This window comes from Helianthus annuus, chromosome 15, assembly GCF_002127325.2.
Source record: "Helianthus annuus cultivar XRQ/B chromosome 15, HanXRQr2.0-SUNRISE, whole genome shotgun sequence".
In the NCBI taxonomy this organism is placed as follows: domain Eukaryota; kingdom Viridiplantae; phylum Streptophyta; class Magnoliopsida; order Asterales; family Asteraceae; genus Helianthus; species Helianthus annuus.
The window spans coordinates 7,718,345-7,779,510 of record NC_035447.2 but is presented as its reverse complement, the minus strand read 5'-3'; the positions used below and the strand labels follow the sequence as shown (position 1 = coordinate 7,779,510).

The window sequence follows — 61,166 nt, the reverse complement described above, 5'->3', positions numbered from 1 at the left end:
CAGTGCTGGTTTTGAGTTTAAATTTTAAAACTTTCTTTTAAAATTTTCAATCAAAATAATTCCAATAAAGTAGTATAAACATGGATTTCTTCTGGCATCAAATCCTTCAACTCCACACACACATATAGGCATGCTTATACTTGTAATGAGTTGTTACTTATGTATTCCATTTCATACACATGTGCGTACATATTTTATTCTTGAAGGTGATTTTAATTGTAATCTTGAAAACATTGTTTATTTCAAGTGTTATTTTTGGTCATGTAAATGTTTTCTCATTCGGATGTATGGTGTGAATGTTTTTTTTTCTTTTTTTTTTTGGGTATCTCGTTTTAGATCAACCTTCACTTTCCTTATTTTGTTTTATAATGCTGCAATATTATTAAAAGCAACCCTCTAAAAGTGTGTTTGGACATGTTCCGTAAGTAAATTTTTATTTGAACGGTGAATTTCTTGTTTCTTGTGAGACTTGAACTCAAGATCTCACACTTTAAGTGTATTAAAAGGCTTTGTTTTGCCGGTAGACCACCAACCCTAGTATTAAAAGATGTCAAAAGAAATTATTTTTGGAGTTAACTGTCATTTTCGTCCATGTGGTTTGTTCACTTTTGCCATTTCAGGTCAGTTTTAAAAAATGCACCAGTTTCCTCCTCTCTGACATACTGGAAACGTGTCATTTCAGTCCAAAATTTAAAACTCAGTTAAGTAAGATTTGTTAAATGAAGGGCATTATTGTCAATTAATATATCTTTTATTTCACCTTATTTTATGAATTGACAATAATACCCTTCGTAAAACCTGTCTGACTTAACTGGGTTTTAATTTTTGGACTGAAGTGGCACGTTTCCAGTATGTTAGGAAGGAAACTGGTGCATTTTTGAAAATTGGCCTGAAACAGCAAAAGTGAACAAAGCACAAGGACGAAAATGACAGTTAACTCTTTTGCAATGTGTTTAGTGAAAGAGGAGGGAGTTAGAAAGAGAAATTAATAGAAAGAAGAAAGTAATTTTTATGCTTATAACAGTTTTTTCATTTAAATCTTATATATTCTATAGATTGCAAAATAAATGGATGGTAAAAATTATTATCTATAGAACTATCCCATGTGTCTCGACTGTTTGAGCCAGTGGCGAAGCTTGAGATTTCCGACCGGGGGGTCGGAAGTCACCGGACCTAAAATTATACCTTAAAAATTATAAAACTGGGGAGTCGAAACGTATATATCTAAAAAATTCTATACAAAACGTATATACATAACACTACTGAGCGAAAAGTTCGGGGGGTCGGGCGCCCCTTCCGGCCCCTTCAAAGCTACGCCCATGGTTTGAGCGAGAGACCAGCTAGTTGCTCATATTTTAGAAATAAATATATCCGTTTCAAGAAGAAACAGTGAAACACATGAAGTAAATTAGTAAAGATTATGAGTTTGACAACAGCTTAAAAGAGTTAAAAGTGACCAAAATTCACAATTTTGGTGCTGGTTTGGACATATTCTAAGTTGAGATTAACTAATAATACAGTCATTAAATTTAGGCTGAAACGAGTTAATATGATTCAATTTACTGCTGCTTCCTATAAAGGGGCTGTTTGGCTAAGCTTATTTTGGAGTGACTTATAACTTACTGACTTTTTGGAAAAGTAAATAAGTCAGAATGGAATGGAGTGACTTATTTACTTATTCCTCTCACATAATAAGCTAACCCAAACATCTTTTAACTTTTCAAAAAGTCAATAAGTAAATAAGTCACTAAAATAAGCTTAGCCAAACAGCCCCAAACATGTACGTTCAGCAGAGCCAGCTCAACCGTTTTGGAGACTCAAAGTGAAATAAAAATTCGGGGCCCATACGAGCTCTCTAAAGATCATACTATAAATCAGTTATTTCAAGATTCTACTGGGGTTTTTCCCAGATTTATTGGGTTTCCTCCTGAATTGGTGTATAGACATTATTGTCTAGTGGAGATGGATATGATCGGGTGGTTCTACTGGTGGCACGATGATACTCCAGTGATCCAAATTTGCCGTTCAAAAAAAAAAAGTTATTTCAAGATTCTGTAACCCATTTAGATATAGAACACTCGCATTTAACAAAGTATTTGATAAACAAAAAATATTAAGGATGAGGATTTTCACCATTTATGAATTTAGAGTTGAAGTGTGCTTCTTTGTGATTTTGACCTATGAAAAAACAAACTACCTAAAAGAAACACATGGAGTATCAAGGAATTTTGTGGGCTTACAAAAGGAATAAAAACAAGAAGGCGGATCGAACTCTAGATCATCTGTTTTAACTCATGCATTTCCCACCCTACCAGCATACACTCTTGTATCTAGATGTGCAGGGAACTATTTATATATAAAACATTTGTATCTTAAATTGGAGGCCCTGTCCAAATGGAGGCCCAAAGCCATTGCTTTAGTATAATGGCCCTTGGGCCAGCCTTGACGTTCGGTAACAAATGATTTGAAAATGGTACAGGCGTTTTCTAATATATCGATATCAAGTTCTGGACCTTCGTCTGTAAATTAAAACGTACAAGTTAAATAGTTTTGTATGCAAATTTTCAATTGTATTAAAAGTACTAAGTGTCAAATTGGCAATTTCGTGATTGTATGAGGTTGGTGGGCTGGAATTTGTAACCCGAATGATGACTTATATATTTACTAGTTTAAGAACCCGCGAACTTCGCGGGTTGGTAAAAATAAAAAAACTTCTCTATCACCATTGATATAAATATTATGATTTTATACATGTAAAAACACCAACGAATATATTAGAGTACAACGACAAATTGAAATACATGAATATACAACAATTGTACACCTTTTTGATTGGGCAAATGCTTTATTATCTATGGATGTTTTAAATCTTTATTGGGTATGCCTACAAGGTTTTATACTATGTGAGTGTATGCATCCTATATGTGAAGATGTGAGCGAGGAACTAACTGTTTTGCAAAAAAAAAAAAAAATAACTATTTTAGCTAAGAACCTGGTGGAGACTCCTTGTAAGGTCGAGCCATGTATCCATGTTGTCTAGTAATATCCATAGCATAATATATACACAATGCCAGGTTAACTACCTCACTTTGAAAAGACACTCCCACCTAGTAATATTTCTGCCATCTCTAAACCACCTACTTAAAGAAAAAAATATATCTTATACACTTCATTGAAGCACAACTTACACTTTGAATTCCTGTCAACCCAATTTTAGACCAATTGGTAACTAAATAGATTCAAACTGAAAGCATTATCACCATTCTTAATTAACAAAATAGAAAAATAAAAGCCCTAACAACCTTCATGGCACCTTTTATTTGCTTCACACTTACAGGCTTATGAAATGGTTTATAAAGTAGAGTACCAAAAGGTCCAAAATCACTGAATATAAAATATTTTGTAAATGCCTACTGGTTTTTGTAACACCTCGAATTTTTGTGTCCAATAATGTGTTAACACGTGTCATTTGTTTACACGTGGCATTGATATTAAATAAAGGACTAATTTTGACAAACCTTGAAAGTATATAAATTCGAGGGTTATAAATGTCAACAAGGGTTAATACACTGTATAGTAACACTAAATAATGCTTGTACCTTCAAACGAATAAATCATAGATCGTACGGAAGCGAAACGCGGAAGAAAGTGAGAGATTACGAGCTACAGGGGTTAACTGTGTCAACATGTTTAATTATACCTCTGAATGACCCTTTAACGTTCCCAAGGCTTCGTAACAGTATTATACGCTCACTAGAATATACTGTACAAATTCCGCGAAGTTCCGTCTTAAAACGAGAGAGTTATACTCAAGTTCGTATGAGAAGGGTTAAAAGCGTCAACAATGAAAGTTAAGGCTTTCCGGATAATTAATAAACTAATCGGGGACTTAACGACGCGGGTAAATAACACGAGGTCCTTAGTTGTAATTAACCGAGGGCCAAACCGCAAAGTTACCCCTTCAAACCCGAAAGGTCAGGTAAATCATTACGAAAGATTTCGTTATTAATTACCAAGATTTCGTAATCATTTCAAAAGATTTAAAATTTCTGAAATTTCAACCTCTCGCGACCCGCGTGATGGTTATGGTTAAGTTGAGGCGGGCCGCGAGCCTTCTCTTTTACACGCCTGATATTCAAATCTTAGGCGACCCGCATTAAAATGGCATGGAACTCCCATGCGGGCCGCGTGGGACGTCCAGATGCAGAAAGTTGTAACATCTTGCCTTTTGAGCATTATGAACGACCAAGAACCAATAAATGAGGCATGGGTGCCCCCTACTCGACCCATAATCCTCCAAGACACCTGCCATTCATCCAAGGGCACTTGTAGACCCTTGTGTGATGATCTTGGGCCATGACATTGGCTATAAATAGCAAGGTTATGTCCATAAGTTCATCACAACTCAAAACACTTCTATCTGATCATTCTAAGAGCTCTCTAGCATTCCCTTCTGCTCTCTAAGCAAGATACTACTTCTGTAAGTCGTTCATAACCATTTTGGTCATACATTTCCATAGTTATAGCTTATAAACACAACCGTCGTAACTAACGGTTGTCATTACAATAACTTGCAAATGGTTCAGTCTTATGACGGATCAAAAGTGGTTTTGAGTTGGTATTTATGTGGGTAAAAAACCTCTAAAAGGGTTCCCCCTGATCACCACTCTAACTATGTCAAATATCGAGTCAAACGCGCACTTAAAAAGTCAACAGAAAGCTATTTTAGCGATTTATGCATAATCTGTAATGTACATACTAAGAAACCTGTTTTGACACTCATAAAATATGATATTAAGTATATAAACTTGTTTGCGCTCGTTTGAATCGATCATTTGCTATATTGAACCGGTTCGGAGCCGAATGTCGCAAAAGTTTGACTTTTGCATTGACTTCAGTTCTGACCCGTTTTAGTGAGGTATAGATATACCTTAGGACTCTCTTAGGACCAGGTTACATGATGGTATAAACCTCTGTAATCGGTTCATGAGTTATCCGAGTCTTTTACGCATTTCCGTTAATCGCCTAAAAGTTGACCGTAACGCCATTTTGAAAATAAAACGAGTATTTCGGACACGTGAACGGACCAGAACCTTGCCTATTAAATTATAAGCATGTCCTTAAAGTTTCACGTCAATCCGAGGTCTAGAATGAGAGTTATGCTAAAAAGCGCAACTAAAGTAAACTTTAGTAATTAACGACGCAATTAGCATAACGACCATCTAAACCAAGATTTCGTCACCAAAACTTTTACCCACTGTATTAAAATAATATTTTGGGAATTTTAAAGATTTTTAATAAATTTTGCCTTGCTCATAACCTGCGGTTATGGCTACGGTTCGGTAAATACCGAATATGCCCTTTTCGGCCAAAACTTGAGTTCTACAAGGTCTTTTGACCCGATTCCAGTTGCTACTGATTTTAAATAATAAATAAAGTATTTTAGACCTTATAAACTGTTCAGGAAACTCAGATTTCCTGTAGAACTCGAAAAGCCCTTTTGAAAGTCTTTAAAATGACCGAAAAGCCCCTACGGGGCATAATATTAACTTAAACTCGTTACGGGCATCACGGAAGGTATCCTACTGATACCACAACCTCTTTAAGGCATATTGACTTAGGAAATAAGCGTACGACTCTCATGGTTAACCGTTTCGCCTATTGCGCGCACGGTTCGGCTTATGAAACTAGTTTTCATAAATTAGCCGATACGGGTCAAATAATATTATTTGAACCCCAAAATCCAGAGTGTGAACCATAAACCCATTTAAAACAAGTCTCTGAACTTGTTGGGTCAGAATCACACTCCATTCTCGGTTTTCGCCTTTCACGCGATTAAACCATATCTATATATATCGGAACCAACCGGTCTAGGCTACGGCCATTATAACGACTCGTTAGGATTCTAAGAGGTTAATTAAAACCTTCGTTCCAGATTAGGAGCCCCAGTAAAAGCTATCGGTGATTTAATCCAAATTAAGGAAATATACTTGCAAAGGTAAATACTTTAACTTATTTCCCCTATATGGGCTTGGGTTACGGTATATTAATACCGCTTGATTGAGCATTATATTCTTCCATTGCTTAGGTGGTTAATTAAATAATATGATCGGCTCATTTAAACAGTTTTGTTTCTTAAAAGCCTTTGGGGGTTTAATGACCGTTGTCCCGGATATCCTTGGCATCATTTTACGAAATGGCCACGACCATCGACATCCCGGTGTAGGCGTACACCCGGTATATATTGTCGACATTAAATAAAAGACGTAGCCGTTGGTTTTTATACTACGGTTTTACGCAATGTGGTGTGTCTATAAATCTTTAACCCGGCACGACCCGGGCTACTGAACGCATAAAAGAACATGTAAAACGTTCACAAGATTTTAATAATTTTCCCAAGTTATAAAAGAGTTTGTGCCTTGTGCATTCAAATCAATTTTAATAAACATTTTCAAATGTGTCAGTTGAATGTATTTACCAGTGTAAACTGACGTATTTTCCCCAAAAAGATTAAGTGCAGGTACTATACGAAATGGGCTGGTATAGGCGTCCTAAGCATCGTACATAGTCTCGCAAACTCGATGCTGCATCTGAATGAACAATATTTATTACTTTTTGATCCGCTGTGGATATATTCAACTTCTGTAATACATTTGATATTACAACCAGAGGTTGAAGTTTATATATTTATCTTTAAGCTTCCGCTGTGCATTTATATAATTGTGTGGTTTGACTATATTGCTGCCAACATCGTCACGGTAATCCCCCATTGGGCCCACCGGTGAAACACGTGGAAATCGGGGTGTGACAGGTTGGTATCAGAGCCAACATTGAGTGAATTAAACACTATCCTAATGTGTTTAATCTCAATAACACAATTGCACATACTTGAGTCTAGACAATAACTTAGGACAAATTCGAATTGTTATTCCAATTTTGTCTTTTCTTTTATTATTGGAATTTAAAGTTTTATAAAGCAGGAAAATGCCACTTGTTATATTCCGAGGAAGAGGAAGGGGAAGAAGAGGCAGAGGAGAAATCGTGACACATCACGATAACGAAGCTGGACCATCAGGTACAAGACATCCTTCAATGACAAGGAGCGAAGAACCACAACGACGAAGAGAGCTTTACGAACCCGCGAGGCATTCCACCTCGCACAGCTCGACGCCATCCTACCGGCACTCCTTTGGGCCAAACTCAGAGAATGATCCCAACAACCCACAACCTTCCTTCATACCTCTACAACGTTCGGTATCGCACCGAAATTACGACGACCCTACTCCATACTTCATAGGTCAGTTTAATCCGGCTGACTACATACAGGAACCTTCAGGCTTTGTTCCATTAGGGCCACAAGATCACTTCTCCGAGGAACATATGGATGAAGATACTGATCCAACAGAACCTGCTCGTGGTACGCCCACGCATCCGATAGAAGTCTCTGATGGGTCATCCTTCCATGGCACACCCTATCAGGGGCCAGACAGTTTCCAAGCGTTGTTTGACCGACATGAGTGGTACTACACGTCACCTCAACAGACATCTCAACAACCGCGACATCCACAGGATCCCTCTGAGGATTCACGCTTTGAGGCAGTTACGCCACCACCTCCGCCACCGGCGCAACCAGTAATGCCTGATCCGCCAAGGCGTAGGAGGACAAATGCTCGTATGTCCACACGAAGAGGAGGGGGTATCCACTTCAGCACTCCTCGACATTCTAGTAGTAGCCACTATCCGCCACTACAAGAAGAAGGACCTTCAAGTCCTATACAGGAGGCGAACTCCGCACCAGCTGCACCAAATTCGCCACCATTTGGGTATGACCAACCCATACCTGCTTATACGGGTCCAACGGCTTACAACCCGTTCGAACCGTCACAAGCACAATACAACTATAATTATGAGCGCGACCCATATGTGGTGTCGGCTAGATATAATGCGCGCTACCCTGACGGAGCTCATGGGAACATGGGACCACCGGACTACTCAGCTCATGGGTACCCAATACCTCCCAGACCCCCAGTTCCGCATCAAGCGCCGCAACCACGTTTCTCTCCTCCTGAACAGGAAGAGATACTCCATCGACTAGATCGTGTGGAGAGAGAGTTCGAGGAAGAAAAGAAAAGCCACCGAGGATTTCTCAAGGGCTTGGCAAACCTACTAAAGGGCAAAAAGAAGAAACGTGACCACTAGCCCTTAATAGTTGTACTAATGTAATTTCTACTTTGAAATAAGTCCCTGCGTGGACACTTATCGTATTTCAGTCCCTACGTGGACTTATCTTTTAAGTCCTTGCATGGACATTTACCATTATGTTAGTCCCTGCGTGGACTTGTCACTTATTTTATACCTCTAAGGAGGTATGTACTATTTGAAAGACCCGTTTAGGGCAATATGTAATTGTATTTGAGATTATGGAATGTATGTTATGAGTTTTGTTTTAATATGTATGAAATAAATCAAAACCAATCCTTTTAATTGATCTGCCTAAATAAAGAATCTTAAAAGGTGAAACCTAGCTTGGTGTCTTTTAAGATCCAGTCAAGATGGTACGACCTAATTGAAAAGATTCTGATTCCCTGTTAACCTCTGTACGCATGTTAACATTCATGGCAGATGTGATTCGTTAAAATCACGCACGTCATTCTTATACAATAATCCTTTAAGGATTTCAAAACCCAACTAAATGATTTATAAATCGTGGGTTAAATCACCAATGAAGGTGATCAATCTTATTAAAACATCCATTAGTGATGTAGTGCCTACGGGCCAATATTATTAAAACATCCATAGGTGATGTAGTGCCTACGGGCCAGTATTATTAGAAACATCCATTAGTGATGTAGTGCCTACGGGCCAACCATATTAAAACATCCATTAGAGGTGTAGTGCCTACGGGCCAACCATATTAAAACATCCATTAGAGGTGTAGTGCCTATGGGCCGTAATAATTGTCTTATAACGACAAAAGGCAGTGGTGGTCTATGACTCCCTGTCAGAAAGAGATAAAAGAACTACGGTTCAAATCTCTATGCCTTTGATTCTCAGAAATCTCGGCAAAAATTATAAAACATCCTCGTGATTAGGCTTTATGCCGCCAATACTATTTATATAGCTGAAATAGGATATATTCAAATCCTAATATATAATGAAATAATAAGTTAACCAAATATGGTCTCTGTACCATGGTTGACAAATTGTCGTAAAAAACAATTATATAATAATCTCCTGAATAAAATTTTGTTATCTTCTGTAACAGATTCAAGTTACAATGGCGGATCCCAACGGAGAGAATAGCCATACTAATGAAGATGACTACGACAATACGCCAGTGCATTTGACAGGCGCACAACTGAAGGCTCTGATTGACAATGCTGTTCAGGCAGCTCTTGATCGTCAATATACTGAGTCCCAAGGCAGAACCGTGTCAAAACCACCCTCTAAACCCAAGACACACTCCAAACCACCCTCTCAACCCAAGAAAGATGACGACAAACACTCGTCCACTGAGAACAGCGTTCATCGCGATAGAGAATATACTGATGCATCAAATGCTAAGGGTTGCACCTACAAATACTTTGTATCTTGTAAGCCCCGGGAATTTACAGGGGAGAAAGGTGCTGTGGATTGTATCACCTGGCTAGATGAGATGGACACTATTGTGGACATCAACGGGTGTGCAGAGAGGGATGTGGTGAAGTATGTGTCCCAGTCATTTAAGGGCGAGGCCCTGGCGTGGTGGAGAGCGTTGGTGCAGGCATCTGGTAAGTCTGCTTTGTACAAGATGACATGGGAGGAATTTATTGCTCTCATTAAAGAAAACTACTGCCCTCAGCATGAGGTTGAGAAGATCGAGGCTGACTTTGTGTCACTGGTGATGACGAACCTGGACTGCCAGGCATATTTGACGAGTTTCAATACAATGTCTCGTCTGGTCCCATACCTTGTGACCCCAGAACCTCGAAGAATTGCCCGTTTCATTGGGGGCTTGGAGCCCGCGATAAAGGCAAGTGTAAAGGCCTCCCGGCCGACGACCTTCAGGTCAGTTACTGACCTCTCCTTGTCTCTCACCTTAGACGCTGTCCGTCTGAGGACACTAAGGAACAAGGAGGCTGAGAAGAGAAAACGTGAGGATGATACCTCACGAAGATCAGGGAAGAAGCACCGTGGAAACGGTGAAGGCAAAAGAGGGTCGGAGGCAAAGAAAGATGGGCAAGCTGGTGAAAGGCCCAACTGCAAAATCTGCAAGAAACCCCACTCTGGGAAATGTAGATTTGCATCGAACTCACAGTCGCAATCAAAGACTCCTTCCTGTGGACTATGCAAGTCCAAGGATCATAAGACTGTGGAGTGCAAAAAGATCAAGGATGCAACCTGCTATGGTTGTAACGAAAAGGGGCACATCAAGAGTAACTGCCCTAAGTATGCCAAGAAGGCGGAAGAGACAAAGAAGTCAAATGCGAGAGTTTTTCGCATGGATGCAAAGGAAGCGGTCCAGAACGACAACGTGCTTACAGGTACTTTTCTCGTAAATAATATATTTGCAAGAGTACTATTCGATTCTGGCGCTGATAAATCCTTTGTAGACCAGAAATTTTGCCAACTACTAAATATGCCTATCAAAACCCTTGATGCGAAGTACGAAGTAGAGTTAGCAGACGGCACGATAGAAACCGTCTCCACTGTCTTAGAGGGATGTGAAATATCCATTAAGAACCATTCTTTTCCTCTATCTCTACTTCCCTTCAAACTAGCGGGTTTCGACATAGTCCTAGGCATGGACTGGTTATCCCGTAATCAGGCCCAAATCATTTGCGGCAAAAGGCACATAGTATTAAAGACTCCGAGTGGCGAATCGCTTACCATTCGAGGAGATACGCAGTACGGGTTACCCGAGGACGTATCTATGCTCAAAGCTTCAAGGTGTTTGAACAGGGGATGCGTAATTTACATGGCCCAGGTGATAATAGAAGAACCTAAGCCGAAGATCGAGGATCTTCCTGTCATTTCTGAATATCCCGAGATTTTTCCTGAAGAACTACCTGGTTTGCCACCAGATAGACAAGTGGAGTTTAGAATAGACATCATTCCTGGAGCGGCTCCGATAGCAAGAGCACCTTACAGATTAGCTCCGACGGAAATGAAAGAACTGAGGACCCAGTTGGATGAACTGCTGGCGAAAGGTTTTATCAGACCTAGTTCATCTCCCTGGGGAGCACCAGTCCTATTTGTAAAGAAAAAGGACGGATCGATGCGGTTGTGCATTGATTATCGAGAGCTAAACAAAGTTACCATAAAGAACAGATATCCTTTGCCTAGGATCGATGATCTGTTCGACCAGCTGCAAGGAGCAAGCTATTTCTCAAAGATCGACTTGAGGTCGGGCTATCATCAGCTAAGGGTCAGAGATGAGGATGTACATAAGACAGCATTTAGGACTCGCTATGGTCATTACGAGTTCCTAGTGATGCCTTTTGGGCTCACAAATGCACCGGCTGCGTTCATGGATCTCATGAATCGCGTCTGCAAGCCGTATTTGGACAAATTTGTCATAGTCTTCATCGACGATATCCTTATATATTCCAAGAACCAAGCAGACCACGAGAAGCACCTCCGTTGCATTGTCGAATTACTACAGCGTGAGAAACTCTACGCCAAATTCTCGAAATGTGAATTCTGGCTACGAGAGGTTCAGTTTTTAGGACACGTTGTAAGTGAGCGTGGTATTCAAGTAGATCCCGCTAAGGTAGAGGCGGTCATGAACTGGCAAGAGCCAAAGACGCCTACCGAAATCCGTAGTTTCCTGGGGTTAGCAGGATACTACCGGAGGTTTATTGAAAATTTTTCAAGGATTGCTGCGCCCTTGACTTCCCTAACCAAGAAGAAAGAAAAGTTTATTTGGGGCCCAAAGCAGCAAGAGTCCTTCGAAATACTGAAGCAAAAGCTAAGCAACGCACCTGTGTTGACACTACCTGAAGGTACGGATGAATTCGTAGTTTACTGCGATGCATCACACACAGGCATGGGGTGTGTGCTTATGCAGAAGGGCAAGGTGATTGCCTATGCTTCAAGGCAATTAAAAGTGCATGAAAAGAATTACACCACCCATGATTTGGAGTTGGGTGCCATTGTATTTGCACTGAAATTGTGGAGGCACTACCTTTATGGTATTAAATTTGTGATTTATTCTGATCACAAAAGCCTCCAGCACCTGTTCAACCAGAAAGAGTTGAACATGAGACAGCGCCGTTGGATGGAGACCTTGAATGACTATGATTGCGAGATCAGGTACCATCCCGGCAAAGCAAATGTAGTCGCCGATGCCTTGAGCAGAAAAGAAAGGGTAAAACCTATTCGAATCAATGCCAAAAGCATTGAGGTCAAGAACAATTTAATTGAAAAGATATTAGCTGCACAGCGAGAGGCTGTGTTGGAAGCTAATTATCCTAATGAAAAGCTGGGAGTAACTGAGGAGCAGTTGACTCTTAGCAAGGATGGAATCCTTAGATTGAACGGACGTATATGGGTTCCAATTTATGGAGGACTACGAGATGTTATCCTCCAGGAAGCCCATAGTTCCAAATACTCAGTCCATCCTGGTGCAGACAAAATGTACCAAGACTTAAAGGCAAATTATTGGTGGATAGGCTTGAAAAAGTCTGTAGCCGCCCATGTAGCAAAGTGTTTGACTTGTGCTCAAGTCAAAGCCGAGCACCAAAAGCCGTCTGGCTTGCTACAACAGCCTGAACTTCCCGAGTGGAAGTGGGAATGCGTAACTATGGACTTCATAACCAAGTTACCCAAAACCAGGAAAGGAAACGATACAATATGGGTCATAGTCGATAGGCTGACTAAATCAGCTCATTTTCTACCCATCAAGGAGACGTATAGCTCCGATATGTTAGCCCAACTTTATGTTGATAAGATTGTAGCCTTACACGGCATACCTGTGTCTATTATCTCCGACAGGGATACTAGGTACACATCTCACTTCTGGAAGAGTTTCCAGCAATCTTTGGGCACGCGTTTAAACTTTAGTACGGCTTACCATCCACAGACGGACGGTCAAAGTGAGCGTACTATCCAAACGCTAGAAGACATGCTTCGTGCATGTGCGATCGATTTGGGCGGTAACTGGGATAAGAATTTACCCCTGATCGAATTCTCCTACAATAATAGCTACCAAACCAGCATAAAGGCTGCGCCTTTCGAGGCATTATACGGTAGGAAATGTAGATCGCCTGTTTGTTGGGCGGAAGTAGGAGAGGTCCAATTATCGGGACCAGAGATAGTTTTCCAGACAACGGACAAGATTGTCCAGATCCGGGAACGTCTCAAGGCTGCCCGCGATAGGCAAAAGAGCTACGCTGATCCGAAGCGTAAGGATTTTCACTTCGAAGTGGGTGAAAAGGTGTTGCTTAAAGTATCACCTTGGAAGGGGGTGATGCGTTTCGGCAAGAAAGGCAAACTGAGTCCGAGATACATAGGACCTTTTGAAGTCATTGAACGAGTCGGATCAGTTGCCTATAAATTGAACTTGCCTGAAGAGCTCAATGGAATTCACAACGTGTTCCACATCTGCAATCTCAAAAAGTGCTTCGCCGATGAATCATTGGTGATTCCACACACAGATGTGCATATAGATGAGAGCTTAAAATTTATAGAAAAACCTTTGTCGATTGAAGATCGACAGGTGAAGAAACTTCGAAGAAAGCACGTACCGATTGTAAAGGTCAAATGGGATGCTCGTAGAGGTCCCGAATATACGTGGGAAGTCGAAGACACAATGAAAGAAAAGTACCCCTATTTATTTGAGTAAATCTCGGGTCGAGATTTATTTTAAGGGGGTGAGGATGTAACACCTCGAATTTTTGTGTCCAATAATGTGTTAACACGTGTCATTTGTTTACACGTGGCATTGATATTAAATAAAGGACTAATTTTGACAAACCTTGAAAGTATATAAATTCGAGGGTTATAAATGTCAACAAGGGTTAATACACTGTATAGTAACCCTAAATAATGCTTGTACCTTCAAACGAATAAATCATAGATCGTACGGAAGCGAAACGCGGAAGAAAGTGAGAGATTACGAGCTACAGGGGTTAACTGTGTCAACATGTTTAATTATACCTCTGAGTGACCCTTTTAACGTTCCCAAGGCTTCGTAACAGTATTATACGCTCACTAGAATATACTGTACAAATTCCGCGAAGTTCCGTCTTAAAACGAGAGAGTTATACTCAAGTTCGTATGAGAAGGGTTAAAAGCGTCAACAATGAAAGTTAAGGCTTTCCGGATAATTAATAAACTAATCGGGGACTTAACGACGCGGGTAAATAACACGAGGTCCTTAGTTGTAATTAACCGAGGGCCAAACCGCAAAGTTACCCCTTCAAACCCGAAAGGTCAGGTAAATCATTACGAAAGATTTCGTTATTAATTACCAAGATTTCGTAATCATTTCAAAAGATTTAAAATTTCTGAAATTTCAACCTCTCGCGACCCGCGTGATGGTTATGGTTAAGTTGAGGCGGGCCGCGAGCCTTCTCTTTTACACGCCTGATATTCAAATCTTAGGCGACCCGCATTAAAATGGCATGGAACTCCCATGCGGGCCGCGTGGGACGCCCAGATGCAGAAAGTTGTAACATCTTGCCTTTTGAGCATTATGAACGACCAAGAACCAATAAATGAGGCATGGGTGCCCCCTACTCGACCCATAATCCTCCAAGACACCTGCCATTCATCCAAGGGCACTTGTAGACCCTTGTGTGATGATCTTGGGCCATGACATTGGCTATAAATAGCAAGGTTATGTCCATAAGTTCATCACAACTCAAAACACTTCTATCTGATCATTCTAAGAGCTCTCTAGCATTCCCTTCTGCCCTCTAAGCAAGATACTACTTCTGTAAGTCGTTCATAACCATTTTGGTCATACATTTCCATAGTTATAGCTTATAAACACAACCGTCGTAACTAACGGTTGTCATTACAATAACTTGCAAATGGTTCAGTCTTATGACGGATCAAAAGTGGTTTTGAGTTGGTATTTATGTGTCTAAAAGGGTTCCCCCTGATCACCACTCTAACTATGTCAAATATCGAGTCAAACGCGCACTTAAAAAGTCAACAGAAAGCTATTTTAGCGATTTATGCATAATCTGTAATGTACATACTAAGAAACCTGTTTTGACACTCATAAAATATAATATTAAGTATATAAACTTGTTTGCGCTCGTTTGAATCGATCATTTGCTATATTGAACCGGTTCGGAGCCGAATGTTGCAAAAGTTTGACTTTTGCATTGACTTCAGTTCTGACCCGTTTTAGTGAGGTATAGATATACCTTAGGACTCTCTTAGGACCAGGTTACATGATGGTATAAACCTCTGTAATCGGTTCATGAGTTATCCGAGTCTTTTACGCATTTCCGTTAATCGCCTAAAAGTTGACCGTAACGCCATTTTGAAAATAAAACGAGTATTTCGGACACGTGAACGGACCAGAACCTTGCCTATTAAATTATAAGCATGTCCTTAAAGTTTCACGTCAATCCGAGGTCTAGAATGAGAGTTATGCTAAAAAGCGCAACTAAAGTAAACTTTAGTAATTAACGACGCAATTAGCATAACGACCATCTAAACCAAGATTTCGTCACCAAAACTTTTACCCACTGTATTAAAATAATATTTTGGGAATTTTAAAGATTTTTAATAAATTTTGCCTTGCTCATAACCTGCGGTTATGGCTACGGTTCGGTAAATACCGAATATGCCCTTTTCGGCCAAAACTTGAGTTCTACAAGGTCTTTTGACCCGATTCCAGTTGCTACTGATTTTAAATAATAAATAAAGTATTTTAGACCTTATAAACTGTTCAGGAAACTCAGATTTCCTGTAGAACTCGAAAAGCCCTTTTGAAAGTCTTTAAAATGACCGAAAAGCCCCTACGGGGCATAATATTAACTTAAACTCGTTACGGGCATCACGGAAGGTATCCTACTGATACCACAACCTCTTTAAGGCATATTGACTTAGGAAATAAGCGTACGACTCTCATGGTTAACCGTTTCGCCTATTGCGCGCACGGTTCGGCTTATGAAACTAGTTTTCATAAATTAGCCGATACGGGTCAAATAATATTATTTGAACCCCAAAATCCAGAGTGTGAACCATAAACCCATTTAAAACAAGTCTCTGAACTTGTTGGGTCAGAATCACACTCCATTCTCGGTTTTCGCCTTTCACGCGATTAAACCATATCTATATATATCGGAACCAACCGGTCTAGGCTACGGCCATTATAACGACTCGTTAGGATTCTAAGAGGTTAATTAAAACCTTCGTTCCAGATTAGGAGCCCCAGTAAAAGCTATCGGTGATTTAATCCAAATTAAGGAAATATACTTGCAAAGGTAAATACTTTAACTTATTTCCCCTATATGGGCTTGGGTTACGGTATATTAATACCGCTTGATTGAGCATTATATTCTTCCATTGCTTAGGTGGTTAATTAAATAATATGATCGGCTCATTTAAACAGTTTTGTTTCTTAAAAGCCTTTGGGGGGGTTTAATGACCGTTGTCCCGGATATCCTTGGCATCATTTTACGAAATGGCCACGACCATCGACATCCCGGTGTAGGCGTACACCCGGTATATATTGTCGACATTAAATAAAAGACGTAGCTGTTGGTTTTTATACTACGGTTTTACGCAATGTGGTGTGTCTATAAATCTTTAACCCGGCACGACCCGGGCTACTGAACGCATAAAAGAACATGTAAAACGTTCACAAGATTTTAATAATTTTCCCAAGTTATAAAAGAGTTTGTGCCTTGTGCATTCAAATCAATTTTAATAAACATTTTCAAATGTGTCAGTTGAATGTATTTACCAGTGTAAACTGACGTATTTTCCCCAAAAAGATTAAGTGCAGGTACTATACGAAATGGGCTGGTATAGGCGTCCTAAGCATCGTACATAGTCTCGCAAACTCGATGCTGCATCTGAATGAACAATATTTATTACTTTTTGATCCGCTGTGGATATATTCAACTTCTGTAATACATTTGATATTACAACCAGAGGTTGAAGTTTATATATTTATCTTTAAGCTTCCGCTGTGCATTTATATAATTGTGTGGTTTGACTATATTGCTGCCAACATCGTCACGGTAATCCCCCACTGGGCCCACCGGTGAAACACGTGGAAATCGGGGTGTGACAGTTTTTGTGCGAATTGTGCGAAGAAAACGCGGACGAAGGAGATGATGCTCCGACCAATTAACCGACATGGATCCTTGTGCTTTCTCAAAAGCAGTCACTACATAAGCCATATGCATATGAAAGGAATATAGAAACAGAAACTAATTCATTAAAGCTCAATCATGCAATAAATAAGCAAGACTCGGAATAATAGAGAATAAATATAGATGCTTACTGTTAATGGGTCAAATAAAAAACTTTAAATGAAGTAATCCACGACACTCGTAATAGAAGTAGGACTATCTAATGCATTGTTTAGACAACTTTATAATCTATAAAAGATACGTTTATTTGACACCAACAAACTGCATTGTTCAGCAACTTTATAATGCATAACAACTACACAAAGTAGACAGCAACACACTGCATATATTTGAACTATTTTGGCAACTATATAGTGCATAAAAACTGCACTAAATTGACAATAATGAACTACACAAATCGGTACTTTTTGACAGCTCTATATGCCTAAAAACTGCACTAATATGATAGCAATAAGCTACACAAATCTGCACTTTTTGACAGCTCCATATGCCTAAAAACTGCAATAATATGATAGTAATAAACTACACAAATCTGCACCGTTTTGACAGCTCTATAAGCATAAAAACTGCACTAATTCAAGAGCAATAAACTACACAAATCTGCACCGGTTTGACAGATCTATACGCATTATTGAATAGAAGTTTTGACAACATTCAATTTCTTGGGTATGAAAGATTAAAAAAAAACTTTAATCAAACAAATTCATCAAGAACGTATTTCAATGACCAAAAACGCACACAAAAAAACACTGTAATCAAATATGGGATTACAAGTTAACATACCTTGATGTTAATCAGAAAAGTAGATAACAGCCTGCATCGCCGATGATATTTTGAAGAAGTAAATAAAATATATATTGTCGTTCGGCTATCAAATTACAAAATTATATTCCTTGAAGGTAGTGATGCAAGCACGTGTAAAAGCCCTCGCTATGGTGGTACCGGTAATATCGCTAAGGGAAAAGTATCGAATCCAACTTGTATTGAAAACGAAAACCATAAAAACAAATACAGGTGTCACTACTCATGTTACTCAGATAGTATTACTCCAAACTGGCTTCTGGCGTTCGATGGAAGATGCGTTTGCTATACCATTTGGAGTTTCAAAGCCATCTGAGAATACACCGTTGCCTGTCAAAAACGAAGCTCGGATCTTCGATTGGTTCTTCAGTAATCATGTTCTTCATAAAGTCACAATTTAGAGCAAACACAAACCTTGAATGCCGGAACCTAGCTCAACCACCAACTACAACCGGGAAGTCGTCTCTATTGCCACCGATATGTTGAATTCTTCCGCAAGAACCAGTTTACCAAACAGAAAGTAGCAACAGAACATGGCAAAAGCACAAAAAGCAAAACAAATTATAAAACATCCACAAACTATAAAATTAAAATAAGTGCTTAACTAAGTTAATAGTTAGACATTAAATCAAAAGACAATAGTAGTTTCACAAACCCCATACCTTAGTGCATAAAAATTTAGGCTCTTTAGACCAGAGCATAGAGCATTTGACGATTACATGCTCCAAGCCCCTATTCGTTATCTTGATGCACCTACATAATCAAGCATTCAAAAATAAAAATTAGAAACTTTAAATAAGATAAATTTTGAACATGTACACTACTGAATATGTTGAGATATTGGAATGTATAGATAATAATACTTCAAAATAGCAAAATAGCATATTCAGCGATAGATTCCGAATGGCAGCCATCAATTCGTGATTAAAGGAGTTGAATAAGGAAGAAATTAGGTAGGCAAATTGTGCGAACAAAACGCGGACGAAGGAGATGATGCTCCGACCAATTAATCGGCATGGATCCTTGTGCTTTCTCAAAAGCAGTCACTACACATAAGCCATATGCATATGAAAGGAATATAGAAACATAAACTAATTCATTAAAGCTCAATCATGCAATAAATAAGCACGACTCGGAATAATAGAGAATAAATATAGATGTTTACATTATTTTCCACACACAAATTAATCTAACAATGAGAATAGAGATCAAAAATTGACTGTAACCACCCCCCCCCCCCCCAACACCTGCTGTTTCAATCTGGACAAAGAGAGTGTCCATGTCAACAAAATGATTTGCTAAAAATATGACATGTGGCTAAAATGTATTATTTTAGTATAGTAGATAGATAAAGTTACCTATAATCAATTAATCATATCATATCAAACACAAAGTAAGATAAGTAAAACTTAGCTGAGAGAGGAAGTACCTTCTTGGAAAAAGACTTTTCTTTTGTTTCTTAATGAAGAACTTCTCCATGGAAGATGAGTTAACATTAGATAAAAACACAATTTAGTGGCTTTACAAAACTCTCAATTCAGTGACACACAAATAGCCACAACCCGAGAAACATAAATCCAAACAACAATGATTAAATATGAACTCGAAAACCCAACATTTATTACTAAACTAAATAAAATTAACCGTTAATCAAACCATATAGCAGGTTCCGTCCGATAAGAATCGGAGAATATGCTAAATTCTCAACTTAGAAAACCAACCACCTGTTCTAGCTATAGCAATTGCAGGTTTATGTGAATATGAAATTACTGATAAATGAAAAGAACCAGAGAGAATGTAGGTGACGATGATGATTTGAAAAGAATCAAAGAAAGGGGAAATAAGATGCAATTGGGTAAAACGCGTGGGTTACCATAACATTGCAATGCCGGTTACCGTAATCATAGCCATAACCACCACCATCGTCATCTCTGTTATCAGCAAGGACCACCGACAATTGTGGAGGAAACCCTAGCTGACCAGAATCGTGGCTATAAACCGTAGCTGACCGGAATATTGGCTATAGCTCCAGCCATCACCTGGAACAACCGTCGATCGTTTGAAACCCAATTGGAAAGTCGCAGATGAGTAAGATCTAGGGTTTATGATTTGAAAAAAATAAGTGTGAAAGGAAAGGACTGGATATTTATGAAATATGATTTAGATTGAAGAGAAGAGGGGCGTGGATTAATAAGCTGGGTGACGGGAAGAGTTCTAGGGTTTGTCTGCAGCCTTTAGGGATTAGGAAACATGAACAGAAAAGCAAACGAAAAATTCGTGTTAGATTTGGATGAGAATTCAAGAAGAAGATGAGAAGCATGAGACATGAAAATACATCAGAACATAAATTAGGGTTACAAAATCGTGTGAGAGAAGGAACTAATGTGAGAAAGGAGAATAGAGAAAGAGTTTGGCGCCCAAGGTGAATTCTCTTGATTAAGAGGGTGTCCACATCAATAAATGATTGCCTAAGAAAAGGACATGTGACATCAAGTGTATTTTTTTAATATAATAGGTAGATTCCTTTTAAAGACATCAACACCAAATTAACATAACACACTTTAAAGTTTAAACCATGTAACCAAGGGGGCCCAAGACCCAAAAATCCAAGGGGTTTCCAAAAGCTATTATATTATGTATAATAAAAGTCCCAAAAACTCGTGTTTGCCTACATGTTAAATTGTGAACTTACCCAAGCCTGTAAAAGGCCCAACAATCATTTTAGGACAATTGTATATATCCCCTTCTATAGCACCTTTAATTGCATATTTACCCAACCTTAAATTTTAATTGCATATTTCCCCTCCTTAATTAATTATTTTAAATATGACAAAACTGCCCTTTTAAAAAATACATGTGAATTGCCATTTTCAAGACATCATCGTCCCTGACTCTTCGTTCTCCTTCCATCTCTCTTGGCTCCGGCGGTTAAAGTGTTTCTTGGCTCCGGCGGTTAAAGTGTTTCTCAGCTCTGGCTATTGCATATTTCCCTCAGTCGGTTCGTCTGCATATTTCCCTCTCCAGCGAGATTGAAGTCTATCACCCGGTTCGTCGGTTCACCTCTCTTAGGTTGTCGATGGTTTCTCTCTCCGGTGATTGAAGCGTCTCTCAGTTGTTTCCCTTACAGATTGCAATAGCTTGTGCGTATACTTTTGTTAGTCGTTTCCCTTACAGATTGCAATAGCTTGTTCGTATACTTTTGTTAGGCTGTTTAGAAAGGGGTGTCGGCGCAGAAAAGGGTGTCGGCGCAGCTTTTTGCTCGTCTACCTTCTATTTTGATGTAACTTGTCAAGTATGAATGAAAAATATGTTAGTATTAGATTAAAAAAATCTGATATTTGAAACAATTCCAAGAAGGTAGAACAGAACACCATACAACACCTTTTATTCATTGGCACCTTTCGAACCCAACCATTGGTTGACATTACAAAGCGCAAACCCACTACACGATGCTCCCATGTGGCCACATGCGCGGAGTCCGTGAGTGTTGGGCCAACTTGGGCTTGTATTCTGGGACTAATATAAAGGGATGATGATATAGAATAAGAATATGAATGAAAACATAATTAGGATCGTAGTCTGTTTTGGTAAATTATATTAAATAATGTCCTTTCATTGCCAATAAGTTTTGATGGAGTGGTAAGGGAGAGACTTGTGTTTTCAAAACACCCAGGTTCGATTCCTGCTTCCCCCATTAGTTTCGGCAACACCAGGTGATGATAGGGGATCAGACGAGTAGGCGGCGATCGCTAGTTCGATCCTTGAACCGAACGAGTTTTACCTCACTGCATTGCCGTGTCTTTGGGCGATTGTTCACGGGCTTCAACCCTAGGTGAGGGTTTTACCCAGTTCGGAGGCAAGTGTATCCCAATGTAGTGAATTTCCCCAGTAACCCATTTAAAAGATTCATTGGCCGTTAAAAAAAGATAATAATAATGTCCCCTCATTGATTATACTTATCAATGGGAGTATAATCATATACAAACCTTTTTTTTTTTCTTAAAACTGTGAGAACTTTTTGTTTGTTGGCAAGTAGATGATTTAATGACTAAGTTTTAGGGATATTATTGTTATAGCAATAATGTTTTATTTTAATAATTCCTATATTTATGCTTTAAGTTATGTTCCTTTCAATAAATAAATCAAATCATACACTGGTTTAAAAAAAGAACGATAATAAACAAATTGAAATCAAATATATGTTTGTAATCATCAATTTCAACGAAAACAATTTTAATGTGTTCAAACCTTTCATTATATCTTTTGTTTTTGTTTTGTTTTTTTTGTTTTTTTTTTTTTTTTTTAAATCAGTGAAACATATTATAGTATAATCCCCTAAAATCGTTTTATAAAATTCATCATGTTAACCAAAAATATTTAGGTTTCATTAAAAGCATATTTAGAAGGTGAACAAGAACCTAATATAGTTGATGTGCTGATTACATATACGTGCTTGTGCTAATTAGGAAAATATATTTGTTTTTTTTTTAAATTTATGTGCTGATTATACATGTATATTTACGGTTTATGCTAACAAATATAATCAATAATCGTAGTTGATTATTTAAACTTGTTTTTTCATGATTCATCCCTATAGGCTTTTTTTAGTTAGTGGCTGTTTGTTTACCTCTTAATGGTCCAGACTTGTTACTGGTTCAGCACTTAATGGTTCAGACTGTTTGTTTCACGAGCAGATGTCTGAATGGTTCACACATTTGCCTCTGAATGATTAAGATTTATATAGAGTCTGAATGGTTAAGACATCTAATCTGAATTTGTCAGACATTTGCCTCTGAACGGTTAAGTTTTATACATGCTTTTAATGGTTCAAACCTCTTCCTGGTTCAGTACTTAATGGTTCAGACTTCTTACTGGTTCAACACTTAACCATTCCGATGTTGCCAAACAGCCCCTTAGTTTTTTAGTATTTTTATTTAAACTAGGTTTTTTTTATAATTCATTATGGTATATAATATAATATATACACATAGGGGTGTTTGGCTAAGCTTATGAAACTCCTTAGACCACCCGTAGTGATTAAGAAAAATAATGCCCCCACCATGTGGCATTATCCGACACGTGTCATCACAGTCAGTATGGGGTGTTATTGCAAAAGTGACGTAGTGGAAATAATGCCCAATAACGCCCATTCCAGTTATTATTATTTTAATTAAATTGGGGGTTAGCTCAAAAGTTGTCAGACCATCCTCCAATATTATATTTAATTTATTGTAAAAGTGGGGGTTCTCAAAAGTTGTCAGACCATGCTCAAAAGTGATTGGTTAAGCAAATATGTACATAGCGTTTTAATTAAAACGCCAAACCCTTTTTTTTTTTTTTTTCAAAAAACACGCCCAATAACGTCCCATGTAATGGGGGTCCGGCGTTTTAAGGCGTTTTTTTTTCAATTTTTTTTAAAAATCACGTCCCACTACGGGTGATCTTATTAACTTTTGGAAAAGTCAGGATGAACTGACTTTTTAGAAAAATCACTTTTCTTGTCAAGTACATCCTCATTGTCAAACATATATATATATATATACCTATATATATATATATATATATATATAATAAGTTGTTTAAAAAAAGCTCAGCCAAACATGCCCATACACCTAGTAAAAAGGGGTGAACTTTATTTCCATCCCTCGTCTTCTTCTCCATCGTCGTCGTCATCATCATCCGGTGAGCTATTTTGTAACCATTTTAATTTGATTTCTTAATTGTTCGTTTTCACTGTTTAAGTATTATCAATAGCCCTAGTTTGCATACTCTTCGATCGATGTGGTAGAAATCGGATGGGTTTGTTTGGAACGAAACCCCTGAAAAAAAAAAACATCTTTTTCATCTGATTTTAGTGATGTTATTTATTTGCAGAATCACATATATAAATAATGTCGTATGATCTATGCGAAGAGCTGATTGTTGAAATCTTCTCAAGACTACCATCTAAATCCCTCCTTCGATTTAGATCAGTTTCCAAATCATTATGTGCTTGTATTGGGAGCCTCGATTTCATTCGACTCCACGCTCTTCGATCTCCGAACAAAGTCATGATTATACACCAAGTTTATTTCCAAGGAGCAACACGCGCTACAGATATGTATACATTACACTCTGCAGGTCAGTTGTCAAATGATCCCTATGTCGGCGTAACAGCAGTCGAATATCCTTTTACAAGTTTCCGCATTGTCGGTTCATGTAACGGGGTTCTCTGTCTTCATGAATATGGGAAGGGTATCATTCTATGGAACCCTTCAATTAGGCGCAAAGTAACCGTACATGACCGCCCTTTGTTGAGCGATTGGGGAGGCCAACTGCATCCGTTCGGGTTTGCTTTCGACCCAATCATTAAAGATTACAAGATTGTGATGACAACCAAATGCAATACTAAAAAAGGACTTGTACTAAGGACATTTGTTTACCGCATGAAGAAGGACGCTTGGCATGAGATTGCTTCCCCTACTCGGGATCTCTTATCTTGTCGAGAGTCATGTCAGTGTCTTTTCAATGGAACATTGCATTGGGTAATAAAACGGTTTCTAACGGATTCACATGATGATTGCCATTCTCCTTATATATTGGCATTCAATCCGAGCTCAGAGATTTTCTCTACGATTGAGCTGCCAGAACCAAGTTGGGAAACCAAGGAGGTGACGATCATCAATGGTTCTCTAGCTGTGATTTCTTCAAAACACGATGATAGTTGGATTTGGGTGAGGAATAACACTACTGCTTCTTGGTCCGTTGCTTTTAAACTGAAGGCACATGAATTTGAAGGAACACACAGAGTTTTTCAACTTACCGCCAATAGTGATTTACTGTTCAACCCCTGCGGGATCATAGTTTATAATCCAGAGACTAGGGAACGGTCGAGCGTTGTGCGCTTGAGTGCTTCTTCACTTGTGGGCGTGACCGGTTCTACACACAGTCTTCTCATAAAACCTTGCATTGAAAGCCTTGGATTGTTAGATATGGGGACTTCATGTGATCAAGGGAAGAGGAACAGAAAGAGAAGCAGAGCATATTGGCTTTTATGACAGTATTTAATTGATTATTATTGAGCATTCCACTTTGAATTGTTAACTATGGTTAAAATGTTTGAATCTGAGATGGTTATAGACTCACTCTAGTACTGACCAACTGATAAGTTATATGCTATAAAGTTTATTTATCATGCTCTAGGTTTACACATGGTTGGGGTCTGGATCATCTTATTGCTGTTGATTTCATTTGAACACAGGGAATGGTGATGTCTCCCACACTTAATTTATACTTGCACATTTAAGTGACTAGTTAACTATATTCTAAGTTTATTTTGCCGTATCTACTCTCCCCAGACCCTACTCTACGATTGCGATATTACTTGATACGTTTGTTTGTTTACTGTAAGGCTTCATTTGGTTTATGAAATTATGTTTATTTGTAATTTCTCTTATAGCGACACACTCAAGGGCGGTTCTTAGTTAGGCTATGGCAGGGCCACGGTCCGGGCAAGTTTTTCGGCCGTAGTGCTAATTTTCCGCATTTTGATCGAAATTTTTTATATATACTATGTTTGGCCCGGGCTTGCCCGGGCTTTTTTTAGTGCCCATGTCTTTCGGCCCTGGCACGTTCAACGCGCAAGATCCGCCATTGGACACACTAGCCCTTCAGAGTAGGGCCGTTCAAATCGCTCGCCGCTCGTCGCTCGCTCGATGCTCGTTCGGAAATTGCTCGGAAATGCTCGTTCGATTTGACGTTCGGTTGTAAACGAGCCGCTCTGCTCGGTTCGGTTTGTAAACGAGCTAAGCATGAGCAAAGGTCCGCTCGGATCGGATCGGTTCGAATTATTTTTTAATTAGTATATATACATATACATATACATATACACATACATCTATAGTGGAGAGTTCAAATGAGAAGAATCACAAATTAAGGCTAAAGGGTGTGGGGGGCATGGTTGGGTCATTAATTGCCATGTAGGATCATTAATAAATTGCTATACCACCCCCTTACTTCATTCACCATGGTTGGCATGGATTAAACCATGGCAACCATGACCCTCCTTTCCTTTTTTAATGTTCTTTTTTCCTTTTTTACAAATAAATTAAAATAAAAGATTATTGGGTTGGGTCATGACCACACCCTTAGGGTAGTGGTTTTGAATAATGGATTAAAAGTAAGTGACATGGCGCTAATGTGGAGAGTTATGGAGATCATAAGGATCATGACCACACCCTATAGCCTAAGAATAAAAAGAATAAAAGAGTACAAAGGTAATTTAAACCAATCATTTAATTAGTCTACCCTTTATTTTTGCTATTTAAATTAATAAACCCTAATCATTTAATGAGTCTATCCTATAAAATAGTTGTGCACCTTACAAAATAAATACATTCATGCACATGATCCTACATATTCAACGTTTTTTACACCATAATAACAACGTTTCCTACATCAAGAAAACAATGTTTTGGTGTAGGGTACAAAATGTGTAGGTTACCAACACTTTTAAATAATTTTACGAATATAATAATATATGTGTAGGACACAACACTTTAAATAATTTATTCACTCCTTATAAAATTGGTGTATGACCCAACACATTAATGATGGTGAATGAGAAAATTATGGTGACATTAAGACCACCCGTAGTGGGGCATTATGTGGGTATTATGCTCAAAAAAAAAAAAAAAACGCCCCCCACTCCCATTACATAGGGCATTATGGGGCATTATGCTCAAAAATTTTTTGCTTTGGCGTGATATATAAAACGCCCAAAGGGGGTTGTGTGAGGGTTGACTGACCAATGAGATTTTTAGGGGTTTTTTCTTTATTTTATTTAATGCCCCCATAATGCCCCATCCCCATTACACCCCATTTTAGAAAACGCCCAATAATGCCCCTTTGCTGACTGGACCGCCACAGGACGTAAAATGCCCTAGGGTGGGGGCATTATATTCCCCTTCCACTACACATGGTCTAATAAGATTGAAGTAACCATTTATAATATTTAATAGTGTTATACATCAAATTGTCTATTTTACCCTTATTAATTAAAACATTAATTGAAATTGACAACAATAATATATTGATTCACAACCTTTGATAAAAAAATATAAGTCCTAGATTAATTTAGTTTTCTTTTTGCAAGAATATTCTTCTTAAATGAACTTTCCCCTACATTTATAAACATGTATATACACATATATATACACAAATATAAATGATATACACAAATATAAATTATACGTATATATACACACATACACCTATATATATATATATAGACACACTTACACATACATATATACTTAAATATAAATTGAATTTATAGTTTTATATGTACCAATCTATTAGATTTTGGTCAACTATATACAAATTTACAACTATATCTATACGTACTAGCCCAACCACTCTAATAAAAAATTAAAATCAAAACTAAAAGTTAAACCCTAAACCGATAAACGACATTCTGTTCATCGCCTCAATGTTTCATGTCGTTACCTAAAGTCGATTGTCTCCTACTCTCAACGTAATTGTTTGTGCAATATGATCATCGCCTCGTTAGCGACAACATTGTTATTCATAAGAAAAATCTTATGCAATGAAATGTGCATGTTTTTAAAGACATAAAAACTTAAGACCTAACATTGTCACTATCTCTCTCTGCAAATTTAAATTGGGCGACACGGTTGTCCAAATCGCTCGAACTTCGCTCGCCGCTCGCTCGGAATTTTTACTGCTCGAAAAATGCTCGCTTGATTTGATGCTCGGTTTTAAATGAGTCGCTCCGCTCGGTTCGGTTTGTAAACGAGCCAAGCACGAGCAACGGTCCGCTCGGTTCGGCTCGACTCGTGAACAGCCCTACTTCAGAGTCGCCATGGTATAATAATATTGCAATTAGAGTGAGTAAATTAATTTGAGTCCTTGTGTTTTAGTGGTTTTAACCATTTGAGTCCAAGGGTCAAGTTATTCTACAAAGGCTTCTAATTGTAAATTGTAAAAAGTGTAAGAAGGATTTATAGAGTGACAAGTGTCCAAGAAGCTAAAATTAAACTCATTACATCACCATCAAAAACCTAAACACCCACCCCCACCCCACCACTACCCAAAAACCTAAACCCTACCTCACCAAAAAAAACCTAACCCCCCCCCCCACCCCCACCCCCCAAAAACCTAAAAAACCTAACCCCCCCCCCACAAAAAAAAAAAAACCTAAAAAAAAATCTAAAAAAAACTAGGGGGGGGGGGTTTAGGTTTTTGGTGGTGGTGGATGTTTAAGGGTTTTTTTTTTTTTTTTTTTTGTAGTGGGGTTTTTTTGTGTAGTGGGTTTTTTTAGGTTATTGGACACTTGTCACTCTATAAATCCTTCTTACACTTCTTACAATTAGGATCCTTTGTATTTGATCCTAATCCTTGAGTCCAAAACTAAAATGTTTAATATTCTGAGTCCCTGTACGCTTTTTTTATAACCTTTTGAGTCGAATCTTTTAACATTTTGAGTCCAAATTTTTTAACAAAATTGGACTCAAAACGTTATAAAATGAACAAATTGGACTCAAAACATTACAAAATGAGCGGTTAGGAACACAAGGCATTAAACTTTTTTATTTTGGACTTAACTGATTAAAAAAAAAAAAACAAAGACTCAAAAGTAATTTACTCTTGAAGTTATTATCATATCAACAGGTTTGCATATACTCAAGCAACAAAGTAAATATGAAGATGTACGTTAAACAAACACAACGTATGCCAACTGCTCTTAGACCTTAGTCTGGTCATGATAAACTAAATCGACGTTTGTACCAGATATACGAACCAGAAAATACGAAATAGAATGAAAAAATGTTATTGCATGGAAACTTGGTTCAAATCACAAATATATCATAAGACCACCCGTAGTGGGGCGTGATTTTTAAAAAAAATTGAAAAAAAAAACGCCCCAAAACGCCCCTCCCCCCACTACACCGGGCGTTATCCGGCGTTTTTTTGGAAAAATTTGTTGTCCGGCGTTTTATTTAAAACGCTTAATTTGGTTTGTATGATGGTTGACTGGCCAATCATTTTTGAGCTGGTGTCTGACAACTTTTGAAAATGGTACCCACATGATCACTTTTGGCCAATTACTTTTGAGCTACCCACATGGTCACTTTTGACAACTTTATTTAAAACTTTTTTTTTTTGCATTAAAAATAATATGGGCATTATTAGAATAATGCCCTACTACACCATTTTTACAATAATGTCCCATGCTGACTGGGATGACACGTGTTGAATAATGCCCCATTGTGAGAGCATTATTTTGTTCCACCACTACACATGGTCTAAGTGAATTTCAACCTAAGCGGACACTCCTCACATAGGTTTGTGCATTCTCGTTATCACCATTATTGTGAATATATGTATTCAGATAAATACAGGTGTTATTCATAGTAATTCTAACATTAGCGTGTTTCCCCAGGTGAACCAAGGAATCACTACTTATACACTATACGCCTATGACCCTCTTGTTACTAATAATAATGATTTCTTCGTCTCTAACAATTCCAACCTCTAAGAAAGTCTTAGAATCCAATATCGATCCACAAACAAAATATCGTTAACCGATCAACGTCTACAACATGTCCAAATGTCTAGTGTTGAAAAAACTAAGACAACAATTGAGAAGGTATTGGGTCATGGCAGAAACCGGTAGCCCTCAATCTGGGATGGCTAGCAATCCATTATCTAGGGCTTCTGGTGTAATTTGTCTAATAGTTTTACTCTCTGTTGTATTTTGAAGAAACAAAGGTACTACTATTTGATTTACTGGAGTTGTCACTACTAGAAAACTTCATATTTTCCTACAAAAGTTTCCAACAAATTTCTCACAACTCAATTTTTATTACATTTTTCTAGTAGTACGTGAAGCATTGCTCCTATATCTAGATGTTTTTCAGTTTTCTGCTTTAAGTTGGGCACTAAATGGAATACGGATTATTTCTTGTTTTTAAAAGTAGAGAATTACTGGATCCAAAAGCTGCAAGAGTGGAAATTAATAGCAATTATCTTGTAACTATAGTCTATTGCATAATCATAGGAAACTTTGTTGTACAGAATATTTAGTTTCCCTTCCTATCGCCAATCTTTGTAATTATATATTGGCCGATCTCGTCTCATCATGGCCGAAACAACGAAGAAAACCACCTCGGCTCGGGCTGCCGGTACATCCGCCACCGCACTGGCAGCCACCACTGCCTCTCACCCTACGGCATCTGCTGCCGAGTCTGCCTCCTATCGGGGCAGAGGCCGTGGTAGATCCCGGGGGCGGGGTCGTGGTGTCTCTAACCGTGGCGGCCGCTCCTACAACAGCCAATCGCCACATCCTTATATCGTCTTTCCCAACTCCTGGGCCGCTAGTCAATGGAGTTCCCTTATGCAAGCAAATCAGCCCCCTTGGTCTTCACAAGCTGCCACACCGCCATGTCCGTACCCGTCTACTCCTCGGCCCAACAGTAACTCCGCAGGCATTCTTGGAGCTGCCCCCGATCAAGCTTACACAGCTACTCTATTCCCCACGGACATTCAACAGGCTCTTTACGCCTTGTCCCTCAACCAACAGGACCCGCATGGATTCATGGACACCGGTGCTTCTGGCCATATGAAAATTCCTCAAGGTAACGACTCCCCGTCTTCTTTTAATATTTGCACTAACAAATATATTGTCGTTGGAAATGGTATGACCATTCCCGTGATTGGTCAAGGCAACATAACCCTACCACCACCTTTCCCGCCTTTTAAATTAAACAATGTCCTTTATGCCCCAAACCTTGTAAAAAATCTTATATCTGTCCGAAAACTTACTACTGATAATTTATTGTCCACTGAATTTGACCCCTTCAGTTTTACTGTGAAGGATCTCAAGACCAAGGCACACCTCCTACGATGCAATAGCTCGGGAGATCTATACCCGTTGACAGCACCGCTTCCTTCCAAACCAACCTCTACTGCTTTTGTGGCTACCACTCAAGAACGTTGGCATCAACGACTTGGGCACCCGAGTTTCTCCATTTTGCATTCGTTACCTTTATCAGTTTCTAGTTCATCTAATAAACATGACAAAACATTATGTCAAGCTTGTGTTTTTGGCAAAAGTGTGCGCATGCCATTTCTTGATTCTTGTAATCGTACTCATTTACCGTTTGATATAATTCACAGTGATCTTTGGACATCTCCTGTGCCTAGCACCGGGGGTCACCGATATTATGTTTTGTTTTTAGATGATTTTACAAACTTTCTTTGGACCTTTCCCCTAACCAACAAATCCAATGTATTTTCTATCTTCACCAATTTTCACAACTACATAACCACACAGTTTAACGGCAAAATCAAACAATTTCAATGTGATACTGGCAAGGAATACGACAATAATTCGTTCCACAACTTTTGTCATCTCTATGGGATGCACTTTCGATTTCTTGCCCATACACCTCTTCCCAAAATGGTAAGGCTGAGCGTAAAATTAGAACAATCAATAATATGGTACGCTCTTTATTAGCCCAATCCTCTTTGCCGCCCTCCTTTTGGCACCACGCCCTTGAAACCGCCACCTACCTTCTCAATATCATCCCCAACAAACACACTCAATTCCTTTCCCCCACCTCCCGCTTATATAAGTGTCATCCCACATACGAGCACCTTCGCGTGTTCGGGTGTTTATGCTACCCTTTACTTCCCTCCACCACCATAAACAAACTTGCTAACCGTTCCAAACCATGTGTCTTTCTCGGTTACCCACCTAATCATCGTGGTTACCGTTGTTTGGACCTCACCACAAATTCCATTTTTATCTCTCGTCATGTACAATTCGAAGAGACAATCTTTCCCTTCTCTAACACCCAACCCACCCAACCCGACTTCTATGACTTCCTTGACAGTGGGTTAAATCCACTCCTATGGAATCATATTCACCCCACTTCCCACTCACAGTCCAATGACCGGCCCAATAACACAAACCAAACAACCCAATCCACTTCTTCCACAGACCACTCCACTCCCTCGGCTCCCTCACAGCCCAACCCAACCCCTCACCTACTCCGGACGCCCACGTCCCACACCCCATGCTGGCCCAACAGCTGGCCCAACTTTTAACCCAGACCCCTTGGCTCCACCAGCCTCTCCTATACAACCTACCACCCCTTCCTGTCCAGCCCACTCTACCCAAGCCCACAATTTTCCTGACCCACCATCCTCTCCAGCCCAACAGCCCACCACGAGCACTGCCCCTCATTCCGGTTCACCACCACCGACTCGTACCATGCGCACTCGCGCCATGGACGATATATCCAAACCAAAGCACCATTTCAACCTCCACACCACCACTATCGTGCCTATTCCCAAGTCCCCACAGGTTGCCTTGTCCCCACCCGAATGGCTCACCGCCATGACCAATGAATTTAGTGCACTTATTAAAAATGAGACTTGGGAGTTAGTTCCCCATCAACCAGACATGAATATTATACGGTGTATGTGGATTTTCAAACATAAGTTTCGTTCAGATGGTAGCTTGGAAAGATATAAAGCTCGACTGGTTTGTGATGGTCGCAGTCAACAGGTGGGTATAGATTGTGGTGACACCTTCAGTCCGGTCGTTAAACCGGCAACGATTCATCTCATCCTTACATTGGCTCTCTCACGCTCTTGGGCCATCAACCAATTAGATGTTACCTATGCCTTCCTACATGGTAACTTGGAGGAAACTGTTTATATGCATCAACCCATGGGGTTCCGGGATTCACAATTTCCGGGTCATGTTTGCAAACTGAAGAAATCGCTATATGGCTTAAAGCAGGCTCCACGAGCCTGGTACCAGCGGTTTACTGACTTTGTCTTATTGCAGGGATTCAAACAAAGCAAGTCTGAAAACTCTCTGTTCATTTATCATCATGGTCAGGATACTGCCTACCTCCTTCTTTATGTGGACGACATCATCCTCACCACATTTTCTGACACTCTTCACAGACGTATTATGAATTCATTATCTGGCGAATTTGCCATGAAAGATTTGGGTCCCTTATCCCATTTTCTGGGTATCTCTGTCACACGGACGGGTGACAACATGTTCTTATCCCATCATTCTTATGCCAAAGACATCATACGCCGGGCCGCCATGGACTCCTGCAAACCGGTTGCTACTCCAGTTGACACTGGCTCCAAACTTGGTGCAAATTCCTCCGCCCCATTTCATGATCCAACCACCTATCGTAGTTTGGCAGGTGCTCTTCAGTATCTTACATTCACACGGCCTGATATCTCATATGCAGTTCAGCAGATATGCATGCACATGCACTCTCCATCAAATGATCATTGGCACGCTCTTAAGCGAATCATTCGATATATACAGGGCACTACAGACTACGGTCTCTATCTCAATCCTGCCCCAACTATTTCTCTTCGTGCATACACTGACGCTGACTGGGCAGGATGTCCAGACACTCGCCGTTCTACATCCGGCTACTGTGTATATCTTGGCGACAACTTACTTTCCTGGTCATCCAAAAGACAACCATCAGTCTCACGCTCCAGTGCAGAAGCTGAGTACAGAGGCGTTGCTAATGTTGTTTCTGAAATCTGTTGGCTTCGTAACCTGCTGCTGGAATTAAATCAACTGCTCCTCAAGGCTACCTCGTTTACTGTGACAATGTCAGCGCAATTTATTTATCGGGTAACCGTGTTCGGCATCAGCGGACCAAACATATTGAACTAGACATTCACTTCGTCAGAGAGCAGGTACAACGGGGGTGTGTTCGTGTCCTGCACGTCCCTTCTCGCTACCAGATAGCGGATGTCTTCACCAAAGGCTTGCCTCGAATACTGTTTGATGATTTTCGCTCCAGTCTCAACGTTCGCCAACCTCCCGATTCGACTGCGGGGGTGTAATAGCAATTATCTTGTAACTATAGTAAATTGCATAATCGTAGGAAACTTTGTTGTACATAATATTTAGTTTCCTTTCCTATCGCCAATCTTTGTAATTATATATTGGCCAATTGTTTAATGAGAATTCATGGAGTGAAATTATCCTTTCCTATAGAAATAAAGCCCTATACTTTATCTATCAAGCTATCGAAGATCAAGATCAGGAAGTTTCATCTACAATTCAAAAAATATTGTTCTAAGCTTTTCCATTGGGTTTCAAAAGGTGATTATCATATTGTGCAAATTGATATGGCTCATAGTGACTATAGTCCCAGTATTTGTGGTCAGTTGTTTTACTTCACCCATCACCTCAATAACTCATGATACAGATGAAGAAGTGCGTCTTACAAATCGACAATGAAAAAGCACTTGCTGAAAAAACATTAAAGGGCATTTCACAATCTTTGAATTCTTTCATATCCAATGCTGAGAAGCAACAAAACAACAATCTTTTAGAGCTTCTCGATAAATGTACTGAATTCCAAGGAGTACAGATCTTCGACACTGATCATGTTCAATCTTTGCTTCCTGCTGAACTTGTTAACAGTTGGAGCTTACCGATAGTAACCTTAACGTGTATTGTTGTTTCCATCCCAAATATGCGTAAGCACACAACTGGGAGCTTGTCAAGAAGTGTTGGTGAAGGTTTTTCTTTCACCCATCTCATGGAAGAAAGCCTTAATTGCTCAAGCGAATACGTGAATCTTCGAAAGGCCAGTATATCCATATGGCATGAGGTCGTATACAAATGCGAGTGGTTGGACACTCCTCTTGCAGGAAATGTTTTTAAACGGAAAAGAGCAATAGAGATTGTTAAATGCTTTTCTAATAAAGCCTTAATTGCTCAATCAAATATGTGAATCTTATATTATAGTTGTGACCCACCTTCAATTTTCTTACATTTCCTATTTCTTTCCTTCACATAATAACTTCTTAATTGCACAGGAAGGTTCAGTGCAACAATACTGAAATTTCTTCCTACAATCTGTGAGTTATAAAAGAGATGCGTATCTTCTGTTTTAACATCAACTAAACTTATAACTTGTCTGAAAAATCCCATCATGGTTGTTTCACACTACTACCCTGATAGTGATTGTTACTATTATATGGAAGATAAGCAAGAGAGTGACAGGTTTAGCAAACCTATGGTATGGATTGGGATCTATATTGCAATAGCTTCCGGTTTGTGCATCCTTGCCATGGCGGCTGATTTGTTGCATGGTTTCCGAAATAAAAAGTTTTGGTTTCCTTGCAAATATTTATCTCTAAATGCTGCCTCTATCATGGTGATAAGCATCGCCATGAAACTGCCTGTAGATCTAAGTAGCCCGATGCCAGGTTACGCAGACCAAGCAGCCAAGGTAGGAAGTTTGGCATTCATGTGCACGTTGATGGCCAACTTAATGCCTTCTTTGGCGTCAATGGACGACAAGACACTGCTTGCAAACATGATAGGTTTGTGTATTCTCGTTATCACCATGATTGTGAATATATGCTTTCAGATAAATACTGGTGTTATTGATAATCATAATCATTTTACCATTGGGGTAGCCTTATTTTCCTTTGGATTCGCTTTTGTTGCATGCATCTATACGGCTATGATCCTCTTGTTACTAATAATAATGATTGCTTCATCTATAACAATTCCAACCTTTAAGGAAGTTTTATAATAGACAATTGTATATAATAGGAAATTATTGATGTATATCTCTCCTCAATATGAGGAGATTTGGTTGTAACCTATATATATTTGTTTATGATTAATGAGAAGGCAAGGATTAAACTCTTACATGGTATCAAACCAAATAGCTGATCCCTAACCCTAAATCGCCGACTTCGATCTTTCTTCCCCTCTTCCCTGCGCCGTAAACTTCTGCCTTCTCCACCATGTCTTCTTCTTCTACTCCACACCCTGCAGTCACTGTAACCTCTATCAAAGACAAAAACCTCATACCGGTTACGTTAGATATCGAAACCGGGCACTACACCACATGGTCAGAGATGTTCAAAATCCAATGTAAAGCTCATCTTGTCTATGACCATCTTCTACCCAAGTCGGCCACTGAAACCTCCTCCTCCTCAGATACGAGTAAAGACAAGGAAAAAGACACGTCTACCCCTACGGAAACCTGGGAGCACCTTGACTCCATTGTTTTACAATGGATTTATAGTACCATCTCTACCGACCTTCTGCATACGGTTCTCAAACCTAATACAACTGCTCACGACGCCTGGACTACTATTGCCAACATCTTCCAAGACAACAAGGCCACCCGAACGATTGATCTCAACAACAAGTTTGCCAACACGCATCTGGATCAGTTCCCGAATATGTCAGCATATTGTCAGGCACTTAAGGTGATTTTTGATCAACTAACAAATCTTGGTTCCCCGGTTACCGATGAGCAATTGGTTCTGCAACTACTATCAGGTCTTACCGAACAATACGAGAACACCGCCTCTGTGATTCAACAGATGAAGCCCCTCCCGGATTTCTATGATACCCGCTCACGGTTATGCATGGCTGAATCTCGCAAGCTTAATCAGGTGCGCCACTCCGCTCAGTCAGCCGGTGCAGCACTCACTGTATCTGTTGATACCCCACAAAAAGACTATCGTGAACGAGCTGACTCATCGACTGGCCAACGAACGGAAAATAATGATCGCGGTGGTCGCGGCCGTGGCCGTGGCCGCGGCAGGGGCAGAGGCCGCCAGGGCGGCGGACGTGGCGGCAGGAGCGGCGGCTTTGGAGGTCCTTTCAGCAGCGGCAACAGTAACCCCTCTACAGCCGGTTACTATCAGTGGCCCTTCTATGCCCCATGGGCCGGCCCAACTCATGAACCACCTCCACAATCCCCTTGGGCCTCTTGGAGCCACTTATCCCCTTGTCCATACCCAACATTGAACAAGCCCAACAATAGCTCCGCAGGTGTTCTCGGCCCTCGACCGACTCAATCCTATGCTGCTACTCACATGCCCACGGACCTTAATCAAGCCATGTATACAATGTCGCTTCACGACCCCTCTTGGACTATGGATACAGGAGCCACAGGTCATATGACTTCTAACTCTCATCTTTCGTCTGTTTTTAATGAAAGCATTAATAAAAATATTATTGTGGGAAATGGTCAAACCATTCCCGTGCATGGACAAGGCAACCTTACCCTACCCCCTCCCCTCCCACCATTCAAATTAAACCATGTCCTTTACGCCCCATCTCTAATTAAAAATTTACTCTCCGTTTGTCGTTTTACTACTGATAATAAATTATCCATTGAATTTGACCCTTATGGTTTTTTGGTGAAGGATTCTACACTTTTGATCCATCCCAAGTCACCAAGATCACCTCTCCCACTAATCTCACTGCAATTGCTCAAGACACGTGGCATCAACGTCTCGGTCACCCGGGATCTTCTTTATTGCACTTACTTAAAAATTCTAATTTTATTTCTTGTGGAAACATATAATGTTTGTCAATCTTGTGTGTTTGGTAAACATATTCGGTTACCTTTCTTTGATTCTAATAATATTACAAACATGCCATTTGATATCATACATAGTGATCTTTGGACCTCCCCCGTACTTAGTACGGGGGGTCATCGTTACTACATACTATTTCTAGATGATTACTCTAATTTTCTATGGACTTACCCCCTCACAAATAAAACAAATGTTTTCCCCACCTTCACTACCTTTTATAATCTGATACATACCCAATTTGAACGAAAAGTCAAGCAATTTCAATGCGACAATGGCACCGAATATAATAATCATGCGTTCCACCGATTTTGCAAATTAAATGGCATGCACTTTCGCTTCTCATGTCCCTATACCTCTTCCCAAAACGGAAAAGCCGAACGCAAAATTCGATCAATTAATAACATCATTCGAACCCTTCTCGCCCATTCTTCTTTACCCAACACATATTGGCACCATGCCTTGGAAGTTGCCACCTATCTACACAACATTTTACCTAGCAAAACCCTTTCCAATATCTCTCCCACTCAGAAATTATATAAACACATACCCTCATATTCACACCTACGCGTTTTTGGATGCCTATGCTATCCCCTAATACCTCACACTATCATCAATAAACTTCAATATCGTTCTATGCCATGTGTCTTCCTTGGCTACCCGCCTAACCATCGCGGCTATAAGTGTCTTGATCTTGCCACCCGAAAAATTATTATTAACCGACATGTGATTTTTGACGAAACTATCTTTCCTTTTGCAAATACTTCCACACCTTCCCTATCCGCATATGACTTTCTTAATGACTTTGTTCACCCGCTACATTTGTTTGGTTCCCAACCCACTACCCACCCTACACAACCTATGGCCCAACCCACAACCTACGGCCCAACTCATGACCCTACCGCCCAACCCGCCTCACTACCCACCGCCCCACCCCCCATACACCCACTACTACACACTCCTAATAACCCACTGCCACAACCGCCCAGCCCACAACATACTTCTGTTTCCAGCCCAAACTCACCTCATGGCCCATCCCTCTCTACTCCCATATCCAACCCAATCACCCCGAGCACTTTACCCACCTCCTCTTCCGGCTTGGTTCCCTCTCCCATTTCCGACCCTTCTACTCACTCGACTACCCCACCCGTTACTTCCCCCCTCCCCCCACCCCCACCCCCACCGCCACCACCACCTCCCACTCGTACCATCCGTACCCGTTCTATGGATGGCATACATAAACCGAAACAGGTTTTTAACCTTAATTCCTCGTCCATTGTCCCTATTCCCAAAAACCCAAAGGATGCTTTGTCCAGCACGGAATGGCATAACGCCATGACCACTGAATTTAATGCTCTTATTAAAAATAAGACCTGGGTGTTAGTTCCGAAGCAACCTCATATGCATGTTTTACGCAGTATGTGGCTCTTTCGCCACAAATTTCGGTCGGACGGTACGTTGGAGAGGTATAAGGCTCGACTTGTTTGTGATAGGAGTAACCAACAGATTATATTGTTTTTGTTTTCTATTTTCTTTACTATACGTGCACACCGGAAAAGATCGAGTTCACACATGCCACAACGTGCGGGTCACACCCTTAAACTTTTGACATGAAACGCTATTAACCTCATCTTAAGTAAATTACACATTCAATTCTAACTTTTGCTAATGGATAAATTTGACCCGCCAACCTTTTCTACTTAATAACTTAACACCTCATTTTCGTTAAATTACTTTTACGACTTTACCTCTGCCTAACCACGTTAATGTTTAAATTACTTTTACGTCTTTAAACTGTTGTCTAAATTACTATTAAAACTTTACACCGCAACGTTCGAGACATTATACTCTTTTTTATTATCTATGTCTAATGATGTCAATCTCAAGAACATAACGTGTGTAACAAAGTCAAAAAATGTAACGTCATGTGCGAGCATCACACATTAATGTCATCATCGTTACGCGTGTAATGAAGTCACAAAGGGGATGTTGCCGCCGCAACGCGCGGCATGGTCAAAATTCTAGTACTATCTTAAAAACCAAAGTCGGTGGGGTTTCCACCGACTTTGGTTGGGCTTTTCATAGGCGGACTAAAAGGTTAGGTAGGGTGGGCCTAGGCCCACCGTTCATGCAGCCCAACTCCCATGAAGCTTATCTAAAACTCTCATATCCAGCCCAAATACCCATATCACTTGCCTGCCCACCATTTCCACCGACAATGTCTCTGTTTTGTCTTATATACAAAGGCTAAGAAGATTGTGAAGACTAAAAAGCAAAAAAGTGGTCAAACACAACAATTCTCAACAAAATCAGTTCTCAAATTATGTGTGATCTGAAATCAAAACAATTCATATATATACCGAACCAGTAGCACTAAGGTCAACGTCATCTGCAGCGGTGCGGCGGACGGCAACGTGACGGAGATCCGTCGATTAGATCGCCGCGAATCTTCATATCCGGATCCGACGGATTGATGTGAGTGAGTTTCTTCATCGTCTTCTGAAGACGTATGTCCGAGGCCGGACACTATCATCAGGACGAACCAAGCTCTACTAGGACGAACACTTAAGATGTGTCCGCACCATATCAAGAATCTCCGAAGACGGACTCCCGTTCGAGTGCGTATGGCCGAATGACGTCATCTCAGTTGACTACTATAAATACTCAGCCAAGTACAAAACCAAGTACAGTTTTCTGACGCTCCGTCCTTATTTTCTCTCTCTATTCTCTCTCTCTAAACAAATACTTATCCTCACGCCGGAGGGTGGTCGCAGAGGGGCCCTCCCATCTCTGCGGCGAGCCTAACGGTTTTCTGTTTTGCAGGAACCTTTTCCATCGCCCTCAAAGATCCAAAACCTTGTTTACAGGTTTCGGCCTAAATACAGTTTTTTGGTTCTTCAATTGGCGCCATCCGATCTTAAAGCTCTTAGTCCTTCACTTTAGTGAACTTCTTGAGCAAAGAACTGACAAATGGCGGCCTCAGGTTCTCTGAATCTGGGATCTACAACTGACAGTATCCAAACTTCAGCACCAGCAAGTGTTGTTTCCACAACTTCAGCTACTCTAAGTTCGGGTCCGGGAACAACTTTGCCTTTCATTTTACTTCCCACCTCACAAACATCAGAGTTTGATGCAGAGTTTCTCTCCAAAAATGCAAGTCTTCTACGACGATTAAAGGCGCATCAAGCTAGAGATGAGCAGATCCTCGGTTTACGAACCAGGCTCTTTCTGTAACACCCCAAAATACGCAATTTATTATGTTATTGAAATATCTAGACATGTTATATTTAACCTAGTTAAATAGTTATGTTAGTAAATGATTAGAAGGAAGGTTAAATGATAAATGAGCAAATTAAATAAATAAGGGGACTAAACTTGTTAAAAGATGGAAGTTATAAGTTTAGTAGTAAATAAGAATTAACAAAAAACAAAAACACACATACGTGTGTTCTCTGGAGTTCGACCAAGAAGGGGAAACAAGGGGGGGAACCCTAAATTCTGCAAAGTAGCTAAATTGAAAGGGAATTCAAGGCCAAATCACATGCATGAACTTGAAACCTTAACCATCTAAGCTAGTACAACAAGCGGTAAGTTGAATTTTCTGTTTTGGATGAATGGTAGAAAGTGGGTTTTAACCCAATCATGAAATCATGTAGAAATCTTGTGCAATCTTGAGTTAGGAATTCGTAATAGACTGAGGAAATTGTATAATTTTGATTGTTTGGATGATTAGGGTTCATACCCACTTGTTGTAGGAAGAAGATGAACATGATGATTTGTAATGATATGTTTATGAAATTGAATTGATACATAATCTGAATGTGATAGGGAAATTAGATTAGTTTGATGTGTAGGATGAAAGAAAGTCATGAACTTGGTTGATTCTTGTTAGATTAGAAGGTGAATAAGTAGGGTTATGCACTAAATACTTGTACCTTGTGCTTTGTTGATAACATGCCCACCAAGTGTTTGACAAAATGCCACAATAAAGATGTTAGTCTTGTATGTCATAAACCTTATGTGAATTGAATGTTTTAAAGAAGTATGAGCCAAATTGTGTATAGTTTTGTCAATCGATGTATGTAATTGAGTATGAAACCTAGATTAAAAGAATGAATGAATGGTTATGTGTAGGCGTTAAGGAAGAAAGCTCGAGTCAAGTGAGGCATCAAGGGGATCAAGACCGAGGTACGCTACTTGTACAATTTGGGTTTTACTTTAGATATGTGTTTATCCATATTTGTACTAATTTGAATCAAGTATGGTTAAGATATATGAATGGACCCTTTCTCTTGAATGGGTCGAATAATGAAATTGTAAGACTAGAAAGATTGGCATGAAGTTCCGTTGGAACTCACTACCGTGCAAGTATGAAAGAATGTAGTTTAATATAAGTCTTGAATGTCACGTTTATTTCAAGTCCGTAAGGTAATTTCTTGGGTAAAGAAGGAAAACCTCGTTCTAATATGTTTTGATGTTGTGATCATGTAGGTAAATCTCATGTCTAGCTATCAAGCTTGCCCGGATCGAACACACCTCAAGCCCGTCAAGCGCTCCGCATTTTGTATAAAGTCAATGTCAAATTACCTAGTTACTTATGTTTATGCTTTGTACTTAAAACTAGTTTGGTCATGGTTGTCTTTTGAAAGGTTGTCGTAAGCGCGTACATAAACTTAATGGTTTTCGAAACTGAAGATAGGTCATCTTTTGTTGTGTATGTTATGTCTTTGAATGTTTGCGTAAAGTTTGAATGAAATTTGTTTATGAAAAACAGGGTACCGCCCGTTTACCAACGGGTCATGCCCAAATTTTGTTAGAAAAGTATGTTGTCATTTAATAGAATTTAAGGAAAAATTATGGGCGTTACACTTTCATGAGGAAACTCCGATAAGGACTATGGGTCCTACAGTAATAACTCCCCCCACCTTCTCCACAGTCGTTACCTCGGAAACATATACCGGATACGTTCAGGGTTCATCCGGACCTAGGCCAGCAATGGCAATACGAAATGAAGCACAGATAGATGTAACTAATGATCCGGAACTTACCAAACCATACCATCCGGTTTCCATGACAGCCAAATCAAAGTTTAGCGCTCGTATCACCCATGCTAAGCTTCCTCCGAAGCTTAAAATGCCAACTACAGTGAAAAAATACGATGGCACAACTGATTCGGATGATCATATGTTTGATTTTGATGGAGCTGCACGAGTGGAGCAATGGCCGATGCCAGCTTGGTGTTTTATGTTCGCACAAACGCTAACCGGAGCTGCTCGGGTATGGTTTGATGCGTTAAATGAAGGGGAGATCAACGATTTTGAAGAATTCCGCAGGCTATTTCTCCAAAATTTCAGCCAGCAAAGGCACTACTCCAAAGAAATCACCGAAGTACACAACATCCGGAGAAGGGATGGAGAGTCTCTGGACAGTTTCATCGACCGTTTTAATCGGGAAAGTATGCAGATCAGTGGAGTAGTTGATCAGCTACGTATCTCCGGATTCTGTCACGGTGTCCAGAATAATCAGCTAGTCGAAAAGTTGCATGAAAACCTTCCAAAGACAATGGAGGTACTCATGGAACGAGCCAGAGCTTTCGCCCGAGGAAAGAACGCGTGTAATCCTACTCCGGAGTCTGATCACAAGATGTCTTCTTGGAAGAAAAATGGTGGATCAGTGTTTGATAAAACCCCACAGGGGAGCAGGGGACGACCACATCCCTACAACAGAAGTGATAGACCTCCACGAGGAAAAAGCTCTGGGTCAAGGTTTTACAATTTATCAGATCTCTCCAAAACTCCCAGTGAAATTCTAAGTGCGGAAGGGGCAAACTTCCCCGCACCACCAAAACTCCGAAACCCAGGAGACAAAAACTCCAAGAAATATTGTGATTACCATCATGCTCGAGGCCATAATACGGATGATTGCTGGTCATTGAAACAAGAAATAGAAAAGGCAGTGCGGTCCGGGAAGCTGTCGCACCTTGTCAAAGAAGTAAAAGAAGGAAAGACCTCGGGAAATTCGGGAGAAAATCCGAACAATCAACCAGCAATCTGCATGATCTGAAGGGTGGATAACCAAGGCATCAAGCGGTCCAATCAGCACTTGGCCGCTTGGATGCAGCAACCCATTGGTTTCCCGCCAGTTAGCCCAGAAGAGATCAAGGATGGACCAGTTGTAGTATCTACGATCATAGCAGGACACAAGGTCCGAAGAGTATACGTCGACAGCGGAAGCGCCACTGAGATCATGTATAAGCAATGCTTTCAACAGTTAGCCCCACAGACCAAGGCAAAATTACTCCGAGTATCAATGCCTTTGGTAAGTTTTTCCGGAGAGGTGGTACAGACTTTAGGGCAAATCACTCTGCCAACAACGATGGGGGAAGGAAGCTTGGTTCGAACTGTCAATCTGACGTATCTCGTGGTAGAAGCAAGGTCCGTCCACAATGTCATACTAGGAAGACCCGGTATATGCGCCTTCGGAATTATCAGTTCTACGATACACGGAGCGTTAAAGTTCCCCACCGAAGCAGGGGTAGCAACGCTATATTCCGAATCAACAATCGGCGTAGCCGAAATACGACAAAGCAATGGTGATACCGAGCCTCCGAATAACCTCACGGAAGAATGGGCCGTACACCCACACTTCCCTGACCAGAAAATCGCAATCGGAGCTCAGCTTCCCGAGCAAACCAAAAAGAAGCTGTGGAAACTGCTGTCCAATTCACTTGACGTATTCGCATGGCAAACCTCTGACATGGTCGGAGTTCCTCGGTGTTTAGCCGAGCACAAGTTAAAAGTATCGCATTCAATAAAACCAGTAGCTCAGAGAAAAAGAAACATGGCGCCGGCTCGTAACAAGGCCATCTCCGAGGACGTACGAAAATTGCTGAGCGCTGGTATTATACGAGAGGTGCGGTACCAAACGTGGGTCTCCAATCCAGTGATGGTAACAAAGAAGGGCAAAACCTGGAGGATGTGCGTCGATTTTTCTGACCTAAACAATGCGTGCCCAAAGGATTGCTATCCTTTGCCGGAGATTGATTTGAAAATCGATTCCCTTTCTAGCTTCCGCCTCAAGTGCTTCCTGGATGCGTATAAGGGTTATCATCAAATCCAGATGGCTTCGGAGGATGAAGACAAGACCGCGTTTGTAACAAATGAGGGTCTCTTTTGTTATACTAAAATGCCATTCGGCTTAAAAAATGCCGGAGCCACATATCAGAGGTTAATGGATAAAGCGTTTAAGGATCAGATCGGAAGAAATTTGGAGATCTACGTCGACGACCTAGTCATGAAAAGCCGGGCCGAAGACGACATGATAGATGACATACTCGAAACCTTTACCAGGCTTCAGAGTATCTGTCACACCCCAACCAATGGCGGAAACATCGGGATGAGACGAAGTGTGAAGATTGCTAGAGACATCATAACGCTATTTGTGACAATATTTAGAAAATCCAAATTTCATTTCATTTCATAACTTCAAATAGTCAACATTACAAGAAATTCAAATACAACAAGTTTAACATAACAACATGATAACATAACAAAATTTGATACAACATATTAAACCCTAACGTCTATATGTGTATCTAGGCATCAACGCTACTTCTTTTCTTAGCATCATCCTCATCAACCTGTAACATGTTTAAAATAATTCAATGCAAAAGCAAAGGCGAGTATACAAGTTTGGTACGTACATAGCATAAGATAAAAATGTGAACAATCCCTCATAGCAAGCATGCGATTCAAGATAAACATTAAATATGGCATGTGTCTAACATATCAAACCAAGAAAACGCAACTTGCTCATGACATAACCAAAGTTTCAGTGGAGGCGGGTCGTTAATCCTATAGCGCTACATATGTCAAGGTTTGGCTCATACGAAGTTAATGATAAGTTCAACACATAAGAATCACCCAAATTTAAAGTATCAAGCCATCACATATACAAGCATTGTTATAGGAATGTTCGTGTGTTTAGACAAAAGTTCATGTGTAAGTTTCAATAGGTAAACATGTTACACCCCAAAAGTGGTAAAAGTAAAAGGGGAATAGTACGAGTATACTCACAAAGTTTGCATATGTTTTCCGATTATCCAATTGTTGACGAGTAGAGGTTTAGAGTCCGAATGTATAAGGGTTAAAGTTCAAGTATGTTTAGAGTCGAGATTCGGTGTTTAAAACAACATAAAAATAAGATATGAGAATAACATGGAAAATAATCATTTAGTACATATGATGCTTGTTCTTGACACTAGGAAACTCGAAGGAGTTTAGATGTTTTCATGGAACAAGGTTCCATTAGAATCGTGACAAGTTATCATAGTCTAGGATGATGTAATCTAGTACCCCGACATATGAACACTAGTTCATCATCAAAGATTCGATTATTCGAATAATATATTTAGGTTATATAATATATGTCCAATAGTTCAAGCATGAGGTAGAAGATTAAAATCTTCATTTTGGTACCTCTAAATGTCATAGAAGTCATGTAGGAGGTAGGAAGATCAAGTCTTCCATTTAGGCACCTCCATGTGTTCACCACTACACTTGATGTAAAAAAAAACAACCAAGGAGGGTCATGAACATACAATAAAGAATAAGAAATATACACACTAACTAAGAGAAATCATCAAATCATGTGAGGATTGTATGTTTGGACAACCCAAGTTGTTCCATAATCACTCATGTATCAAAGACAAAGTTTGACATGACTTGTGGGTTAAAAACCCTAAACAAAACACCAAGTTTATGAGGTTTAATCCTCTGATTTTAAATGTCTCAACCTTGTTTTTAAGCTTAACCAACCATGGGATAAGTTGTAAGCATTAGGACATAGGTATGAAAGGTGTTGGACACAAGTTGCATAGGTTTAAACAAGTTTTTGATGAACATAAAAACAAACAGAAAGTTTATGGACTATTTCGGGGCATTTCCAGGTCTGCTTTCTCCAAGGAGAAGTCTAGGAATCGAACCCCATGATTATACAAGCAAGTAGGAAAAAGAATCGAGTGAATCGGATAAGAATTGAGTGAGTTATGCTCATTTTCGTGAAGGGGTGTCAATCTACTCGAACCCTTGCTTTCAGCTACGGTTTGGTGGATGTTTTGTGAGTTTTTAGGGTTGCAAAAGTGGTAGGGAGGCTGGTTATAAGTGGTATTTATAGGGGGAAGGATTAGGGTTTCAATGGGTTGGGCTTTGGAAGTGTTTAGAAGGGGTTACCCCTTGAAACTAGCCCACAAAACCCAACTATATGGGCTGAATTTTGCTGAATTGGGGCTGCCATATTTCTTTACTTTTTTATTTTTTTAAAACATTATAATGAGTAATTTTGTTAGTTAAGTTGTGTAATAATGTGCAACAATGTTTCCCCTAACTTGTAACAAGGTGAAATATGAAATAAAACATGATTTAACTAGGTAAAAAGTGTAATGGACAAGTTTTATTTACGAAGCAAGTTCCGTATTTTACAACGATTACAATGAAAGAATGGTTATAAGAACACAAGATTTCCAAAGTTAGAATTTCACGTAAGGTTTCTAAATGTAGGAAGTTTGAAAACGCAGGGCGTTACAGTCTCCCCTCCTTTAGGAAATTTCGTCCCGAAATTTATTCAAGAGGAAGGCTTGAAAGAGTTTTTGGCATAAAGGTGATCATTAAGAATTGAAACTTGGGAAGTTTGAAAAGTACTAAATTTTGGAGAACATCAAGGTAGATTTGCAAGGGGAAGTTTTTAAGGATAGTATAAAAAAATCATACTTTCGTAAAACCTGTTTATTGAGAGGAACGAAAAGGTTTGTTACTTTAAATAAAGCAATAGAGAGATACTAAGTATAGTTACACAAGAATCAAGAATAGGGAGGCTATTTTATAGGTAATGAGGTAAGTTAGGACTCAAATGTTTAAACAAGCTGGATTGCGAACGAGTTTTGTATAAAATAATACGAGTATAGAATGAACGAATGGCTCTTAAAGAGTACAAGTATGTGAATAGCATAAGTGTTGGATAGATGAACGTAGTGTGTTAAGGATGAAGTCTCGTCATGAATAATCGGATATAATGCGTTTGTGAGTTGCGTGAAGTTGTATTAGGTCCAAAAGGTCTGCAACACACTGAATTTCTCATGGCACGTTTTACGAAAGTTTGGTAACATGGTGAAAACACTTATATATAGGAAGTACCAGCGGCGTATCCACCATGTTTTAACCACATTACGTCCGTTTCGTTACTCGGGGTCATGTTACGTTCCGTGTCTTACCATACACAGTAGTACACTCTATGGTTCTCATACGCCTATCACTATAATCCCGTGTGCACCCACGATTATACTGATCGTCGCATGATCCACATAGCTTGTACTAGTTATGTATGAATCAAGGTATACATGAATTTGAAAATAAGAATGTGTACGTAGAAGAATGTCGTATGTAAGCATATTTATGTTTAAGCATGTATGGGACCCACGTAAGCGAATCCCTCGGATTACGCTCGCGTATAGGTACGAATGTACGAATCATGAGTAAGGATGAAAGTATGAGCATAAGTTTAAGTATGAATACGCATGTATGTATGAGCATAAACATAAAACGTGTAAGTAGTATGTGTACAAGTAGAAGCGTAAAACGTATAAGTAGTATGTGTATGAGTACAAGCATAAAACGTATGAACATAGGTGTAGGTATGAAAAATAAATATTGCGTATATGGTGTACGTTGAGACATTGCGGAGAAAAAAAAAGGTTAAGTATGTAGATACGAACGATATAAATGATGTTATCGCGAGATATCGTCTAAAATGTGTATGATGATGTGCATGTATAGTTGTTTAAACAAAACGTTGAGTTTGTCGAATCAAAATTAGATTGAGCTTGGTTTGAAAGGTAGAATATAGTTTGTATATGTAAAGGAACATAAAGTACTCATTGGTCATGCTTAACGTATTTTGTAATGATTGAAATGCTACTTTTGTTAAAAAAAAGGAGTTCACGTATGTTGAAAATTGTCGGTCCCCATGAAGTCTTCTAGCCCACGTGTTTTGAAATTTGGATGACGAGTTAAGCGTTGTAGAGAAGGTTTTTTTTTTTTTTTTTTTTTTTTTTTTTTTTTTTTTTAAATAACGGGTTTGTTTCATTTGCATCAAAACATGAAATTTTGAACTTTGAAAGTTCTTGTGAAAACGTCGACCCTTAGAAAAGAAATTTAGTAAAAGAACTTAGTGATTGTTTAAAAATAATTTTAACAAAGGATTTATTGATGTTGGAAAGAGTATTTGGTAAAACGATCATATAACATCTATGAGGTCTTATAAGTAATTGAGAAAGGTTAGTTTGATTTCGATTAAGAGTGGAAGTCTCTAGTATGATGATATAATGTGAACGTGTTTCAGTTAATAAATCAGATGTGAAGTTCATGGGCAAGAGATTCATTAGACCGATTAAATTGATAGGTAGCATTTCGTAAGGTTTGGAAATTCGTGTAGTAAAACGGTAAAGACATGATTAAGAATCTCGTGTATATGATTTGAGTGAAAATGGATGGTAGAATAAGAAGTACGTTTGATAAACAATGTATTTTGAAATCGGTATAAGTAGGTATTTTGAATAACGATAAATGATTTAGGTATAAAACATGATCGGGTTTGCATAATAAAATATTTTGAAAGATAAGTTTTGGGTAACGGTCACCTAAGTAAGGGAATCACCCCTAACTCGTTGGTGAAGTCGTTTTAAGGGAAGAGGGGTGGAGTCAATCGTCAAGGTAAGGAAGTCACTCCAATCTCGATGATACATCTCCACTAGTTGTTACAAGGAATATGAATTTAAATTATATGAAAATCATGCGTATATAAGTGCATCGAAAAGGTTCGATATGTTGTGCGTGTGAAAAGAGAAATCAAAGGTAAACTCGAGGTTGAAAGATTGCATCGTATAAAATGAACAATAGAAACACATGTTTGACCAAAGTTTGGAGTGTTCCAAAACGGAACTTTGACTAACCAAAGTGGTCGAAAAGTCTTTTGAATTTGAGGAGCATGTTTTGGCCTAATAGGTAAAATACTCTCGCCGACAAGTCGGTTAACGGTATTTACCCTTCCGGTTACTACATGTCCCAAATCAATCGAAATTTCGAGACTTGGCGGGATTTATGAAAAAAAATGCCAAGGAGTGGAACTAGTCGACAAGGTGCGGGTTTCACCCCTAACTTGACGATTTCGTATCCTAAGTGTGGTTGGTACTCGTCGGGTCAAAATTTAATTTCGACGTGTTGACGAGGGTCCACTAGAACTTGAAATTTGAGATTTACCATTAAGATGCGGATTTCACTCCTAGCTTAATCGCGATATCTCGTGTAAAAAAAGAATAGGTAGATTGAGAGCCGTTCACCAAATTGTGGGTTTCACGCCTATTTTGGTGAATTCGTCTCATTTGTACAATATGAGTGTTGTCGGATTTAGAATAATCGAGTAAAATGCATGAGGGAAGTGTATGTCGAAGGAGATACACAAACAAGTATAAACACATAAGAAAGCATATCAAAGATGATACTTAAATAATGAAATAAAACAAGTATTAACACATAGAGAAATATGTCAAGAATAACACATAAAGAATCGAACAACGAAACAAGTGTTAACACATAATAAAACAAGCATTAATGCGTAAGAATAACATGTCGAATATTACACATGAGTAACATACATGTTTAAAAGAGCATAAATAAGTAACAAATAAAGTATCATGTAGTAGTCCAAGCAAAGCATACGAATAAGGTTCTAAAACTATAGACTAGGCTAAAGCATTCCTACTTTTCCTAATTCCCTATAGTTATGACTCTGATACCAATCTGTCACACCCCAACCAATGGCGGAAACATCGGGATGAGACGAAGTGTGAAGATTGCTAGAGACATCATAACGCTATTTGTGACAATATTTAGAAAATCCAAATTTCATTTCATTTCATAACTTCAAATAGTCAACATTACAAGAAATTCAAATACAACAAGTTTAACATAACAACATGATAACATAACAAAATTTGATACAACATATTAAACCCTAACGTCTATATGTGTATCTAGGCATCAACGCTACTTCTTTTCTTAGCATCATCCTCATCAACCTGTAACATGTTTAAAATAATTCAATGCAAAAGCAAAGGCGAGTATACAAGTTTGGTACGTACACAGCATAAGATAAAAATGTGAACAATCCCTCATAGCAAGCATGCGATTCAAGATAAACATTAAATATGGCATGTGTCTAACATATCAAACCAAGAAAACGCAACTTGCTCATGACATAACCAAAGTTTCAGTGGAGGCGGGTCGTTAATCCTATAGCGCTACATATGTCAAGGTTTGGCTCGTACGAAGTTAATGATAAGTTCAACACATAAGAATCACCCAAATTTAAAGTATCAAGCATTGTTATAGGAATGTTCGTGTGTTTAGACAAAAGTTCATGTGTAAGTTTCAATAGGTAAACATGTTACACCCCAAAAGTGGTAAAAGTAAAAGGGGAATAGTACGAGTATACTCACAAAGTTTGCATATGTTTTCCGATTATCCAATTGTTGACGAGTAGAGGTTTAGAGTCCGAATGTATAAGGGTTAAAGTTCAAGTATGTTTAGAGTCGAGATTCGGTGTTTAAAACAACATAAAAATAAGATATGAGAATAACATGGAAAATAATCATTTAGTACATATGATGCTTGTTCTTGACACTAGGAAACTCGAAGGAGTTTAGATGTTTTCATGGAACAAGGTTCCATTAGAATCGTGACAGGTTATCATAGTCTAGGATGATGTAATCTAGTACCCCGACATATGAACACTAGTTCATCATCAAAGATTCGATTATTCGAATAATATATTTAGGTTATATAATATATGTCCAATAGTTCAAGCATGAGGTAGAAGATTAAAATCTTCATTTTGGTACCTCTAAATGTCATAGAAGTCATGTAGGAGGTAGGAAGATCAAGTCTTCCATTTAGGCACCTCCATGTGTTCACCACTACACTTGATGTAAAAAAAAACAACCAAGGAGGGTCATGAACATACAATAAAGAATAAGAAATATACACACTAACTAAGAGAAATCATCAAATCATGTGAGGATTGTATGTTTGGACAACCCAAGTTGTTCCATAATCACTCATGTATCAAAGACAAAGTTTGACATGACTTGTGGGTTAAAAACCCTAAACAAAACACCAAGTTTATGAGGTTTAATCCTCTGATTTTAAATGTCTCAACCTTGTTTTTAAGCTTAACCAACCATGGGATAAGTTGTAAGCATTAGGACATAGGTATGAGAGGTGTTGGACACAAGTTGCATAGGTTTAAACAAGTTTTTGATGAACATAAAAACAGGCAGTGGCAGATTTCCTTACGGAGGTCCCCACGGGAGAAAGCGTCAAGGAAAAAACCATTTTACCAAAAGTGTGGAACCTATACACAGATGGGGCCTCCAGTAAAGAAGGCTCGGGAGCAGGATTAATCCTAATAGATCCGGAAGGGATAGAGTACACCTACGCTCTACGCTTCGAATTCAAAACTTCAAACAATGAAGCAGAATATGAGGCTCTTCTTGGAGGACTGCAAACCGCAGCCAAAGCAGGTGCAACCTCCGTGTTAGCACATGTTGATTCATTATTGGTAGCCAATCAGGTCAGCGGTGAGTATGAAGCGCGAGAGGATAACATGGTCCGGTATCTTCAGCAGGTCAACAGTTTAATCTCCTCTTTCGATTCTTGCAAAATAGTACACATACCGAGGAGCAAGAACAAAAAGGCCGACGCCTTGAGCAAGCTTGCGTCCGTAGCTTTCTGTCATTTATCAAAAGAAGTTCTAGTCGAAACCCTGCGGAACCCGACCATCCAACAGACAATGTCCGTCATGGCAGTCTCTACCCTCGAAAATACTTGGATGACTCCGATCGTGGATTATCTGAAAGACGGAACGCTCCCGGAAGACAAAGCGCAGGCTCGGAAGCTAAAAGTAAAAGCGCTGCAATATCAGATGCACGATGGTCAGCTTTACAGGAAGACCTTCCTAGGACCACTCTTGAAATGTTTAACGCCGGAAGAAGCAAGTTACGTCATAAGGGAGATCCATTGGGGCATATGCGGAATCCACGCCGGACCAAGAATGGTTATAGCAAAAATCATGAATGCCGGCTATTTTTGGCCAGGCATGCACCAAAGTGCGATTAATGAACTCCAATCATGCGAAGACTGCCAGCGACATGCCCCTATAAGTTATCGCCCCAAAAACAATCTCGTTCCTGTGACATCGGCTTGGCCGTTCTAGAAATGGGGAATCGACATTGTGGGTCCTTTCCCTGTCTCCACCGGAGGGGTAAGATTCTTGCTGGTTGCTGTCGATTATTTTACAAAATGGGTCGAAGCCAAACCCCTCCGGACGATCACAGGCGATCAGGTGTTGAGGTTCGTATGGGAAAACATCGTGTGCAGGTTCGGAATGCCTCTTTGTATCGTAAGTGACAACGGAAAACAATTCGCGGAAAAACCATTCAAGACATGGTGTCAAAGAATGCAGATCGAACAGTGTTTTGCTTCGGTGGCCCACCCCTAGGCCAACGGACAAGTGGAAAGAGCCAACCGAAGTATCGTAGAAGGTATCAAAAAGCGACTGGGGAAGGAGGGCGTCTCATGGGCAGATGAGCTCCCACATGTCCTATGGGCGCACCGAACCATGCCCAAAACAAGCAACAAAGAAACCCCTTTTAGCTTGACATACGGCACCGAGGCCGTCATACCCGCCGAGGTAGGGATCCCCACACCGCGCATACAACTGAGTCAAGAAGAGAATGAACGAGAGCTCCGTTTAAATCTCGATTTAATCGAAGAAAGGAGAGAACTCGCAGCGATCCGGGAAGCTAAGTATAAAAAAGAGTTGGAAAAACACTACAACTCTAAAGTAAAAGAAGCCCGGTTCAAAGTGGGAGAGTATGTGATGCGGAACAATGAAGCAAGCCTAACGGAAGGAACGGGGAAGTTAGCTCCCAAGTGGGAGGGACCCTACCAGATCAAAGCGGCTGGAAAAGATGGGGCGTACACTTTAAGCAAGATGGATGGAACCTCCGTCCCGCGTACTTGGAACGGAGTGCATCTAAAGAAATGCTATCTTTAAAAGTATGTCATGAAATAAATAAATTGTAAAAACGGAAGCTACGAGCTCCGTCATCTTTTTCAATTTCATGTAGAGCGGATGTTTTTACCCGCACAAGTTATATTGCAAGAACCGCAGAGGGTTGTACCTGCGGATTTATTAAAAATGTTTTTACTTTACACTCATCGGAGAAATTTAAACTCCGAACCAAATAAACATAAAAGTTGCAACTAATGAAAAATCACCGGCCGAACCCAGGGATCCAACCCTAAAAGGAAAAGACGAACTGGCATTGTTCGTATTTCCTTCAAACAAAACGGATCCACATCAAACAAAAGAACGTTCTAAAAAATTGAAAATGTACACATCAAAAGCATGGACGCATGTAAAAATAGTTACATCAAATATAACCGGACATAAACAAGCCGGAACAAAAATGAATATCATTCACAAAAAAGGATAATTGTCTAAAGTAAAAGCATCATTACAAATTAACAAGGCCTGTCAAGACACCGGCCGAAACTACTGAGTTAGCTAAAAATTCCAAGGTGCATACCCCAAGGAGCCGGGTATGTCCACCTCATTCCTCCGAAGTACCATCATTGGTGAATTGAAGGGCTTTCTTGATCTCGGAAAGGGGCGCATCACTGAGCTTGGGAAGATCCTCTACCACTAGAAACTTGAGGGTATCAAAGCAAGCGATCTGTCACACCCCCAAAATCCACCCGCGGAGTACCACCGCTTGGAGGCGTGACATGACCAGGATCAAGCCATCAATCATATCAAACATAGCGTTTAATAATAAAAGTAATCAATGTAAATCATCATGACATGATTGATGTTCCAAAACCAAACATCGTTTAAATAGCGGAAGCATAGTATGTAATCTCAAGATAGTTATAGGTTCAGATAAAGTTCATGATCCGTATCCCACAACGACCTGCTCCTCCCTGTGCAAGCTCCATAATGTACCTAAGGTCCTGCAAGGCATGCAGCAAATAATCAACAAACTAGTTGAGCGAGTTCACAGAAAGTAAGTTCATAACATAGTGCATAAGTATAACTAGTGGGGGCTTCCCATACTAGTGTGTACTAAAGGTGGGGGCTTCCCAAACCTTGTGTTTATATTACTGGTGGGGGCTTCCCACGTTTATCCTTACTAATGAGGGCTTCTCATCAGTGGTACTTACTAGACTAACTTCCGACCATGTGTTCTTCTTTACTGAGAACAGGAAAACGTACAGGGTCACGTAGGCTTTACGTGACGTGCCCTTCCCCGAGGACATGGTACGCGTGGGGGCTACGTAGGCTTTACGCAGCGTGGCCTTCCGACCTGGAAGCCAGTAGATGGTATTGGGTTACGTAGGCTTTACGTAACGTGTCCTCCCGACCCGGGAGACAAATGGAAATTATACTGGGTTACGTAGGCTTTACGTAACGTGTCCTGACTAACCTGAGGACGATGGTCTATAGTCTAGAGAATGCGTAAGTACGAGTAATCTTTCCATATTCAACATATCCAACCCAATTCCCAACCCGGGAATCCCATGCCTTGGCTGTGTGAACTCACCTTGGTTTGCTCGGCAGATACACAAAGAGTACAGGTAGTAAGTAAATGGTCAACCACGTCCTATCATGGTTATTATGCAAGTCAGGTTCGTATATAGCACGTTTGTATCACGTATGGTATCGAGTATGATCATGGCAATCACATAAACGTATCAGCAGTTCAAATCATATAACGAGTCCAAGTAGTCGGCCCAAACAGCTAAGCAGTCCAATTAGCAGTCAAGAGCATACTTGTGCGTGTTAACCCTGGCCCAACATAACCCGGCCCAAATAGTAAACGCATACTAGTCCAATAACAAACAGTTCACAAATTCAATCATTTGGCCCAAACGGTTGGGCCCGTGACAGTGTAGGCCCAAACAGATGTACGTGCAAAGGTGGTCTCGAGTCGCAACCAATGATCTCGAGTCGCAACTGGGTTACGAGTCGCAACAGCTGGTTGCGAGTCGCAATAGTGATTTCGGCTCATCATGGTCTGGTTACGAGTCGCAACGGGACTCGCAACCATGGTCTCAGCTTGTGCTGTTGTGGTCTCGAGTCGAGACTGTGGGTTTCGACTCGCAATCTGAGTCGCAACCGTGTGTGTAACTGGTTTCCATAATTCTAGTCAATTAAACTCCGTGATTTCAGCTAACACCTTGGACAGTTTCACAATTTCGATCAATCAACAGTTAATTCAGATTTCATGCATATTCATAACAATTCAAGAACATCGAACCAGTAATAAATCAGTAATTGTGCATATGAACCATATCTTATAACATTCAATTAGATTAATCCTTGAAACATAACTATCCCGTAGCCTATCAATTCTAACACCCGAAACAATATATGATAACCGATTACTAGATCATGCATTCAAGAACATATACGACCAACCACGACCCGAATCATAGCACATAACCATGGATTAACCAGCATCATACAATCATGCAAACCATACATCATTCAATCATAATAACCAAACAAATCGATTAGTATCATTCGGTATACAACATCAAAAATAAACCGATGGACATGAGCAACTTCACATGAATCATACATCAACTAAGCAAACATACTAACCGATTACGAATAAAGAGGTGACTCGAACTAGAAGGTGATCGCCGGTCGCTTGGTGCCTTTGCCGCCAGGTTTGCGTGAGAGAGAAAAAGAGAGTAGGGTTTTCTTGTTGTGATAGTGTTTGTAACAAAAATGAGGAGAACAAGTCCCTAAGGGTGTTTACTCGGTTTAGAGGGGTGGGCCGGCCCTTACATGGGCTGCCCTATAGTTCGTTTACAAGGTGCGGCCCAAATGGGCTTGTGTGACCGGTTAGCCTTTTGCGATCGGGTGTTGGCGTGTGGTTTGGGCTCGTGCAACACATAATATACATTCACACATAATGCACATAAACATCATAACATTCATTAGCATCAAAGCTTGTAAAATCATAACACGTTCACGTACGTTACACAACGATAGGTCTAAAGTTCGAGTTGTCACATTATCCCCAACTAATTGGAAATTTCGTCCCGAAATTTGGTATGCACTCACCGAGGAAGCTAGGTAAACTGTACTGTTCACTGATTTTCCTGGGGTGTCACATCCTCCCCCCGTTGATCTGGAATTTCGTCCCGAAATTCCGAAGTAGTAGCTTGAGCCTCAGTAGTGGTAGCATTGGTTTCGAATAACTGGGGGTACTTTTCTGTCATCCTGTCTTCGCGTTCCCAGGTGTACTCTGGGCCACGTTTGGAGTTCCAACGAACTCGAACAAGAGGGATTCTCTTGTGTTTGAGGACCTTAACATCCCGGTCCGTGATTTCAACTGGTTCCTCGACGAACTGCAACCGCTCGTCGATAGTGAGTTCCTTAAAAGGAATGATGAGGTTTTCATCTGATAGGCACTTCTTTAAGTTCGATACATGAAAGACATTGTGAACTGCCCCGAGTTCAGCTGGTAGGTTCAACTTGTATGCTACTTTGCCAATCTTCTCTATGATTTCGAATGGTCCGACGTACCGCAGATTCAGTTTGCCCCGTTTGCCAAAACGTACCACACCCTTCCAGGGTGAAACTTTCAATAAAACCCGGTCCCCGACCTCAAATTCCAATGGCTTTCTACGCTTGTCCGCGTAGGCTTTCTGACGGTCTCGTGCTGCCGCCATGCGTTGTCGTATTTGTGCAATCTTTTCTGTGGCGTCCACTACAATCTCTGGACCCGTGATTTGACTATCCCCCACCTCTGCCCAACAGAGAGGTGACCGGCATTTACGCCCGTACAATGCCTCGAATGGAGCGGCTTGAATGCTGGTGTGATAACTATTATTATACGAGAACTCCACCAAAGGGAGGTGCTTTTCCCAGCCGTTGCCGAAATCGATAACGCATGCCCTAAGCATGTCTTCAAGTGTTTGAATCGTTCGCTCAGACTGCCCATCCGTCTGAGGATGATATGTTGTGCTCATGTCTAACCGTGAGCCGAAAGATTTGTGCATTGCTTGCCAAAGCTCTGACGTGAATCGTGCATCGCGATCCGAAATGATGGACGTGGGCACCCCGTGCCTTGAAACAACTTCTTTAAGATATACGTCTGCAAGAGTGGAGAACTTGTCTGTTTCCTTTATAGGTAGGAAGTGTGCAGACTTGGTGAGTCGATCCACGATCACCCATATGGTATCATTCCCACGCTGGGATCTAGGTAGGCCTGTAACGAAATCCATGGAAATTTCTTCCCATTTCCATTGCGGTATCTTAGGTTGCTGAAGTAGGCCAGCTGGTTTCTGATATTCGACCTTGACTCTCGCACAGGTCAAGCATTTTCCAACGTACATAGCGATGTGGGCCTTCATACTAGGCCACCAATAAGTAGTGCTGATGTCGTGGTACATTTTATCCGACCCTGGATGTACCGAGTAGCGAGACTTGTGTGCTTCGTCCATCACAAGTTCGCGTAGACCGCCATAAAGTGGGACCCAAATACGCCCCGTTACATAATAGGCGCCGTCTTCCTTTAGTTCCATTCGTTGTCGTGAGCCGCGTAAGGCTTCAACCTTGACGTTTTCGGGCTTCAGTGCTTCTGTCTGAGCAGCTCGTATCTGAGCAGGAAGACTGGACTGAATCGTAAGCTATAGCGCTCGCACGCGCTTTGGTAAGGTGTCCTTTCGACTAAGGGCATCAGCCACAACATTGGCTTTGCCTGGATGATACTTGATAGCGCATTCGTAATCGTTAAGTAACTCAACCCATCGTCGTTGACGCATATTCAAATCCTTCTGCTTAAGAATATGCTCGAGACTCCTGTGATCGGTGTAAATCGTGCACCTGGTACCGTACAGGTAGTGTCGCCATATCTTAAGTGCGAAAACAACAGCTCCCAGCTCTAAATCGTGCGTCGTGTAGTTCCGTTCGTGAATCTTGAGTTGACGAGAGGCGTAAGCGATAACCTTGTCGCGCTGCATTAACACACATCCAAGTCCCCGAATGGATGCATCACAATATACCACGAAGTCATCTGTGCCCTCTGGCAATGAGAGGATAGGTGCGCTGCAAAGTCTATCCTTTAGGTGTTGAAAAGCAGTCTCCTGGGGTTCTCCCCAGCGATAGGTAACACCCTTCTGTGTCAGTAACGTAAGCGGCTGAGCAATCTTCGAAAAGTCTCTAATAAACCGTCTGTAGTAACCTGCCAGACCCAAGAATTGGCGTATTTCTGTCGGTGTACGCGGTGCAGGCCAGTTCCTGATCGAATCTACCTTGGATGGATCGACATGGATCCCATCCCTGTTCACCACATGGCCTAAGAAGTGGACTTCACGAAGCCAGAAGTCGCATTTAGAAAGCTTGGCGTACAACTGTTCCTTCCGAAGGAGTTCCAATATAAGACGAAGATGCTGTTCGTGTTCCTCCTGACTCTTGGAGTAAATCAGAATGTCGTCGATGAATACTATGACGAACTTGTCAAGGTAGGGTTTGCACACCCTGTTCATAAGGTCCATAAATACAGCAGGCGCGTTCGTTAACCCGAATGGCATGACGAGAAACTCGTAGTGACCATAACGAGTTCTGAATGCAGTCTTGGAGACGTCCTCCTCCCGGACTCTCAGCTGATGATACCCAGACCTCAAGTCTATCTTCGAATAGTAGCACGACCCTTGCAACTGGTCGAATAAGTCGTCGATGCGCGGAAGAGGATAACGGTTCTTCACCGTCACCTTGTTGAGTTCACGGTAGTCGATGCACATCCTGAACGTACCGTCTTTCTTTTTCACGAATAGTACTGGAGCTCCCCAAGGCGAAGAGCTTGGACGAATAAAGCCCTTTTCCAAGAGTTCTTGTAGCTGCTTTGACAGTTCCTCCAATTCTGATGGAGCTAGACGATATGGTGCGCGAGCTATGGGTGCTGCTCCTGGAGCGAGCTCGATTTGAAATTCGACCTGACGATGAGGCGGTAAGCCAGGTAAGTCTTCAGGAAACACCTGGGGGTAATCACGTACAATTGGAATATCCTCCAATTTCTTTTCTTTCGCCGATGCATCTGTAACGAGTGCCAGAATGGCAGCGTGCCCCTTACGTAAGCATTTCTGAGCCTTCAAGAAAGAGATGATGCCGACCACTGCACCACTCTTGTCACCTTGAACTTCGAGAGGTTCCTGACCAGAACGAGGAATGCGAATAATCTTCTCGCTGCATAAAATTTCTGCCTGTTGTTGGGATAACCAATCCATCCCAATCACAACGTCGAAACTACCCAAAACTATGGGAATGAGGTCTATAGAGAAAGCTTGACCAGCTAGGATAAGATCACAACCCTGAACTACGTGCGTGGCTTCTAGACTTTTACCGTTAGCTAACTCTACTACGTGTTTGGTGGGTAAAAGTGTTGGTGCACGTTTTAGCAGTTGACACATTTTCACAGACATATAGCTTGTATCCGCACCCGAATCAAACAAAACAGTAACGTAAATATTGTCGAGGAGAAACTTACCCATAACAACGTTGGGATCGTTCACTGCGTCTCCTCTTCCCAAAACGAAAGCTCGACCTCTTGCCTCGTTGCCATTATTGTTGTTGTTCCCGCCGTTGTTGTTGCCGTTGCCCTGGTTGTTGTTGTTGTTACGGTTCTGGTTCTGGTTCAATTGAGGGCAATCGCGTTTGAAGTGACCTTCAGCCCCACACTGGAAACATCCCCGGTTTCCACGCTGTGGCTGCTGCTGCTGCTGCTGGTTCTGTGGAGTTGGTTGTTGAGGCTGCTGATTCTGATTCGCAGGCCGTGGGCTCCTACAGTCTTTGGCCTCGTGACCCATCTTAAGACACCTTTGACAACGACCCTTGTTACACGGGCCATTGTGATGTCTGTGGTAATTGTAACACTTGGGTTGACTTCCCTGATATCTCCTCTGTCTGTGACCACCAGAGGATTGCTGACTGGGACTCTGATAGTGGTCGATCTTCTGTTGCTGAGCTTGTGGCTGAACAGTCGCTGAACCCCTGCTGGAATCTCCATCCCATTTTCTTTTGCTTTCGCTAGTAGTAGCAGGAGTAGTTGAAGGAGTGACTGTAGCAGTAGCGTTGACACGCTTAGGCAGTTTATTCTGTTCCACTGCCTGATCGGTGATACGGTGAGCGAGACGCTGGATTTCCTGGATGTTGTCAAGATTAGCCGAGGTAACATGGCTCTGGATTTCTGGCGCCAATCCCTTGAGGTACATCTCAATGCGCTTGTATGGAGGGTCCACCATAGTTGGACACAGAACGGCCAGCTCATTCGACCGTTTAGTATACGCTTCGATTTCTGATCCAACCATTTTCAGGTTATACAACTCGTCTTCTAACTTGTGAATATCTTCACGTGTACAATACTCACGCTTGATGAGTTCCTTGAAATCGTTCCATGGGGTGGCGTTAGCAGCTGCCAACCCTAAGATCTGGACTTGG

General features: G+C 40.4%; 2 protein-coding genes and 1 long non-coding RNA gene across 3 annotated transcripts; 2 read left to right on the top strand and 1 right to left on the bottom strand.

Annotated features, from left to right (window-relative positions):
- Positions 1-18,156: 18,156 nt before the first annotated feature.
- LOC110914717 lies at positions 18,157-18,872 on the bottom strand. The gene is made up of 3 exons (XR_002578532.2): positions 18,788-18,872; positions 18,540-18,590; positions 18,157-18,455 (listed from the first exon to the last, which is right to left on the bottom strand). It is a non-coding gene; the product is annotated as an uncharacterized LOC110914717 (long non-coding RNA).
- A 4,833-nt stretch (positions 18,873-23,705) lies between these two features.
- Positions 23,706-25,299, top strand: LOC110910376 (F-box/kelch-repeat protein At3g06240). Its single transcript, XM_022155046.2, has 2 exons — positions 23,706-23,807; positions 24,000-25,299. The coding sequence occupies exon 2, from the start codon at positions 24,017-24,019 to the stop codon at positions 25,160-25,162; it is 1,146 nt and encodes a 381-aa protein (XP_022010738.1). The 5' UTR covers positions 23,706-23,807; positions 24,000-24,016; the 3' UTR covers positions 25,163-25,299.
- Positions 25,300-29,580: 4,281 nt separating this feature from the next.
- On the top strand, positions 29,581-31,292 carry LOC110914718. Its single transcript, XM_022159480.2, has 2 exons — positions 29,581-30,763; positions 31,003-31,292. The coding sequence occupies exons 1-2, from the start codon at positions 30,268-30,270 to the stop codon at positions 31,038-31,040; spliced, it is 534 nt and encodes a 177-aa protein (XP_022015172.1). The 5' UTR covers positions 29,581-30,267; the 3' UTR covers positions 31,041-31,292.
- Positions 31,293-61,166: the final 29,874 nt, after the last annotated feature.

Coding starts and splice junctions, on each gene's coding strand:
- LOC110910376 (XM_022155046.2), top strand. CDS start 24,017: ATGTCGTATGATCTATGCGAAGAGCTGATTGTTGAAATCTTCTCAAGA.
- LOC110914718 (XM_022159480.2), top strand. CDS start 30,268: ATGGCCGAAACAACGAAGAAAACCACCTCGGCTCGGGCTGCCGGTACA. Junction 30,764..31,002: donor CCATATGAAAATTCCTCAAG/GTAACGACTCCC, acceptor TTTACTGTGAAG/GATCTCAAGACCAAGGCACA.